Below are 72,089 nucleotides of genomic sequence, written 5' to 3'. Positions count from 1 at the left end.
TGAAAAAAAAAAATGCTGGTCTCTGGGAAGATGATCATGAAACTTATTGTCTATGATTAAAACAAAGCTGGTTCAGTAATGCCCTCCACAAAAGAACCCATATGTCCTCATCAGGTCTGGTCCAATTGACTTAAGGTCCTCAGCAAAATATTTGACTTTTCATTATCTCTGAGTCACCCAACAGCCACTCATTTGTATCAAACTGCTGCAAGCAGTTTTGCAACTTAAACCTTGGACAAGAATTGCTGGCTTCACAGGTGATGCCTACGTCCTATGAATTAATAAAAACAATTGCCTGAATTCCCCTGGAAGTTTACATCATTATATACTTGTTTCTCAGCCTGTGATTTAAGATACAGACGTCAGAAAGTCAGCAAGGACAGTCAGCTGATTGGAAATTAATAACAAATGTGCCATATCTAGAATGTAGATTGTAAATGTCTGATGGACATTGAACCCATGAACGCTGCCTCACTACTTTCTTATTTCTGTTTTTGCACTACTTGTTTAACTATTTACTATATATACACTTCAAGTAATTCACAGTTCTTTCTCTATATTTGTTATGTATTGCATCATACTGCTGCCGCTGGGTCATAGGCAGCTCTGGACACAATAGACAACCCCAGCAGATTCACAGGTGAAGTGCTGACTCACCTGGAAGGACTGCCTGGGGCCCTGAATAGAGGAGAGAGAGGAGGTATATACGCAAGTGTAGAACTTTGGCTACTTTCCCACCCACCTGGCTTCACCTTTCACCTTCCAGCTAGCCTCTTCCCCCACCTTTTATTCTGGTATTGCCCCCTTCCTTCCCAGTCCTGAAGAAGGGTCTCGATCCGAAACCTCAACTATCTATTCTTTTCCATAGATGCTGCCTGACCAGGTGAGTTCCTCCAGCATTTTGTGTGCGTTGCTTTAGATTTCCAGCATTGCAGACTTTCTCATGTTAATAATAAGATAGATGGATTATTTCCTTGCTGACAAGCTACTGCTGGTTGAGTGCCACATGGATCTGTGCTGCTGCCTCAGTTCTCCATGATGTACGACTTTGATGAAGTAGTTGAATTCCTTATGATACAAAATGATAAAACAGTTCTCAGGGTAACTGTAAAGGGATATAGATAGTTAAGTATATAGATAGTTAAGTGAGTGGGCAAATATTTGGCAGAAAGAATAAAATAGGAGGAATTGTGAGGTTATTCACATTTAGAATAAATCCAACACAGAATATTGTTTATGCGAGAGGAGAAGAGAGAATACTATGTGTTCTTGTAGAAGACACAGAAGGTACAGCAAGTAATTTAGAAGGCATTGTTGGCCTTTATTGCAAGGGGGATGGAGTGTAAAAGTATAGGAACCATGTCACAACTATACGGGGGGCTGGCAAGGATACACTTGGAATATAGTGTTGAATTTAGGTCTCCTCATTGTTATACTCTCAGTCTAAAAGATGTTCGCATGTTAGATTCCTGGGATGGAGAGGCTGACTTATGAGGAAGGTGTGAGCAAGTTGAAGTTTAGAAGCAGAGCTGAGTTTATTGAAATATATTAGATTCTGAGGAACATTTGATGCTAATAATATGTTTCCCTGGTGTGGGGAGGGGAGATTTTAGAGCTGAGCAGTATAGCTTCACAATAAGGAGTGTTCCATTTTTATGGAGAAAATAAAAGAGAGGGGGGAGAAATGGGGATAGAGGAATTTCATCTCTCAGAGAGTTTGGAACTTTCCTTCACAGATTTCATTCATAGAATATTTTCATGGTTGAGACAGATAGCTCCTGACAACAGGACAGACTATGGTCATAGTAATAGTCATATAGTCATAGTCATAGTTAAAGTCATACTTTATTGACCCCGGGGGAAATTGGTTTTCATTACAGTTGCACCATAAATAATAAATAGTAATAAAACCATAAATAGTTAAATAGTAATATGTAAATTATGCCAGGAAATAAATCAACAGGAAAGTACAGTTGAAACCAATATCAGATCAGCCCTGATTTTACTGAATAGTGGAGTGGGCTTGGGGATTCTCCCAATATTATTTCTCTTGTTTTTTAGTATCAGCCATGAAAATAATCCTTGAAAAATGAGACAAATAATACTGGGAAAGGTGAGTGGGCAAAATCTCCAACCCAGAAAGTTCTGAGAAATGGATGTGGTCTCCTAAAAGCTGCTCTGTTTCTCTGCTCATGGTACTTTGCAAACTGTGGTGAGAGCAGCAGAAGAGTTCACCCAGCGCGCAGTTCTACAGACCTAAATGTTAACTTATGTCAAAAAGAATGGGCAGAAGAAACTCAGCTGTGTCTCCTAGAGCCCAAATGCAGATGTAATGCTTATTTCAAAACAGCTGCAAGCAACGCAAGGCCAGGGCTTTCCTGTCGAGTTAATGCCAGTTCACCAAGTAACCACACAAGCTGTTCAATCAGTTCTGGAGTAACACAAGACTTTAGTTATGTACCAAACTGTAATAAATTCCCATTAAAGCTCAGACAAGACTGTAAATTAACACCATCAATCCAAGTTGGTGCCATGGTAACTGTGCGTCAGGTTCTCTTATCAGCTCGAGCGGTGCACAATGGCTCTTTATCCATTATCTCCACAATCTGAATCATGAAAGTAAATTGCAAATATGCCCAAATATAATAAAGTAATGTTAGTGTGATAATTGACCTGATATTGCATGCAACTGGCACTTTAGACCTATTACTGCAACTTATATTTGGTTGGATTCAATTACCTCTTCCAATGACATTTGATACATTGTGCTCTCTGGCTATGCTATCTGTAACTAGATGTCATATAACATGTAATATTTTCCCTTCAGCTGTTGTCCAAAACACACACACACACACACACACACACTTTTTGGCCCTCAATCTCTGCACTGATCAGTGATCTCTAGATCTTAGCAGAAGGAATGATGGTAAAATCACTTTAATAACAATTAAACCCCCCTTCACCATTCCCCCATTCCCATTTCCCTCTCTCGCCTTTATCTCCTATCTACCCATCACCTCCCTCTGATGCTCCTCCCCTTCCCTTTCTTCCATAGTCTTCTACCTTCTCCTATCAGATTCCTCCTCCTCCAGCCCTTTATCTCTTTCACCAATCAACTTTCCAATTCTTTACTTCACCTCTCCCCTTCTCCCAGTATCACCTACCACCTACCAACTTGTACTTCATCTTCCCCTCCCCCCACCTTCTTGCTCTGACTTCTTATCTCTTCTCTAGTCCTGCTGAAGGGTCTTGGCCTGAAACATTTTCCTGTTTACTCTTTCCCATAGATGCCGCCGTGACCTGCTGAGTTCCTCCAGCATTTTGTGTGCGTGGCTTGGATTTCCAGCATCTGCAGATTTTCCTCGTGTTGATAATAATTGCTCTTTGGAAGGTTGTGCGTAACAGGTAAATTCAGGCTGAAATCTGCCCTGTCTGGAAGACAGGATCCCCGAAGGCCACACTTCCATGCACTAGGTGATCAAATTTCTGTGGAAAAGTGAGTTGCATGCACTCTGTGATGTTTCCCGTGTCTGACGTGTTGAAACACAGAGTAGCCGGGATCTGTACAGTGGTGTTGACTCAAACACAGTGCTTCTACTGACATTATTATTACTGCATGAGCAAGTGCGGCCAGGCCATCCCCAGATCACTCGTACAGAAGCAGATGTGTACAGCTGCTGAGTCCTGACTCTGGCCTATGTGAAAGGGACCTCATCGAACAGACTCCAGGTGGTACTAGGACTTGTTGTGTATTTAATATTTCAATAATATTTGAGTGATCTTTTATATATATTGGTTAATTAAGCATTCATGATCATTTAAATAATTCATTGCAGGATATCAGATCTCCAGTTCTCAGATTGCTACACTAGCTACCTGTTCATCAGAGGATTGACTTTAAAATATTACCAACCGTTTATAAAGCTCTGAATGGTCTAGGACCAAAATACATCTTCTGCGCTCTCAGGTTGTCTGGGGTAGGTCTGCTTACCGTCCCGAAGGTCAAAACTAAACATGTTGAAGCAGCTTTTAGTTACTATGCCCCACATATTTGGAATAACCTTCCAGAGGATTTGAAGTCTGCTCCAACTTTAAGCTCTTTTAAATTGAGGCTAAAAACTTTTCTTTTCGCTGCAGCTTTTAATTAGAATCTCCTGCACTGTAACTTCTATTTATCATATCCATTTCGTGTGATTTTATTCTCTTATACATTGTTTGAAATTTGATGTTCAAATTTTAGATCTAGTTCTATGTGAAGCACTTAGAACTGCCTTGTGTTTGAAAGGTGCTGTACAAATAAACTTGCTTACCTATACGTATAAATATAATAATTGCATATGTCATCATGCTACCACTTGATATGTGCAGACCTTGCTAAAAGTAAAGGTGAAGTTAGGCCCGCGTTCCCAGACTCCAGTGTTTTCCCTGGAATTAACTTAATGTTTCGAAGTTACAAAACATAACTCAACAGGTCCCCTTCTATTCATTTACCTGACTTTCCCAGCTCCTTAGTCTCCCCATAGAAACAAGCCTCAAGTTTTCACTCATCTCAATGTATCCACCTTCCAATCTTTCATCTCCTGACCCGATCTCACTCCCACTCCCCCAACTTCAGACTCATAGACACATACAATATAGGAGCAAGGGCTGGCCATTTAATCTGAGTCATCTTCACTGTTTACATCATGTATGCTCCACTATTTGATAACATATTCCTGTTCCCTCCACATACCCCTTGATGCCTTTTGTGTTTAGTCATAGTCATACTTTATTGATCCCAAGGGAAATTGGTTTTTGTTACAGTTGCACTATAAATAATTAAATAGTAATAAAACCATAAATAATTAAATAGTAATATGTAAATTATGCCAGGAAGTAAGTCCAGGACCAGCCTATTGGCTCAGGGTGTCTGACCCTCCAAGGGAGGAGTTGTAAAGTTTGATAGCCACAGGCAGGAATGACTTCCTATGACGCTCTGTGTTGCATCTCGGTGGAATGAGTCTCTGGCTGAATGTACTCCTGTGCCCAACCAGTCCATTATGTAGTGGATGGGAGACATTGTCCAAGATGGCATGCAACTTGGACAGCATCCTCTTTTCAGATACCACCGTCAGAGAGTCCAGTTCCATCCCCACAACATCACTGGCCTTATGGATGAGTTTGTTGATTCTGTTGGTGTCTGCTACCCTCAGCCTGCTGCCCCAGCACTCAACAGCAAACATGATAGCACTGGCCACCACAGACTCGTAGAACGTCCTCAGCATCATCCGGCAGATGTTAAAGGACCTCAGTCTCCTCAGGAAATAGAGACGGCTCTGACCCTTCTTGTAGACAACCTCCAGTTTATTGTCAAATCTATCTACTTTCTTACATGATCACTCCATTCAGTAACAGGGAATTCCACAAATTCCCCACCCACTGAGGAAAGAAGTTTGAGAACATCACAGTCCTAAAGGCCTTACCTTCTGCGACAGTGATCCCCACTTTGTACACGCACTGCCCACCACAGGCAAAGGAAACATCAATGCTGCGTCCAGCCTCTTTGTCTACAGGATGATCAGAGGCATAGATTGAGTGGACAGCCAAAAACTTTTTCCCAGTGTGGAAATGGCTCATACAAGCTGGAATATTTTTCGGTGATTGGAGGAAAGTGTAGGTGAAATGCCAGGGTAAGGTTTTTCATACACAGAGTGGTGGGTGTGTGGAATACACTGCCAGGGGCGGAAGCAGAGGCAAATACGTTAGGTATATTTAAGATAATCTTAGCTAGGCACATGGATGATGGAAAAGTGGAGGGGTATGTCGGAGGGAAGGGTCAGATTGATATTGGATTAGTTTAAAAGATTGGCACAACATCGTGAGTCAAAGGGACTGTACTGTGCTGTACTGACCTACGTTTGACCTATCTAGTCTAATCAGAATTTTGTTTCAATGATTTTTCTTGTTTTTAATTTTTCTGAGTACAGTTTATGACAACTTGATCTCTCCTCACTGACAGTCCTGTCATGCTAGGGGTCAATCTGCTGAATTTTACTGCACCTCCTTCAATGATACTGTATGTAACTGTTCTTTGTTATTGAGACTAACACTGCAAACAGTTCTCCAGCTTTCTCTCATTAAACCCTTCCACAATTGTATTGGGGCGGTTTTGCCCCTGTGAATATTTAAAAAAAAATGCAGCATCTAGAAATCAGAAGTAACACAAAATGCTTGGAACACTTGGCAGGTCAGGCAGTGTTCATGGAAAGAGAAGCAGCTTTAGTGCTTTACATCAAAGATTCACTGTCACAAGGAGAATAAGGAATCCAAAACTGAAACAATAACTCGGTGTCTCTTTCAACAGCCAAGGCTTGACTAGCTGAGTGTTTTCACATTTGCTTTAATTATCCTTTCTTTGTACTCAAAGCCTCCTGGAATGAAATCAAACAGATAGGAGCAGAACCAGGCCATTCAGCCCATCAAGTCTGCTCCACCATTCCATCATGGCTGATTTATTATCCTTCTCACTCTCCTTCTCCAGCCTTCTCACTGTAACCTTTGTCACCCTTAATAATCAACAACCTATCAACCTCTGCTTTAAATATACCCAATGGCTTACCCTCCACAGCCGTCTGTGGTAATGAATTCCATGGATTCACCGCCATCTGGCTAAAGAAATTCCTCCTCATTTCTGTTCTAAAAAGATGTCTTTCTATTCTGAGGCTGTGCCTGAGACTCCTCCACTATAGAAAACATCCTCTCCACATCCACTCTATCTGGACCTTTCAAAATTCAATAGGCTTCAATGCAGACATCCCACTCTGCAAAAGCTCATTTCAGAGAGGTAGCATCATCATTTCAGGGAGGTAGCACCCCTGCCCCCCTGCAACCCCATATCCCCCCCCCCCCGAATGGTTGACCTCCAAGGGTGTATGTAATACTTTGTTTAGTAATTTTGTCTAATCTGTAAACCAAGTTGGGTATATGCAGAAAATGTGACATTAAAATACGTACTTATATTATATCATATTATCATGTTTATTCTATTACAACTTTAAGCAAGTCTACAGGGAGTTTGGCCTCATCATGTAGGACATCAGTAGAGTAGCTCCTTAGCAGCCAGCCAGCTAGTTTAAATAACGTTAGCTATGGTAATAAATGAATGACATCTGTTAAACTCACCTCAACACGTCTTTTACATTTTAACCCACCATGGGCAATAGAAAAGTCACTGTTGCAAACAGTGCAGCGAGCAACACTGTCATTATTTTTGAGGTTGACTGTAAAGCCCGTCCACAGACAAAACTGATAGGTCTACTTAGCAGGGGTCCCCAGCCTTTTTTGCACCGCGGACCAGTTTAATATTGACAATATTCTTGCGGACCGGCTGACCGGGGGGGAGGGGGGGGTGGTGTTAATCATGACTGGAATATAGGTGATAAGTCAACTATAAGTCACTTAAAAGTGGCTAATACACACAATTTGATTTCTAAAAGGGTTTATCCAACAAATTCAATATTAAACACAAAGTGCATATTTTCCTCGCATGAATATAGTGGTAAGTCAATTATAAGTCAATAGCATTATAACATTTTAAGTATCGTTTGGATATTAAACACACAGCACATATTTTCCTCCTATGAACATATAAAATCATTGCATCACACCAATATCGCTGAATCAGTGGGAGCCCTGGGCTGGTTTTCCTGCACCAAGAGGTAATGGGAGACAGCGATACCCGAAGGGGCTTCCTTACATCCAGTCTATTCCGCAATTTAGTTTTCGTTGCATTCATTGCAGAAAACTCCGCTTCGCAGCGATATGATATTGGAAATGGAAGCAAAGTTTTCAGTGCTTTCATGGCTATCTCAGGATATTCAGCCTTGACTTTGATCCAGAATGCCAGCAGAGATGTTATATCAAACATACTTTTCAGTCCACTGTCATTTGCAAGCTCGAGGGGTTGATCTTCTTCCCGCGCTGACACAGATGATGCGTGCGTAATGACCTCGCGTGCGTTCAAATTCAACAGTGGGTGTGACAGGGAATAAGGAAAGGTGCAGCTGGCTCATATCACCAAATCATATTGTTTCCTTGCGGCCCGGTGCTTAGGGTCCACTCCTGGCATGAAGAGAGACCAATCAAGATGCTTGCTCTTCCTCTCCCTCTCTTTCTCAAAAAAAATCGATTTCCGGGATATTGTATATAATTTCTGGGCATCAGGGAGCCACTATCGATATGCGGGAGACTCCCAGAACTTCCGGGACAGGTGGGATGTCTGTTCGATGAGATCCCCCCCTCATTCTTCTAAACTCCAGTGAGTACAGGCCCAGAGCCATCAAATGATTAATGAATGGCATTCACTTAACAAATAAATGAATCCTTAACCCCTCTGACAGCTGGTAAAGGGCAGCAGTGTGAACAAGTGTGTTACTTCCGGATCAGAAACAACACTGGGTTCTGCTCCTTGCAAAACATTGAGTGGTAATGGACATGGGGCAGAAGAATTGCAAAGCAGAAAGGAGAGTTCCTCCAAGATGGAAGTGAATTACCCAAAACTATAGTCTCTCATTGGGAAGAGAGCAATCATAAATAACTTTTATCAACAAGTTACTTAAATATCATTTCACCAGCAATTAAGTCTCAAGTAAAGTACAAACTTTTTTCCAAATCACCAAAGAACACCTCACTCTGCCTTGGAGAATTCAAACATTCTCGAGGTGGAGTGAAATCACTGAAACAAACAAAAGGAAGAGATTCTCTTTAGTATCATGTGCAGAAGAGACTGATCTGCAGATTTGCATGGAGTCACTTCTTTATTATTTTGTTGAAGCTGACCAATATTGTACTCTGTTTGTTGACCTGAAGTGAAATAGAAAAGTCACTGTCTGATTTACTACAAACTAATGCTCTCAGAAGGTCTGGTAGATCCTGTAATCACCTACCCCCCTTTTTTTTCTCATAAACTATATTTGAATCACCTCATAATTTCTTTCATGTTAAAGTTGATTTATTTAATGTGTTGCTTTTCTTCCCTTTGCAGATTCTTGGAGTTGTGACCCATTCTGGCTCCTGGATTCTTCTAGAACAACTTTATAGTCAGTTTGAAGAATCTTCTGGTTGGAGGAGGCCACCCACTCACCCTAGTTTTCTTCACATCTTCTGAAAGCCATATACTGTAGTTCAGCACTCAGCATGGCAAATACATATCAGTTGTTATGACGCAAAATGCATTACGTAATATCCTAACGCTCTGTTGAGTGACACAATGGTGCAGCTATTGGAGCGGATGCCTCATGGCTCCAGCAACCCAGGTTCAGTCTTGATGTCCAGTGTTCTTTCCTTAGAGTTTGCACATTCTTCCTCAGTAATCCTGTTGTAGGGTCTCAACTCGAAATATTGACTATCCGTTTTCCTCCATTGATGCTGTCCAAATGTTTGAATTCCTCCAGCCATCCGTTCTTACTCCATATTCCATTATCTGAAATCTGTCATGTCTCCCTCAGTGGGTTTCCCCCAGGGTACAATTACACCCAAAAGATGTGTAGGCTGGTTGCTAATTGGACATTGTAAATTGCTCCTAGTGTAAAATCTGTAAGTAGTTGATGTGAAAATGGGGAATTGCTTACAGAGAAGATGTGTGGGAGAATGGGATTGTATTGTGATCTACCATCACTGAATGGTCTAAAATGGGCTCCTTTCTACATAATGAACAATGGAAATGCAAATATATTTATTTTTCATCTGATAGAAGGTGATCTTGCAACTGGTTGTCAAAATGATCAGCTACATTGAATCAAAAGTCCTTAAATGTCTATTAATTGTAGTTATCTATATCTCAGTGAAAATCCTAACAGTGGAAATCACACTATATATTATGACTTTAGATCGTTTGACACAGTGAGATATTACTAACTACTGATGGACTCCAGGTGTCATGGTCCAGATCGGGGTCTCTTTATATTTACTTTGTTTATGTTACAATCCGGACCGTTGACTCCCTGTTTCCCTTTGGTTCCCTGTTTTCCCGTGTCCCTCGGTCTTGGTGATTAGAGGCAATTTACTCTCTGCTGAACTGATAGTTTATAGTTTCTGGCTTTCAGCTGTTTGGCACGAGAGTGTCTGCAAAGTCACCAAAGGTACGGCGTGCCAATCAATGTCATCTGGCCGGAGCAAGCCTAGTCTTCGCCCGAAGCGAGTGCCGGTAATTCGCCTTTCCTCACTGAAGCAACCCTGTCAAGTTACCTCGCCAAAGCGAGCCTGCAAAGTTTCCTCACCAAGGTGGGTCCATCAGTTAACCCGCCGGAGGGAATCAAGAACCGCTGTCTACTGTTCCCGGGCCGAGTCAAGAGCTCGCCACTACCCGGAGGCTCCAAGTCAAGTCCTGGCTCCGGGGGCATTCAAGTACCAAGTCAAGTCCTGACCCTGGCGGCATCCAATTTCGGAGTCAAGTCCTGGCCCTGGTGGCATCCAAGTACAGAGTCAAGTCCCGGCCCTGGCGGTCTGTGATTCCTGTCTTACCCCCCTGTCTGGATCCCTTCTCTGCCCCTCTCGCCTCTAGCCCTTGTCTGCAGCCCTCGCCTGCACTTCGGTCTAGTTCTATTGCTGGAACTGTCTGATGTTCTTTCGTGTTGGTCTTGTCTTGTCCTCGCCTCCGTGGGGTAAGTCAGGCCGTCTTGCCGTTGCCCTGAGGGGGTCATGTCTTGTGTTGTCTGGTCCTCACCTCCGTGGGGTAAGTCAGGCCATCTTGCCGTTGCCCCGTGGAGGGTCGTGTTTTGTCTTGTCTTGTCCTTGCCTCCGTGGGGTAAGTCAGGCCATCTTGCCGTTGCCCCGCGGGGGGTCATGAGTCCCAGCCCTATGTCCTGTACCCAAGGAGGGGTCCCGGCTCTCTGTTCTGTGTATGTGTTTATGGTTCCATGTACCTGCTCTCCCAAGACCGAGGCTCTGTTTTTCCATGTTCCTCCTCTCCCTAGTCCATGACATGTCCATGCCTGGTTCTGGGGTCCAAGCCTGAGGCAAGACCCAGGTACTGGGTCCTTGCCCAGTCCCTGGCTCAGAGTCCATACCGTAGCCTCTTCATGTCACCTCTAGTTCTGGGATCCTTTTCCGAGTCCAAGCCCAGACCCTTGTCCCAGCCTAGTCGTAGTCCTGAGTCCTTGTCCAGTTCATTATTCCTGCTTCTGCTTTGCTCTCCTGGTATCGAACAATAAACTCAATTTAATTAACCTCACAAGATGTGTCTTGCATTTGGGTCCACCCTTGCCCCCAATGCCCCCCCATTGTGACACCAGGTGAATGATATTCCACAAAAAGTTACTTTTTTTTTTCTCCAGTCATATCAGGATGAACACATGCATTATTAAAAGAAGTCCCGGATAATCTGTGCAGTTGCTTAGTTCTGAATTATTTTAGGGTTACGCCACTTTATAGCAGATGTTCTGTGTGCAGGAATACTATGGGAGGGTTCCAGCACTGAAAGGAGGAGAAAGAGAGATTGGTTAAAAAGAGAGACTTAAAAAAATATGGACACTTTCATTTGGATTGAGACAAATCAACAAACTTAATTATATGCAATTACTGTAAGGCATCTGAACAAACACAAAATCAAGAACACATCTGTTTCAGTTGTGTTAACATCTAAAGATTGATCAGACTTTAAAATCTTTAACATTTTATTTGGGAATGATGAATATCCACTCCTCCCTCACCCAGAGTCTCAGATGGAGCCAGAGATGTTGTTCTTTGATGTTGTGGTGTTTGCCCATTAGCTTGTAGATGTTTCTTCACCATTGAGGTGACATCCTCAGTGCACAGCAGTTCGTGAAACGTCTGGAAGCTAGTTGCCAAGAACGGTGAATACCAAACATCAAACACTTCAACCAAAGCTACCGATATTCACCACCATGTTGTTCTTTCTCAGGGGTTCACTCCACAAGAGAACGTCTGCTGCTCAGCGTCCAGGTCTGCTGGATAATCATGGTGGAGCATGGTCCATGTGAGTAGAGGCCGTCTACTGACAGAAAGGCTGTGAGATTCCAGCTCTCAGTGGCACTGGAAGAGACCAGCTTCATTAGCAAGCAAGCTGGCAGGAGGCCACTATTTGATAGATCAGACAAATTATTATTTTATGACCTTCGTTTCTGGTCATCCCAACAGCTTAACTCCTAAAAGTCCTTAACTCCTTAACTCTCCAGAAGGCAGAGGGTCGTGGTGGAGGGAGTACATTCAGATTGGAGGATTGTGACTAGTGGTGTCCCACAAGGATCTGTTCTGGGACCTCTACTTTTCGTGATTTTTATTAACGACCTGGATGTGGGGGTAGAAGGGTGGGTTGGCAAGTTTGCGGACAACACAAAGGTTGGTGGTGTTGTAGATAGTGTAGAGGATTGTCAAAGATTGCAGAGAGACATTGATAGGATGCAGAAGTGGGCTGAGAAGTGGCAGATGGAGTTCAACCCGGAGAAGTGTGAGGTGGTACACTTTGGAAGGACAAACTCCAAGGCAGAGTACAAAGTAAATGGCAGGATACTTGGTAGTGTGGAGGAGCAGAGGGATCTCGGGGTACATGTCCACAGATCCCTGACAGTTGCCTCACAGGTGGATAGGGTAGTTATGAAAGCTTATGGGGTGTTAGCTTTCATAAGTCAAGGGATAGAGTTTAAGAGTCGCGATGTAATGATGCAGCTCTATAAAACTCTGGTTAGGCCACACTTGGAGTACTGTGTCCAGTTCTGGTTTCCTCACTATAGGAAGGATGTGGAAGCATTGGAAAGGGTACAGAGGAGATTTACCAGGATGCTGCCTGGTTTAGAGAGTATGCATTATGATCCGAGATTAAGGGAGCTACGGCTTTACTCTTTGGAGAGAAGGAGGATGAGAGGAGACATGATAGAGGTATACAAGATAATAAGAGGAATAGATAGAGTGAATAGCTAGTGCCTCTTCTCCAGGGCACCACTGCTCAATACAAGAGGACATGGCTTTAAGGTAAGAGATGGGAAGTTCAAGGGGGATATTAGAGGAAGGTTTTTTACTCAGAGAGTGGTTGGTGCGTGGAATGCACTGCCTGAGTCAGTGGTGGAGGGAGATACACTCGTGAAGTTTAAGAGACTACTAGACAGGTATATGGAGGAATTTAAGGTGGGGGGTTATATGGGAGGCAGGGTCTGAGGGTCGGCACAACATTGTGGGCTGAAGGGCCTGTACTGTGTTGTACTATTCTATGTTCTATGTTCTATAAATCTGTTTATATATGTAAGGAGCATTATTCCTTCAGATAAATATTTCAAAACCAGTTTAAAAATAAGTTTTATAGATTTTTAGATTTATTTAAAAATTATGTTTATGATATTTCAACATCTACTGTATCTTTCTAATATACTTCACATTCTTTCCATTTCATGCACTCCAAAATATTCAAAATATTCACTAAAATGTTCCTTTCACCTCCTGGTTTTACTGTGTGGGTTTACCTGCTCATGCTACTTGGGGTTATTATTGCTGCTGGATGCCAGTGATCTCCTAAATCTGATGTCTGACAGCAACAGATGTCGGCAAAGGTAGCAGCCACATCACGGTCTTCATTGGAACGTTGTGGGCAGACTTCCTCGAAGTCACTAACAACAGCTGTGGCTTCACCATGGGCTGGTAATTCTAGCCATATATTTACAATTGTATAAAATATAACATGATTACAACTGTGATTTTTCTGATTTATATCTTATACCATGTCGGGGGAGAGACATTATTATAATTTGGTATAACTCAATAGCCTTTATAGTTCTAACCTATGTCTAGGGTTAATCCCAAATTGTTCAATAAAATCAGATGAAAGGCAAAGCACTAGTCTCTCCATCCCAGGTGTACATTGCCAGCATTTCTTACTTCCATTCGATTTGCAACGTTTGTTATCTTTGGAAGCTTTGAGTTTCAGGAGTCTCTGAACTTTTCTGGGTCAGGAATGCGGCACAGGTCCAGACCTACTGATGCTCTTCATAAAAGCTTCAACTGGTTTGGAATGGATTGAATTATGTAGTTTATGTTTATCCATTAAAAAAGTTAGAGACTTTCATGAAGATTTTGGTTATTCATGGTTAATTTAAATGGATGCTAAAGTCAAATAAACTTCGAACCTAGACTCAATAAATCGAATATAAGTTGAGCATCAAGTCATATTCAGGCTTGTGATTTACTTGTCATAATCTTCAATAACATTAGCACATATTCTAGCATATTAAAGTAATTGTTAATTTCTTTTAAGGGACCTCTTTTGTTGGTAATGGAGTTAAAGGGAGCAAGGACATTCACTCTACTTTTCTGCCTCTCTATCTCCATTAGATTTGTTCCAGTAGTGAGGAGTAGTGAGTCACTTTTCATTTCTATAAGACCGAGGAGTAGTGAGTCACTTTTCATTTCTATAAGACCGAGGAGTAGTGAGTCACTTTTCATTTCTATAAGACCGAGGAGTAGTGAGTCACTTTTCATTTCTATAAGACCGAGGAGTAGTGAGTCACTTTTCATTTCTATAAGACCGAGGAGTAGTGAGTCACCTTTCGTTTCTATAAGACCGAGGAGTAGTGAGTCACTTCTCATGTCTATAAGACCGAGAGTAGCCCCTCACCTTTCTTCTGTTTGTTGTGCAGCCTTTGGGACCCATTTCAACTTCAGCAGTTTCGTGGGACCTGCCGCCTCTCTGTCCGAACTAGTCAATTTCTGTAACTTATCAATTTGCAATATTAACTCAGTACCTCTCTGTCCACACATGCTGCCTGGTCTGCTGAGATTTTCTAGCATTCTCCTATAGTTTCAAATTTTTGTAACAAGCTTTTTCTCTCTTTAATTTCCTTCCTTAATTCATCAGTCTGATGGCTTTATAAGCAGAGATCTCTGGCCTCATCTAATCAGAGATATTTTTTGTCCTATCCATCGTAACAACCCACTCTCTACAACTTGAAAGTAAATTGTTTTCTTACTTTTTCAGTTCTGACAAAGGGTCATTACCTGAAACATTAACTGTCTCCCTTTCCACAGATGCTGCCTGACCAGCTGAGTGCTCTCAGGATTTTCTGTTTTTACTCAGATTTCAGACTTCTATAGTTTGTTGATTTTCATTTTCCTTGAACAGTGCATTCAGCACATAAATCTTCTCTTCACCAGGAAGTCATATTCCAGGTCTGCTCTTCACCACCTTCAGTCACTTCAGTTGCAGAACTGAATTCCCACTCAGTAAATTTCAATTTCAGCCCATTTGCTGACTATGATGGTAGCAGTTGGTTAAACAGGGCAGAACGTAAGTGGAAGTGTTAATGACTGCATGGTGTGCAAGCCTGCTTAGAATGTTTTTAGTTTCAAAATAGGAGCCCATTGCCTTGGGCTTGGAAAAGTGCAGAAAGTATATGCTGAGCAACTGGGAACCTGAACTTTTGAACTACTTGGACTCGATCATATTAGCAGTGACCATTTAGCTCTCATGATTAAACTCTCGAGGATATCAAATGCAACTCTTTGTTCAACATTCAAATGAAACAACTTATGTATGGCTACAGGAAGGATATCACGTGCATTTCCGTGTGCGCATCTAATGGGCTCCAGATGAACACACAACTGACCCAACATTCTATTCCAGTTTGGTGCCGCCACCCGATCATGTCCCTCTGTCAGATCCCTGACCAAAGGATATTTGCCTTGGAAAATATATCTAAACAAAGCATAAAATCCGCACCATATTTTGGCCAAAGAATCAGACTGATATCAGACTGACGTCAGTCTGCACTTGGAGCTGGCGGTGTAACTATAAATAGATTTATATTAGTAAATTACATCAGGATAGTTATTTGCATGATCTATAACCAAGCATCAATATGGACACATAGCAAAGAAAATGGCTTTATGTTATAAATTAACTTACAAAGTATTTACAGAAATGGTCAGGCCAATGCTGTCTCTGTTCTTCACACACTTCCTGCCATTTGTTTTTATTTAACCCCTTCTATGAATCCTCTACTCCTTCCTCCCTCATTGACTTTAACTACTCTTTGTGGTGGTAACACACACAAAATGCTGGGGGATCTCGGCATTCCAGGCATCTGTGGAGGAGTGTACAGCTGACGTTTCGGGCCGAGACCCTTCGGCAGGATGCTACCTGGCCTGCAGAGCTCCCCCAGCATTTTGTGCGTGTTGCTTGGATTTCCAGCATCTGCAGGTTTTCTCTTCTTTGTGGTGGTAGCTTTGATAGTGTAACCACTCTGAGTGGAAGGGTTTCTCCTCAAGTACTTATGGAATTATTTGTGATACTTCTGATGTTTATAACTCTTAGCTCTAGTCTGCCCTGCCAGTTAAGACATCAAGGTGGGGTGCTTTCCTCAAAATTTCAATATCCTTATTCTATTAAACCCAGCCAGCCACATGTACCAAGGAAAATAAGAAGCCTGTCAGCTAAAATATAACCCCACTGAGGAAAGATATTAAATGAGGATGAACACATGGCTATCTATAGAGAATAAGGAGGGTGTTAATTTGAAAGAAAAAATACTTAAGGCAGTAAAACTAGACAAAAGGATTGAGAGAAATTCAGGATCCAACAAAGGAGGACAGAAAATGTGAATATGGAAATGAACGTGAGGACAAACCAAATATCAAGTGTAAAATAAGATTTTTTTTCTCATCCATAAAAAAGAAGAGAGGTTCACTGAGTATCAGTCCTTTAAAGATTGTATCTGAGGAAACTGTTACAGGGAGAAGGCATGGACTCAGTTAAACTTTTTGCATCTGATTCTATGGTGATGGATGGTTTCCTTTAATACTGAATAATGCTGGCATGAAAACAAATAGCAACACTATCACTAGGGAAATAGCATTAGGCAAACGAAGGCTGAGCAGTCCTTAGGCCTAAATGGCTTATGACCTGGGATCCCAAAAGAAATTCCTGCCATCATAATGGGTTTACTTACTTGTCCCAAATAAATGGCTGCCCAGGTTAACCAATGGCTGAAGCAACTGGAATCCGTTACATTAACAACCAGGAGAAAGGAAAGGAATCTTCCAAAAATCCTCGGGCACTGGTGAAGAATGAGAGGGGTGGGAAAGTGACTAAGTGGCACCCCTGTTCAAAAAACAACCGAGGGAAAAGGCAGGTAACTGGAGGTCAATACCCTAACATTTATTGTTGGAAAGATGTTATAATCAATTATTAAGGAAGTAATAGCACCATCAAGCAGAGCTTACATGACTTCATGCAGAAGAATACACTGTAGCTGCTTGAAGAATTCTCACCAGGGTGGATGGAGGGGAACCAGCTGGTGTTTAGTCTTCGGACTTTCAGAAGGTGCATCACAACAGGTTAAGTCACAAGGGGACAGCCCATGATGTTGAAGGCAAAACTTCGGCGTGGATAGAGGGTTGGCTGACAGACAGGAAGCAGAGAGTAGGGATCAGTGCAATTTTTAAGTAGAAGAGTACCACAAGGATCAATATTGGATGCAATGGTTTGCAATATACACAGTGGATTCTGGTTAACTGGGACTCATCAGGAGCTGTACAGTTTGGCTCGATTAAGCGGCTGCCCCAATTAGCTGAAATTTCAAAGAAATAGTTCGAAGAGTACAAAAAGGACAGATTTACCATTTAACTGAGTAACAAGTTACGTATTTAAATAAAATATAGAACAAATTAGAACACTACCAATACTACCGCGATAGAATAAAACTGTGTATTGATTGATAATAGATATTGACGAAGGAATTCATCCAGCGTACACTGCCATGTTCTTTTGATTGACTGTAAATGAACAAAAACAGCACAGGCATCTGGTGCAGATGTGGACTGCCTTCATACAACGTTTCTGATGACTGCATTCTCCACATCTTAATTTTCATTATAACTTTCAAGATGATTGTTGATACCTTCAAATTCTTTGTGGTTCCTAACTTGCTGAAGTAGTGAAATAGTTTCATTTTCACTCCCGGCCGTTTCTTTCGTCTCCAAGCCTGAATGCTTGAACCACAGTGAGCAAAACAGTTCTGAATTGTTTTACTGCTTATTTCCTGCCAAAGATCAGTGACAAAAATCACTGCTTTTTGATCACAAACACATGCAACTGAAGCTATTTAAAAACTGTTCGCTCTAAGCACTGTGTAGTGTCCAACGGCCACAAAATCGCACATTACTGATGCTAGTTAGAAATTGTTTAGCAACAGTCTCCTAACCTAATTAAGTGGCACAGTGTCCCTGACAGACTGTTATGTTCTTGATTCATTTTTTGTTCTTTAAGAGTTGTCCCAAATAAACAGCTGCCCAGATTAACCAGTGGCTCAAGTAACTGGAATCCATTGCATTAATAACCAGGAGAAAGGAAGCCAAAGTTTGGGACGGCACAAAAATATTGGGAAGGCAAAATGAGAGAAAGATATAAGAATTTACAAATATATTGGTAGGTTAAATGGCGAGAGGAAGGAAAAACAAAGTATTATTTAAAAGGAGAAATCTGCAGAAATCTTCAGAAATCTTCAAAACATAGGGATCTGAGGCCTCCGTGTGCATGAAATATGGAAAGATATCACACAGGTAGAGGAGGTAATAAGGGAGGCAAGTCAACAGTTGATCTTTATTTCAAGAAAGATGGAGTAAAAAAATCAGTAATCTTAAGCAACTGTACTAGAGAACCAACACCTAGATTACTGTTAACAGTTTTGGTTCCTCTACATAAGGAATGATAAAAAGGAACCAATTCATAAAAAGTTAATTTGGATGATCAAGGGTATGGAGAACAAATAAATGGAGAGATAGTCTTGCAAGGGACATTATTCGTTGGAATTTAGAAGAAAGAGAGGCAATGCTGTTGAAACAGAAACGATGCTTAGCGGCTAGAGGGAGAATTGCTGAGAGGATCCTACCGCTTGTGCTTCTATTTGAGAAATAAATGACAGAAGATTGTTTCACCTATCACCTTGTGTTTCTTCCTCCCCTCCCCTCACCTTCTAACTTTGAATTCTCACCTTTTTTTCTCCAGTCCTGATGAAGGGTCTCGGCCCAAAATGTCGACTGTACTCTTCCATAGATGCTGCCTGGCCTGTGGAGTCCCTCCGGCATTTTGTGTGTGTTGCCTGGCTTTGCAGCATCTGCAGATTTTTTATTGCTTAAGATTGTTTTATTCCATTAGTTGTGAGTCTTTGGAATTTCTTGCCTCAGAGAAGAGTCCTTGTGCATGTTTAAAGCTGAAATAGTTTTTCAAATTATGGTTGGAATCAAGGTTTATGGGGAAAGAGCAGGAAAGTGGACCACACTGCCTTCAATTCCCCCAATTCTGCTACTCAGTGTTACACCAGGGGCATTTATCAGAGAATAGTGGACTATCTGACTGAACTATTTGGGGACAATGGAGGAAGATGGTGCATCTGGACATCACAGGGAGAAAATGAAAATTCCATGCTGATGCCATCAGAGTTCAGAATCTCTCACTGGATTGTTCTAATGGTTGCATCACTGGTGACATGATGTGTGTTTTCACTACTCAACCATACTGCAATAATACAATGACAGTGTTGCAATGGTGAGCTTTTATCTGCAGATTTCCAGTATCGTGCTACATGAAATGGTGCAAGTGGCTTCTGGCAAGAAACTGCTCATCTTTAGAACTACGGTAAAATAATTTTACATGTTGCATTTAGAGTAAATACTCTAAAACCATTCTGTATCTGTTGTTTCTGCCACATTAATTCATGCTTTAATATATGCTTTAATGACTGGATGAGTTGTATCTTTTGCATTCCTTGTCAACTGCAGAACTTACTCTCTTTACTAGAGGAAGTTTTCTGGACAAGAAAAAGGAGGAAACTTACATTGGGTTATGGAGGTTGGGATCGAGTGAATCCCTTGATGAGGACAAAAAGATTAAAAATAGTTTCAAGAGGGAAATCAGGAGGACAAAGAGAGGTATGAGGTGAATTTGGCAGGTAATGTTCTAAGTTCAAAGTAAATTTTAATATCAAAGTACATATATGCCACCATAAACCATCCTGAGATTCATTTTCTTGCAAGTGTTCACAATAGATACAAAGAAACATCATAGAATCAGTGACAACCCTGCACACATGACAAACATCCCAAGTGCAAAAGACAACAAACTGTGCAAATACCAAATGAACATAATAATAGTAATAATTGGGGGGTTGGGTGGGGGGGGGGAAGGTCCTTGATGATGGATGCTGTTCTTCTCGCAGATGTGCTCAATGCTGGTGAGGAATTTACCCGTGATGGACTGGGCTGTATCCATTACTTTTTGTAGGCGTTTCTATTTAAGGGCATTGGTGTTTCCATACCTGATAAGGTTAAAGAAAATCCCAAGAGGTTCAATAGAATAGGATAAAAGGATGGCTATGGAGAAGGTAGGTCCCCTTAGAGATCAGCAAGTCTGCCTATGTATTGAGCCAGGTGGGATTTTGAACGAATATTTCTCCTCAGTCTGTACTGAGCAGAATATTGTGGTTGCTTAGGAGATGAGGAAATCAATTGGAGTTGTTTTGGAGGACATTCATATTTCTAGGGAGGAGGCACTTGCAGCCATAGAATGCATTAATGTAGATAAACCTCAGGGCATGACAGTCTGGAGGACTTTGGAATTTGTGGGAAGCTTGGGGAGATATATATGGAAAACTGCAGCCAGGATGTGGGATTTAAATTTCAATGAAAAATAGAAAAGGCATGTAATAGGCAATGTTAAGATAGTCATGGGGGATTTCAACATGCATATAGATTGGGAAAATTTTGTTGGTGCTGGATCCCAAGAGTAGGAAATTGTAGAATGCCTATGAGATGGCTTTTTAGAGCAACTTGTGGCTGATCCCACAAAGGGGAAGACAATTCTGGATTGGCTGTTGTGTTATGAACCAGATTTGATTAGGGAGCTTAAGTTAAAGGAACAGTTTCCTATTCCAGTCAACTTTGGCCAGCTCCTCTCTCATCCCTCTGTAATTCCCTTTACTCCACTGTAATACTGATACATCTGACTTTAGCTTCTTCCCTCTCAAACTGCAGGGTGAATTCTATCACAACTGTATGAGCAGTGTTTGATAACTCTGGACATGTACTTCCTGGAGTTTAGAGGAATGTGGGGCAATCTCATTGAATCCTATTGAATACTGAAAGGCCTAGACAGAGTGGATGTGGAGAAGATGTTTCCTATAGTATATGAAACTGAAACCAGAGGGTACAGCTCAGAAAAGAGGGATGTCCATTTAAAAAGCAGAGATGAGAAGGAATTTCTGTAGCCAGGGGGTGGCGGATCTATAGAATTTATTGCCACAGGTGCCTGTGGAGGCCAAGTCATTGACTATACTTAAAGCAAAGGTCAATAAGTTCTTGGTTAGGCAGGGTTTCGAAAGTTACCAGGTGAAGGCAGAAGAATGGGATTAAATCAGCCATGATGGAATGGTGGACCAGCCTCAGTGGGCCGAGTGGCCTAATTCTGCTCCTATGTCTTATGGTCTTATGGACCTACAGTATATTTGCTTCATTCTTAGCCATTGGTGAAGTTCCTGAGAACTCAAAGGTAGATAATGTTGTTCCATTGTTTACAGTGGGTAGCAAGGAATAGCCAAGGAACTATAGATTAGTCAGCCTGACATCAGTCTTGGAAAAGTTACAGGAGGGAATTCCGAGGGACAAAATCTACAAGCGTTTGGATAGAGTCTGACTAGGAGGAGTCAGCATGGCTATGTACATGGAAAGTTACTGTATGCTTGATGAAAATTTTAAAGTTTTTTGAAGTGGTAACCAGAGAAGTATTTGAAGGTAGTGCAGTGGATGTTGTCAATTTGAACTTTAGCAAGGCTTTTGACAAAGTACCACATGCTAGACTGATCTGGGTGGTTAGGTCCCATGGGATCCAGGAAGAACTAGTTAAGAGGTCTCAAAACTGGCTCAGATGTCAGGAAGCAGAGGGTAGTGGTTAAAGGTTGCTTCTTGGAATGGAGGCTGGTGACTAGGAGTGTGCCAAAGGGATCAGTGTTGGGATTCTGGTTACTCATTATTTATTTAAATTATTTAGATGTGAAATCACAAGAGTTGATCAGTAAGTTTGTGGATAACATGGAGGTTGTTGATAGTAAAGAAAGTTATGATAGAGTACCAAGGCATTCATGATTAGCTAGGGAAATGGACTGAGAAGTAGTAAATGGATTTCAGTATAGGTAAGTGTGAGGTGATACATTTTGGAAAGCCATACTATGAAAGAGACCAGGAGTATAATGGAACAGAGGGATTTCGGAGTACAAGTACGTAGTTTGTTGAAGGCGACCTGACAGGGAGACAGGGTGGTGAAACAGGCATTTAACACACTGGCTTTCAATGAGTATTGGAGTTAGGACTTTATTTTGCCATTGTATTGTATAAGTTGTTGGTTAGGCCACACTTGGAAAACTACGTACACTTTCAGTTACCTGATTATAGGAAAGGCATGGTTAATCTGGGAAGAGTGCAGAAAGGGTTTATGAGGGTATTTTCAGGACTAAATGGCTGGAGTTATAGTGAGAGGTTGGCCAGGATGGGTCCTTAATCCTCAGGCATATGAGAATAAGGTGTGACTTACAGATGTGTTCATAACTGTGAGAGGCACAGATAAAGTGGATGGTAGTAATTTCCCCAGGCTAGGGGAGTCCCAAACTAAGGAGCATGCATTTAATATAAGGCAGGAAATGTTGAAAAGGGACATGAAGAGCTACTTTTAATGCAGAGGGTGATGAGTTTATGGAACGAACTACCAGAGCAGTGATTGAAGCAGGTACAATAGGTATCACTTAAGGAGTAATTGAATGGGTACGTAGGGGGAGTGGTACAGGTAGATGCAAGAAACTGTGACTATCTGGATAGGCACCATGGTCAGCATGGACTTGATAGGCAGAAAAGCCCGTATCCACATTGGCACCTGTATTGTTCTATGACTCTAGAAATAAAACTCAAAGGCCAAATATGGCATTAAATGGTGGAGAGGATAAAATGGCACATTGTGCTGATTGGTTATGCCTACTTAAAAGTCTGATTTTAACCTGCAACTTTGAGGCAAATAATGTGAATGTACAGTATCTGGAGACAGTACGTCAGAGACTTATAGAGGTGGTGCTCAAGTACTGCTAAGAAGCAATTGTCTTGATGCAGAAAATGTGTTCTGCATTTCCCTGACACTTTGGGGAGCACTGGATATAGGAACAGTGCAGTGAGAGCAGCAGTCAAATCCCGGCTCTCAGAGTTGAGGATAGAGGTCCTGAAGGAGAAATCTGGGGATGGAAGGGTGTCTCCTAGAGAACCAATGTTGCAAATACGGAAATAAATCAAAATGGTCACAGGCTGGAGTATTGATCTCAGGATACATTTCCAGTGTGCAATATTTCTCCCATGCCATCATTCCTCCATTGAAATTGGCTTTCATCTTTATTTGGTGTGTGAAATTTGTTTTAGTAAAATATCCCATAGCCAACAAAAGAATTGTAAAGTTGGGATATTTGACTTTATGATGGTTTTCTCTCTTAGAGGTACAATGGGAAGTAAGCTGCCTGTCCACCTCTGCAGAAGCTGCGTGTTTTTGTAAACTGTCCGTGGGACGTTGGTTATGTCAGGAAAGTGGACTGACCATAGTACTCACACAGGGAGATGAGTGTGGGGGCAACAGTGCTCTGATTTCCTGAGAAAAGCCCATCCTAAGATATTGCTTCACCCCTTCCTGCTACAGGATGCCCCATGCAACTGCAGTCAAATGACCATCAGGGCCACAGATCGAAGAATGGGACTGAGAATCCGTGATCCGCTATCAACTCTGCAAGGGACCACAGTTAACAATAATGCAGGGGGAGGAGTCATTTTTATATATCCCAAAAAGAACACACCTGCTTTCTAACTCTCAGCATATTTTACCGACTGTTCTATTCAAAATGAAGAACAAAACATGTAGGTTTCAAGCATTTGATCCAAATGTTTGTTTTATACATGTTGGTGACATCATGGCATGAATGAAATACAGCAAGGAGATGATTCCTGTATCTGGATAAATTAGCACGGGAAGTACAGTGTTCAATATTCTGGCATCTTTTCATTTAGCATCATGAACAGCATCGTAAAACAACACATTGTAAGAATGTAAGTAAGTGTTTAGAGATTCACAATCATCAGCTGCATTCTTTCAGAACATGACAGCACAGCATTACCAGGACTCAGCTGGGGAGCAGTGAAGAATGGCTCCATGAGATCACTCCCTACGAGGAGAAGACTGATGAAGATGGACTGCTTGAATGGAGTGTATAACGCTTGTACTGTACTCTATGTACAAAACATTGAACATTGTAAGTGTCTGAGCCTAAAAACGATTGTTTTTTAAACAAAAATGTTCTGATTATCACAAGTAAATATTTTATATCAAACATAGTAAGTTAATTTCTTCACTATTTCTTATTTTTATTGCTTCCATCTATTTGATGACTTCTAACTTGAGGCATATTGCATATCTTTGAAGCTGTAGGACTAACCACTGGGAAATATGAAGAAAAAATATTCACAGAACCACTATACTGTTGAGCAGAAAGAGTCCATTCATCCCAGCCAGTCTATGCCAGCTCCTGGTAGAGCAATCCCCCTTCCTCACAATTCTGCATACTATCTCTCTCAAGGGCCCATCTAATTCTCTTTTAAAAGCACTGATAGATTTTGTTTCCTTCACTCTTTTAAGTAATTAAGTAAAAATATCACCTGTGAGAGAGAAAATTGTGTAAAGGAGATAAATCGAATATTTATACAAGGTCGTTGAGTCTGAGGAACCCAATGCTACTCACCACAAACATCTATATAAATGGACTCTTAAGTCATTATCACTTCCATACCAGACGTCATGGAATAAGACAATCCCAGTGCATTACATTGGACCTTTCACTCTTCTCTTAGTATTAGACACCCGTCTTCTGCTTGTTGACTTCAAATATGTTTCAATGAAAGAAAATTCTCTTATACTCCCCTGTTGCTTCAGGTGTAATGATGCTGAAAGCTAATTTTAGACAGCCATTGCTGCCAGATCCGTTCATGGTAAGGGAGTGACTTCTCCGTGGATTGTCACCTTGTTGTGGTGGAGAAGTTTGTGTGGTCCTGAGATCCCGAGAGCGATGCCATCTGGAGCTATGCTCCTGGTAGTGTCACCCATGGTGGTAAGGTCGAGGGTGAGGTCCCTGACAAAGAACAATCCAACCAAGACTTCAATGGTGGAACAGGCGGACGAAGTTACTTCGATCTCAATGGCTGTGAAGGCGGATGAAGGCTGCAACAAATCTATCAGCTCCAATCGTCGTGGTTTCCATGCCTTTGGAATCAGCTGGTTGATTCGTGAAGTATCATGTGCTTCTGGGAGTGCAACATCAAGTACACGTTAAACAAATACACACACAGGCGTCTTTGCTCTGTGGGCCACTTCTTCAGAATGAAGACTGTCATCCTCGACCTTGAGGGATAGCCACGATGATGACGAAGGGAGTGAGGAGAAAAAGATATTTTAGAAGTTTGGGACACCATACAAGACTGATAAATGGAGAGTTTCTGCAACTACAACAAAGTTATCTTTGGTTTATAAATCTTCAGGCAGCCTTTACTTTTCAAACAAAAATAGAACAAATTAGAAGCACGAATAGGCCAGCCAATCTTTAGATGAAAAACAGGGAGCTAGTGTTTTAGCTTCAGTCAATAAAAAATCAGGAACAGTTAAAATACGAAATGGCGAAGAACGAGCAGAAATGTGAGGACATGGAAAATGCAAAACAAACAGGCTGAGGTGGTGATGTGGGAAACTATGATCGGGATTGATATACAAACGGGCAAGAGATTGGAATGGAAAATGTCAGTTAGCCCACGCCAAACAATGATGTCAGAACCAGAATCAGGTTTAATGCCACTAGAATTTGTTGTGAAATTTGTTAAATTTGCAGCAGCAGTACAATGCAAAACATGATAATAAAGAGAAAAGAAAATTGTGAATTACAGTGTGTATACACACACACACACACACACACACACACATATATATATATACATGCAGGTAGTTAAGATATAAGTCCACTGATATTTCCTCTTGTCTATCTGTTAGTTTTTGATGCATACACAAGTTACTGGAAAATCTCAGTGAGCCAGCAACATGTATGGACAGAAATGGACAGCTGTTGTTTTGGGTCCTGATCCTACATCTGGACAAATAACTCAGGTGGTAGAGAATGAGACACTTAATCTTAGGGTTGCGGCTTCAAGCCCCACATTGGGCACAATGTTCTTTAGCTTTAGGAAACCAATTTCAACTGTTTATCCAAGTCTGTGAGAAGAGAAAAGCTATTGTGGCAGAGGTGCAGGTGGAAGAGGAGAGAGGCAGGCCTCAGGAGGTGTCATGCAGCACTTACTGCCTTGTTGCAAAACTGAAGCCTCACAATGCATGGTAATTTTGCATCCACAAAGGACAACATTGCTGTGAGATCAGCTGGGGTACGTGTCTTGAATGGGTTGAATGCATTGTGACCTTGCCCACCACTTCAAGACAGCGGGCAGAATCTCACCATTAAAATTGCAGGGATATGGAAATCCACGGACTGCTAAAGCAAACAAGACTTCCTTTGGAATGAACCTTCGTGAATGTCCCACTGTCAGATGCTGCACCAGTTCCTGCTAATGGTAGTAGCTGGTTGGTTGCCAAAATTGCTGTGCTGGCTATTTCACTTCAAGGCCAACTAGGGCCCATGGCACTCCACCCTCCTGTGCTATACTTGTCTGCAGACTAATCACTTAGTCATTTAGCACAGCATGGAACAAAGAAAGACTAAACCAAGTTTCAGAATCATTGGGTGATGGTTTACAATTTACAGTCCCCACCCATCACAGTTCTCTATTCTTTACTAGTCATAGAACTACTTAAAATGAACCAACGTTTCTTCTAAGACAGCAATACTATTCCAGGTCAAGGTTATGGTAAAGGTAAAACAAATGATAAGTGTCCTTTTGCTTAAAAAACACTCAATTCACAGTTTGTTCTACCACTCTTGAAACAGAACCCTCAGCGTGAATGCTGGTGCCAATATTTCTGCTTTTGCTGGAAGGTTGAAGAGTATAGATTTTCTTCAGGCTTCATGATCTGCAAATTTGCAGCTATGATTTTCACCGATGGTGAAGAAAATCTCCAATTTTCAGTTTTGTGCAGCATTTGCTGGGTTATCTTGATGTAAGAGAGAACATGTCAGTGGAGAGGGCATCCAATAACCAGTGTCTAATAACCAATATTAGGGGAAGAAATTCATTCTCATTCACAATCTAATTCTTCAATGTTATAGGATATGTGTTTCACTCTTTGCTTCAGAAAATGATTTCATTGACTTCAAAGGAGCTGAGTTTCTGAGACGGTTAATATGACAAAGGGTGAATCTCCTCTCCATAAGAACAAATAAGACAATAATCCAAATCAGAAACAAAGTCAATAAATCTAAGTCAACTAAAATCTGAGATCGGGGGTAAACTCTCTTTACAAACTTAGTAGTTATATAGTAATATTTTATTTTAAGTTGTCAGTCAATTATCATAGAAGTAGCTTCAAATCTTCATGTTTTTGTTTTTCATAACTACAAAAGCTGAATGAATACCACAAAGTTCTTATTCTGAAGCTAATTTGCTATTGTAGGCTTCAGCTGAATGATAAAAGATAATGCTTTTTCACTAAACAAACATTCATCATTTAATTGAATAATTTCAATAAATTCTGCCATCCATTTGCTGTCTTGAGGTGGTTTCTTCACACTGGTATCCTAACGGATGCATCCAGCGTCATCTGTTAAAGAATATCTTTAACAGTGAGATTTGTTGCATCAATGGATTATGAATGAGCGCTCAGGTTCTTTGAGTGTAAGTGGCAAGGTGGGACACATTCCAAACAGAGCAACAGCCAAATTTTAAAAATGATGAGCAAGCTGAAAAGGAGGTTCTCCCCTCCTATGCACAGTCTCTGAACATTTCAGATTCCTGACATATGGAACGATCAGAGGTAAAACCTCAGTGAATCCAAAACGACATTGTTCTTCAAGAACACACAGTCATGTATTGTGGTCTACATATGCTTTTATTAAAGCTTGATGCAAAGCAGAACAGCCTGTCAGACCCTTTTAGCTTTAGAATTATTCTGCCAAGATCACTGTCTTGTAGATAAAGTGCATATGTTGAAAAAATAACAGGAAACACATTTTCTGTAGTGTTCTGTAATTCAAACACAATTAAGTACAGCTGGTTAAATTTCTTTGCAAAGATTCTAGAGAGTAAAAAAGTTCCTTCTAAAACATGCATAAGGGTTTCAGGATAAATATACACGTAGACTTCAAAAACGCAGTCTACAATACTTCCACTCAACTTTTCCGCTCATGGAGATATAGACCTTTCTTGCGTAACAGATGCTGTTCAGAATCATTCCTAGCTAAACATTTTTCACTAAAAGCCAAAGTCGTTGGAGTTTGTAAGGTGTCTGGCCCCACTGCTGATCCTGTTGTATTTGTGTCAATTATATGCAAAGGAACCCTTGTTGAGTGGTGAACTGGTTTAGTAATTAAGAGAAGGCCCCTTACAGATTTTCCTTTAAAATTGTGATGCTGGGTTGCAAAGGCTACAACACTTCTGTTTCACTCCATAAGTCCGGATCAATTTACCTGATAAAGATCAAAGATTCATGCCGAGATCTTGCAGGAATGTTGCTTTAATTAAACATTGGATGAAGTTACTAAAATGTCAGGGAGGTAAACAAGACCTCACTCTTTGCTATGCCTGAATAAAAGTATAGGTTTTAAGGCAGATGTCTTGTAAATTCTTAGCCTACCAGCAGGTAAAAATCATTCTTATCATAAGTGATATTAAACAAATACTGTGTTAGATGTTTGATTACAGTAGCCTTTCATTGTAATTTTTATCCGAGAGGTAAGTGGGACGATGACCACCCTCAGAGCACAAACATATTCAAAATTTAAGAGTGTTCTGCATTATATCCTGCTAAGTAGTTCCTAATTTCCCATGTATTTTGCAATAAATACCTCACTTTGTTGCTATAAAACATCATAAACAGTTGGATTTGATCTTGAATCTTGCTTCTGTGTAAATAGATGAGATATGACCACAACAATTCATCAGTTTGCTCCAAGCTTGTCCAGATTTTACAATTTCCCACCAGACTAGATTATTCAAGTGGCCCACTATACAAACACTGGTGACAGCAAATGCTTGAACCTAGATCCAATTTTTTAACATCATGGCATCTAAATATATTAGTCATTGCACTGTTGATGTTATTTTGAACATTAAAGAATACAACAACCCAGGGTTTGCACTTTATCAACTCTACTTATTGAAAACAAGCACAAGAAAATCTGCGAACGCTGGAAATCCGAGCAACGCACACAAAATGCTGGAGGAACTCAGCAGGCCAGGCAGCATCTATGGAAAGGAGTAAACAGTGAAGAGTCTCAGCCTGAAACGTTGACTGTTCACTCTTTTCCATAGATGCTGCCTGGCCTGCTAAGTTCTTCCAGCATTTTGCAGCTGTTGCTACTTACTGAAATATTGTTTCATCAGGCTCAATTCATTGTCTGAAATGATACAAAAGCTGAAGCAGATATTTTGCATCATTCCATGTGATGTCCTGAGTCATCTCACTGTCTCCAGTTGACAATATCTCACTGTCTCAGAATCTATGATCTTTTTTTGACTGATATGAACAAACAGCTTAATGGGTCAAATCATTCAACTGGTGACCAGCCCCACGCTGCCAACTTTATATGGTAAAATGCCCTCAGAATATTTCATAGCAATGGTAAAACTGCATCAGATTTTACAAGTATATCAGTAATCTATAGCTGTATCATGGAGAGCATTCTGACAGGCTGCATCACTGTCTGGTATGCGGGGTGGGGGAGAGGCTACTGCACAGGACCAGAAGAAGCTGTCTAGTTTAGTCAGCTCCATCTTGGGCACTAGCCTACAAAGTACCCGGGACATCTTCAGGGAGCTATGTCTCAGAAAGGCAGCGTCTATTATTAAGGACCTCCAGCAGCCAGGGTATGCCCTTTTCTCACTGTTACCAACGGGTAGGAGGTACAGAAGCCTGAAGGCACACACTCAGTGATTCAGGAACAGCTTCTTCCTCTCTACCATCCGATTCCTAAATGGGCATTGAACCGTTGAACATTACCTCACTTTTTTAATATACAATATTTCTGTTTTTTGCACTTTTTTTGGTCTATTCAGCATACGAATATTGTGGTTGATTTATTTATTCATTTAATGTTAAATTATTTTTATTTTATTTATCTCTTTTTTTTTTCTCTCCTATATTATGTATTGTGTTGAACAGCTGCTGCCAAGATAACAAATTTCACGTCACATGCCGGTGATAATGAACTTGATTCAGATTCTGAGTCTGATTTCTGACTCTGATAATCGCATTGCTGACAGAATAACTTCAGCTTCTGTATGGAATTCACAGAAACCAAAGGTTACCTGATCCACTCTATGTTCACACCGTTACGATATTAGTGCTAAACCAGTATCTGGTCATCCAATGGAGAAATAAGGTGCTGATACCTTGAACAACAACTATCTGCAGGAGGAGATCAGTCAGTCAACAGATTCATCCCCCCTTGAATGCTGTTTGGCCCACCGAGTACCCACCAGTAGGTTATCTGTTGATCTGGTCATCCAATGCCATTTCACTGACTAACCAAAAAGAATGGACAGTGAGTCTGTTCTAAAACAGTTGCAGATAACCTATTCTCGTTGCCTAATGGCTAATTGCCTGAAAAAAGTCAGACAAGGCAGTCCCTATGAAGGGTCTCAGCGTGAAACATCGACTGTACTCGTTTCCACAGGTAGTGCCTGGCCAGCTGAGTTTCTTCAGCATTTTATTTGTGTTGCTGGATTTCCACCATCAGCAGATTTTCTCTTGTTTCAGAAATCAATAACTTCCATCTGAGATTCAAATCCTATACCAGGAACTTCTGTGTGATATAATCTCCTCCTCTCCTTCTATTTTGCAGGAAAAATCTGTCTGATGTTCATGTCCATGGGAATCAATGACTCAAAACTTTGCACTTCAGAAGTATCTCAGTTTCAGATCAATTATTGTAATACCATTGATCACAGCTCATTACTTCCTAGTAGAATATGTTGTAGTTTGTCTTTCAAAATTTTGGAAATACTAAGTAGTTGCGATTTGTACAACACCCGTCTGTAGAAAAGCATACCCAAGACTATGGCATTTTCTATTATATCCAAACAGCTCTTGAAGTAGGGAAGTTAAGGAGATGGCAGAGGTAAGGTAAAGATCCAAGGTCTTTTCAACTTTCTATCCTTACTTTCTACTATACACAATGCCAGGCGTTGACTAGCCCACGGCCACTATGGTCACAGATGAGTTCTCTGACGAGATACCCCTGCCGTAAAGAAACTCTGTGGTTGCTCACCTGTTCTGGAAGGCCAAAAACCGCCTACTTGAGCTACGGAACTGACAGGCAAATCAAACACATGGAGAACCGATCATGGTGGTCTAAAGCAGGACGTGACACAGGTTGGGAATAGGCAAAGTAAAAAGCACCAAAACCTACCTTCACTAGAGCAGTCTGCAGTAGTTCCTCGAAAGGATTTGGATAGACCACTCAATCTTCAGCACAGCTTGGCAGTGAATGAATATCACTCTGATTTGTACTTAAAAATTACATCTGAAAAAAGATGAGAAAAAAATTGCAGTAAGCAGGAGGCTGAGGTATGATGCAAGTTGTTAGAGATTATTTTTCACCAAGAATTTAATCTCCTATAAATGCCTACTTTTAAACATTGCTGATTTGACTGTTTTGGCTTTTCTTTGTTAACAGAAGCTCTCAATGTATGTCATTGCATGGGCACCACGACAGTCACAGATGCTTAACACATTTCATAGGTTATTTGCAGAGCCAAGAGTACCTTGTCAAATGTTTTTGTTAGCTCTTTAATTGAACTCTTATGTGCTTTAAGTTTCTGTATAATGTAGTTATAAATGTCAACTGAATATAAAAAAGCATTTGAATCATTAAATCGATCCAACCAATCATTCTTTTCCAATTAATAACACATTCATTCAGCCCATTCACCTTTTGTATGTAGAACAGAAACAGAAGAAATTACTTGTGCTTCTATATGGAATTGGAATTGGATTTGGTTTATCATTGTCACATGTACAGAGATACAGTAAAAAACTTTCCTTCATCCTATTCGTACAGATAAAATGATTACACATTGCATTGATGGATAACAAGGTAAAACTATAACAAAATGCAGAATAAAGTGTAACAGCTCAAGAGAAAGTGCAGTACAGATAAACAGTAAGGTGCAAGATCATTACGAGATAGATTGTGAGGTCAAGTGCCCATTTTACCATCTTAGGGAATCATTCAATAGTCTTATAGAAGCAGTCCTTGAGCCTGGTGTTACATACCAGGATTTATGAACATTTGGAGAGGCATGATATGATTAGGAATATCAGCATGGTTTTGTCAAAGGCAGGTCATGCCTTAGCAGCCTGTTTGAATTTTTTGAGGATGTGACTAAACATACTGATGAAGATAGAGCTGTGGATGTAGTGTATATGGATTTCAGCAAGGCATTTGATGAGGTACCCCATGCAAGGCTTATTGAGAAAGTAAGGAGGCATGGGATCCAAGGGGATATTGCTTTGTGGATCCAGAACTGGCTTGCCCATAGAAGGCAAAGAGTGATTGTAGACGGGTCATATTCTGCATGGAGGTTGGTCACCAGTGGTCTGCCTCAGGGATCAGTTCTGGGACCCCTACTCTTTGTGATTTTTATAAATGACCTAGATGAAGAAGTGGAGGGATGGGTTAGTAAATCTGCTGGTGACACAGTGGTTGGGGGTGTTGTGGATAGTGTGGAGGGCTGTCAGAAGTTACAACGGGATATTGATAGGATGCAAAACTGGGCTGAGAAGTGGCAGATGGAGTTCAACCCAGATAAGTGTGACGTGGTTCATTTTGGTAGGTCAAATATGATGGCAGAATATAGCATTAATGGTAAGACTCTTGGCAGTGTGGAGGATCAGAGGGATCTTAGGGTCCAAGTCCATAGGACACTCAAAGCTACTATGCAGGTTGACTCTGTGGTTAAGAAGGCATACGGTGTATTGGCTTTCATCTACCGTGGGATTGAGTTGAAGAGCTAAGAGGTAATATTACAACTATATAGGGCCCTGGTCAGAACCCACTTGGAGTACTGTGTTCAGTTCTGGTCACCTCACTACAGGAAGGATGTGGAAACCATAGAAAGGGTGCAGAGGAGATTTACAAGGATATTGCCTGGATTGGGGAGCATGCCTTATGAGAATAGGTTGAGTGAACTCGGCCTTTTCTCCTTGGAGCGACGGAGGATGAGAGGTGACCTGATAGAGGTGTACAAGATAATGAGAGGCATTGATCGTGTGGATAGTCAGAGGCTTTTCCCTAGAGCTGAAATGGCTAGCACAAGAGGGCATAGTTTTAAGGTGCTTGGAAGAAGGTACAGAGGAGATGTCAGGGGTAAGTTTTTTATGCAGAGAGTGGTGAGAGCATGGAATGGGCTGCAGGTGGTGGTGGTGGAGGCGGAAACGATAAGGTCTTTTTAAGTGACTCCTGGATGGCTACATGGAGCTTAGAAGAACAGAGGGCTATGGGTAAAGCCTAGGTAGCTCTAAGGTAGGGACATGTTCGGCACAGCTTTTTGGGCCGAAGGGCCTGTATTGTGCTGTATGTTTTCTATGTTTCTATACTTCTGCCTGAGGAAAGAGGGGAGAAGGGAGAATGTCCAGGGTGAGTGGGGTCTTTGATTGTGCTGACTACTTTTCTGAGGAAGCAAGAAGTAGACAGAATCCATCGAGGAGAGGCTGATTTCCGTGATGTGCTGAGCTGATTCCACAACACTCTGTAGTTACTCGTGGTCACGTACAAAGCAGTTTCCATACCAATCTGTTATGCATCAAGACAATGGTGCATTGATTAAAATTTGATCAGGGTTGATGGAGACATGCCAAACTTCGTTTGCCTCCTGAGGAAGTAGATGTGGTTGTGAGCTTTCTGAGCCATACCTGTACCTGTTTGGACCAGGACAGGCCGTTGGTGATCTTCACACCTGGGAACTTGAAATTCTCAACCTTGAAGGGGATGGAGGATGGGAATGTTGGTTCAAATTCTTCAGCAATCAGTAAATAACTCCTAAGAGCAATAACTAACTCATGGTTAGGTAGCTGGTGAGTGTCCATTCCGTAAGGTGCCCAAAGTGACATTTACTGTAATAAAATAGAAAAACTAAGAATGATATTTGCTTTTGGCTGTAGCAGCTTTATTTGGAAAGTGGGGAACATTTCTCATGTTTTCTTACGACAGGGTTGGAGGCCCTATGACACACTGAGTTTTTGTCAATTCTCAGAGCATTACATCAGTCAGATTCCTCTACTTATTTCCCCTCTAACGCCCACTAATTCCCCTCCCAACTACCTACAGTAAAATAACTTACAGCAGCCAATTAATCTACAACCCAGCACGTCTTTGAGAAGTGGAAAGGAACTGGGACATTTTGGGGAAACCCATGTGGTCATACAGTGGTGTATAAACTCCATACTCAGCACTTGAGGTCAGGATTTGTGAGGCAATCATTTCTTTAAGGATGATGTATGGTCATAGTGGAGAGTAAATAGTCAAGCATTTACCATTTCTGACCATTTAATTCACCATGTGACATGAAAATAGAGGCTGTTAAACAGTAAATAGGAATAATTTTGCTCACTTCTAAATGATCATCCTGGGTAGATGAGGCAATGACAATTATTTTCTCAACAAGTTTTGTCTCAAATCTTGTTGAAAAAATAATTGGGAAATAAAATAAGCTTTTCTGTAGTAAGAGGTGTCAAGTCTATTAGAAATAAGCATTATCATCAGTGACTTACATGAAGAAATGTTCAAGGCACTAAAGGTTCTGCTCTGGCTATTTTATGGAAAGTCAAATTTAACAGAATCTTAGCCTGATGTGTTAGAGAATTAGATAAACTCTCACCACTCTCAGGTGATCAAAATTAAACCACATGGAGGACTTTAGCAAAAAGTGGCATCCATAGAATAAACTAAAAATTGCTCAGTCTCAATTCATAATGGTGCTACATTTCACTATAAACAGAATGAAATAATTGGCCTCAACTTGCCAAGCTGCAGGCTTCTATTAGCTAAAAATAGGTTGGGTGTCAATTCATGGGGCTGAGTTACTGTTCAGAATTGCTTTGGGAGGATCACACCCTAACTAAACACAAGAGATAGTTCCAGTATCTCTAAGTTTGGCTCCAGGCTCAGAAATGGGATGTGTCCAGTCTGGTTTCCAGTTGAAGTGCTGTGTAACAGTGTAAGTGTCATCATTCGTTCCAAGCAGAGTTATTTCCAGTGCTATTGCAACTTTACTGCATGACAAGGAATGATGTAGGGTGACTCTGAGACTATTTTGACTGGAAATACAAAGTCTGTTTATATTTGTGCAGAGTCATCATCTCCTTTTAGTATTCCACTCTGTCATCATCATTCCATGACAAACCCTTTAAGAAATATTCCCTGTATAACTATACATCTCTGAGTAGCCCAATAGCTCACTAGCAAGGGCCCTTTTCATTCAAAATAAAGATTTCATCAATGGACTTATCAGTAACAAAGACACTTTTGCAAAAAAGTAAACACGGCCCACACCCTTGGTTGTTTCAGTAATAAATTCACTGTCAACCACTTTACTGAGAAAACCAAGCCTTCATCATCAGCAGCTTTGGACTAATTGAGGCTAATTACCTCATTCAGTCTAAAGTGAAATGTAGCACCATTAAGCACTGAGACTGGACAGCTTTCTGATCACCTATGAATGGCTTTTCTTGCTACAGCCCTCTGTGTGGTTTAATATTGGTTTCTTGAGAGTGTTGAGGGTTCACACCGAGCTCAGGGTCTGTTAACTATAATGTTCCATACATTGAAAAAAGTATATCAATCAGTTCTGAAGATTTAAGGCCTTTAACTTGCCAGGTTTCTTCATGCATCCCACATGCTTTAACCTATTTGTAAATATCCATATTTTTAAGTATTGCATTTTGTTCAATAAATATATGCCTCATACACAGTTCTCAAGCTTTTGCTGTGATGCACAATCTGTTTCTCTGATCAAGACAGACACGGTATCAGGAGAGAGACAGTCATGTGATTTCCTGTGTCACGGGTATACACAGCAGTCTCATGTGAGCAGTTGGTGAAGGTGCAATTGTCAGTTGTTTAGCAGGACTCTTTTGGTGTTTGTATTGCCCAGGTGATCGAAGGCCGTGTGGAGAGCCATTGCAGTCACCGTAGACCTATTGTGGTGATGGGCAAATTGCAGTGGGTCCAGGTCCTTGCTGAGGCAGGAGTTCATTCTCACCATGACCAACCTCTCAACATTTCATCACCAGAGATGTGAGAGCCACTGGATGATAGTCATTAAGGCAGCTCACACTGCTCTTCGTGTTACTTGTCATCTGTAATCAGTAATTTGGTGAGAATGTACGGAGTATGGATAGTAAGTTTATAGCAAGTAAGTTCAAACAATTACGTTTTTGAAAAATAGTAAGTATAAACACTCCCCTCAATTTCCTTGTCCCCAGTCAGCCTCACCCCCTCTTTACTGCCTTCCCTCTCCACCCCGTCTTCCCTCTTACCCCCACATTGGACATTAGTTCAGGGTGAAAGGTGAAATATTTTAGGGCAATCTGAAGGGGAATTCTTCACTCAGAGATTGGTGGAGTGCGGAATGAGCTGCCAGTGGAAGTGGAGGACGCGGGTTCGATTTAAACATGAAAGAGAAATTTGAGAGAGGACATGGATGGAGGGTGTATGAAGGCTATGGTGCAGGTAGTTGGAACCAGGTAGTAAAAACAGAAACAGGTTGGCATTGACTAGAAGGGCAGAAGGGCCTTTTTCAGTGCTGCTGGGCTCTGTGACTCCAATAAAAAGACTGATGAAATGATGGATACTTCAAATCCTCATGGATTTATTTAGCCTTCAATGGATTCCAAAGCTTTATGTCAAAAAAATTACATTCAACGTGATTTTTATTTGTTTATTGTTTAGAATCTAGATATCACTGACAAGGGCCTCCTTTATTGCTTACCCATTCTGACAAGTGAAGTCAGAGCCAAAGTAAAAGCAAAAGAGAGGACATACAAGGAAGCCAGAGCTAGTGGGAAGATAGAGGATTGGGAAGCTTTTAAAAACTTGTAGAAGGAAACTAAGAAGATCATTAGGAAGGAAAAGATGAATTATGAGAGGAAGCTGGTGACGAATATCAAAGAAGATACTAAAAGCTCTTTTTAAGTATATAAAGGGTAAAAGAGAGTTGAGGGTAGATATAGGACCAATACAAAATGTTGCTGGAGATATTGTAATGAGAGATGCAGAGATGGCAGAGGAACTGAATGGGTATTTTGCATCAGTCTTCACAGTGGAAGACATCTGCAGTATACTGGACATTCAAGAGTGTCAGGGAAGTGAAGTTTGTGCAGTGAAAATTATGACTGAGAAGGTGCTCAGGAAGCTTAATGGTCTGAAGGTGGATAAATCTCTTGGACCTAAAGGAATGCACCCTTGGGTTCTGAAAGAAGTAGCTGGAGAGATTGCGGAGGCATTAACGATGATCTTTCAAGAATCCATAGATTCTGGCATTGTACCAGATGACTGGAAAATTGCAAATGTTACTCCACTATTTAAGAAGGGTGGGAGGCAGCAGAAAGGAAACTATAGACCTGTTAGCCTGACATCAGTGGTTGGGAAGTTGTTGGAATCAATTGTTAGGGATGAAATTAAGGAGTGCCTGGAGGCACATGACAAGACAGGCCAAAGCCAGCATTGTTTCTTAAAAGTAAAATCCTGCCTGACAAACCTACTGCAATTCTTTGAGGAAATTACAAACAGGATAGACAAAGGAAATGCAGTAGACATGGTTAACTTGGATTTTCAGAAGGCCTTTGACAAGGTGCTGCACATGAGGCTGCTTAGCAGGTCCATGGAATTACAGGAAAGTTACTAGCATGGGTGGATCCTTGGGTGGTCGGCAGAAAACAGAGTGGGAATGAAGGGATCCTTTTCGGGCTGGCTGCCGGTTGTACCAGTGGAGTTCCACAGGGATTAGTGTTGGGACTGCTGCTTTTTACGCTGTATGTCAGTGATTTGGACCATGGTATTAATTGGTTTGTGGCTAAATTTGCCGATGATACAAAGATAGATGGAAGAGCCGGTAGTGTTGAGCAAACAGGGATCCTGCAGAGAGACCTAGATAGTTTAGGGAAATGGGCAAAGGAGTGGCAAATAAAATACAATGTTGGAAAGTGTATGGCCATGCACTTTGGTGGAAGAAATAAACGGGCAGACTATTATTTAGATGGGAAGAGAATTCAAAATGCAGAGATGTAAAGGGACTTGGGAGTCCCCGTGCAGGATACCCTAAAGGTTAATCTCCAGGTTGAGTCGGTTGTGAAGAAGGTGAATACAATGTTGGCATTCATTTCTAGAGGTGTAGAATATAAGAGCAGGGATGTGATGTTGAGGCTCTATAAGGCACTCGTGAGACCACATTTGGAGTATTGTGTGCAGTTTTGGACTCCTTATTTTAGAAAGTATATACTCAAATTGGAGAGGATTCAGAGACAATTCACGAGAATGATTCCAGGAATAAAAGGGTTACTATATGAGAAACATCTGGCAGCTCTTGGCCTGTATTCTCTGGAGTTCAGGAGAATGAGGGGGGGATCTTATAGAAACATTCCGAATGTTAGAAGGCCTGAACATATTAGATATGGCAAAGTTATTTCCCATGGTGGGGGATTCTAGGATAAGAGGGCACGACTTCAGGTATGAAGGACATCCTTTTAGAACTGAGATGTGGAGAAATTACTTTAGTCAGAGGGTGGTAAATCTGTGGAATTTGTTGCCACGAGCGGCTGTGGAGGCCAAGCCATTGGGTGTATTTAAGGCAGAGATAGATAGGTTCTTGATTAACCAGGGCATCAAAGGTTATGGGGTGAAGGTAGAGGAGTCGGGATGACTGAAAGAACTGGATGGCGGAGCAGACTCAATGGGCTAAATGGCCTACTTCTGCTCCTATATTTTATGGTCTAAATGCGGTTTTGTGGCAGCAGTACAGTGCAAGATGAAAATTATTATAGGTAACAAAAACGAAGTAAATAGCGGATAAGAGGATTAGCAAGGTTGTGTTCATAGGTTCATGAATGATTCAGAAATCTGATGGTGGAAGGGAAGAAGCTGTTCCTGAAACATTGAGTGTGGGTCTTCACGCTCCTGTACCTTCTCCCTGAGGATTGTGATAAGAAGGGGTCATGGCCCTGGTGGTGAGGGCCCTTAATGAAGGATGCACCTTCTTGAGACTCTACCTTTGGAAGATGCCCTCAATCGTGGTGAGGGTTGTGTCCTTGATGGAGCTGGCTGAGGGTTTTTAACAGCAGTCTGGTAGCTTTGTGGTCAATATGAAGATTAGATTTTGATGGATTCCAGACTTTGAAACCCATGGCTGCCACAGTGGTAATGGAGCTTGCATTTCCGGATTGTTAGCACAGGCTCTGGGTTACTAGTCTGATAATTTAACCACTGTGTCACTGCCATACATTCACCAGGCAAAAACAACAGAGCCTCTCACATCAGTTTCTGGTGTTAATAGCCAAGCAAGGGCTTTTAACCAGAATGCATAAATAACATAAACACGAGGAATTCTGCGGATGCTGGAAATTCAGGCAACACACATCAAAGTTGCTGGTCAAATCTCTTACTAGCTCTTCCTTCAGTTAGTCCTGACGAAGGGTCTCAGCCTGAAACGTCGACTGTACCTCTTCCTAGAGATGCTGCCTGGCCTGCTGCGTTCACCAGCAACTTTGATGTGTGTTGCATAAATAACACTCATTTTTTTTACAATACTCTGTGATCCTTTTCACTTAACCAAGGGCCTTCCTTTAATTTGGACTCATCCCGCATACATGTTCAACATCTACAGTGCTGTGTTAATCCATCATATGCATTAACAAGCACCTGATTTGAATGGTGTGCTGCCGGAAAACCTGAATAATAATTTCAGCTTCCACTTTTTGCCGAGTCAGAGCAGAGCTACCTGCTCCTCATTAGCTAACTACAAATATTAAAGCTGACAGTCTTCACTTTGTAAACAGCTCTCACAGTGCAAATATGTTTTTTTTAAACTTGGTGACAAGGACTTTGGCAAGAATGGTTAATTAAAGAAGGGGTTCCCAATGGGGGGGTCCATGGACTCCTTGGTTACTGGTGTAAAATAGGTTGAGAACCCCGATTTAAGGTAACGCTGTACAAATTTCAAATATCTCTTCTTCCATGCACCAAGACAGGCTGAGGTTTGCTGGAGTCAAGAATGACCTGTTTTTATTCACTACTACAGTGAGTGGGGATATGAGCAACATATTCCTGCATCTCAGAGGACCAGACCAGACCAAACAGCCACACCTATCTGGTGGGGCTGATCTTATTGACATGAGCCCAGTGCTGAGTACTTGCTGAGAATGTGGTCCTGGGAGTACAAATGAGATACTTGACAGGCCCGATGATAAATTGCTGATGGGATTGAAAGTTTAATCGTGCACAGAACTGAAGTGAAAGTTTGGGTTTCAGAAATTGATTAGGTTTCAAACAGAAAAGTCCACAGCTAGAAACTAAATTCCAAAAGTTAGTCCAAAACTTGTGCACAAGTTTCATCAGATTTCATTTCACTGGATTTTCTCAGTCCACCCTCAGAATCATTAGAGAGGGTCATATGTGAAAAGGATACAATATCTAGCTTAGATCACAAGGGGGATTTATGATTGAGTCCCTGGTTACAACTATCATATGGATATTAGCAGGTGTAGGAAAACAAATCACTCACACTACTTGTACAAGGGACCCAAGAGAATGGTGAATGAAGATTTGAAATTTATAACATCAGCTGTTTATCAGAGCTGTAGCTTCTGGGAATCATCCTTTACCCAAAATTCAAACTAATATCCAATCCACAGATACCAGACAGAAAATTATAGCTTTTTACGCAGAGATGAAGAAGAAACAGATAGTTAACAGAATAACAGCTCAGTGAGAAGCAGACTTAGAAACAAGTCTTCGCTATTTTATGTTTACAGTCATGATAAGTGCTCCCATAAAAATTTCATCAGCTTTTCTTCTTTTAAATGCTGCATGCTGCAAGCAGCTGGCAATATACTGCTCTGTTTCAAGCTATAGGTCTTTTGTAAGATTCAACATGTGCTTCTCTGGTCACTCATAGAGTCACAGATTCCAGACAAGGGCTGAAAAGTAACATTAAGCTGGTTGAAAGACCTTCCAAACTCGGTGCATATTTTGGAAGAGTGCATCAACCTGGGCTGCTCTGGCAGAGTACAGCTAGAATCCACATACCCGAGGAATTCAGCAATGCTCTAAGAGAGGAAAGGAATTTGATGGCCAATTGCCTGTTGCACTCTGAAACACACCCATTGCACAACCCTACTGAAAGAACTGGGGCTGTTCTCAAACCTCATCATAAGAATGGCAGAATGACTGTGGTTAGATACATTTGTGAATTCCAGCTGTTTTCCAGATAAGATTATAAATCATTATCTAGCAATCAGGCAAAATACATAATTTAAATTAGAAACATATTTTGAAAATTCTGGACATAAAATTCTTATGAGTAAGTGGAGAAGTCATTTTGCAATACTGTATTCTATCAGAGATCCCAGGAGAAACTGACTATCTTTGGTGAATCTGTGGGCTATTCCTGGTTGGTCTCTTGATGGGGTTTGCTTGGATCCAGCTGTTCCAGCTGAAAGGAAGTTGCAGTGCAAGAATAGTAGAACCTTTGTAATGGCAGAAGAGAAAATAAGGAGCTAACTGCAACATTAAACTGAATTAAACCTCATATCCAATTCCAGGAAGAAAGGAAGAGGTAATTGGGAGAGGTTACTATCTTTTGTTCCTTGCTTTAAAAACATGTAAAAGTTTCAGCACGTGGCACCAACTGACACACACACACTGACTGCCATGAATACGAATGGAACTAAATGTGCGGAGTTGAGTGAAAAGCAAAGAGTATTCAGGAGCCAAAGTGCTGGGACAGGGTGCAATGGAGTTAGAGGCAGATCAACGCACACAAGTGCTGGAGGAACTCAGCAAGTGAGGCAGCATCTATAGAGGGTAATAAACAGTTCACAGTTCGGGTTGAGAAACTTCTTCACGACTGGAAAGGAATGGGGCAAAAGATGCTGCTCAACTTGTTGAGTTCCTACAGCATCTTGTGTATGTTGTTCAATACTTTCAGCACATGCAGAATCTCCTGTGTTTATAAAGACTGTGTTTATGGTTGGTTGGGACATGGAGTTGGCTTAGATGGAAATTTGAAAGAGCAGGTCAGAGAGCGATTACAGAGCCTCTGTCAGTTAACGATCCAGAGGTAGAAGCAAAAAATTTTCTTATTCCCACTCTATTCTGACCTGAGTTTGGCCTGCCACACTGTTCCATTAATACCCAACAGAAGCTTCAGGACCAGCACCTCATATTCTGCCTGGGCACATGGCAGCCGATTGGATTCAATATCAACTCCAGCTTCAGATAACTCACTTTCTCTGTTATTGGCAATTCTGCTGCAACTTCATCCATCTCACTGCTAACACAGCCTATTCCATTGGTTTTTCCAGCATTCTGCTTTTGGTATGTCTTCTCTGCAACTACATCTAAATTTTTCAACTTTTACATGTTCCTCTGTTTCTTCTTTCACTCTTAAACTTCCCTCATAAATCCATCCAGCAGACAGCATATGACAACAGCAGCCCTATGAAGGATATGCCCTTTGTCCATGTATTCCTTCACCACACTCTCTGCAAACTAAAACTAACATTTCCTACCTTTCCATTTCTGAGGAAAAGTCTTTGAATTGAAATGTAAACTTTGTTTATGTTTATACATACATTTCTAGTCTTAGCTGGTATTACTATTACTTCAGATTTCCAGCATCTATCATTTTCTAAAATTTAAATTACACCCCAGAAATTTCATTCAAGCTACATAGTACCTGGTTCAGAGGGGAAAAGCATCGTCTGTGAGTTTCACGTGTCATTGCTGACATTTATGACTTTGTCACTGAAAAAGATAGGGAAGGAAACTTCAGTCATTGTTTTGGAATTAACTTTTTGGCAATATACAAATATTTACTCTCCTGTCTGAAATCAAAAATAGCTTAACCCTAAAAAACTTACACATTCTACATTTTGGGATTTTATTTTTGTTTATTCCGAAATGCAACATCAGAAGAGTTAAATTTAAGATCACAAATGAATACATTTTAAATATGAATTCAGTGGCCAGGATCAGGAATAGTTATTACCCCTCAACCATCAGGCTCTTGAAGCAAAAGGGATAACTTCACTCAACTTCACTTCATCATTGGAATGTTCCCACAACCTATAGATGCACTCTCATGGACTGTTCATGTTCTCGATATTTATTGCTTATTTATTTATTATTATTATTATTATTTCTTTCTTTTTGTATTTGCAGTTTGTGTCTTTTGCACACTGTTGAATGCCCAAGCTGGTGAAGTCTTTCATTGATTCTGTTATGCATTTATTGGGTATGCCCACAAGAAAATGAATCCTAGGGTTGTACATGGTGTCATATATGTACAGTACTTTGACAATAATTTTCCGTTGAACTTTAGTCTGAAAACTAACTGAACATTTTGACAATTTCTGCATGATTTTATGCCTTGGATTACTGCCACATAATTGGCCGATCAAATATTTGCATTAACAAGCAGATGTGCAGGTGCACCTAACAAAGTGGCCACTGGGTGTATTGTGCTATGGTTCATTTTGCCTTTTTCTACTAGGTTGGGCTGAACACATATAAACAACTTAGAAGTATGACAAAAAACAAACCTGAAATAAAAGCAAAAATTTGCTGGAGATCGTCTGTAGGTCAGCCATCATTGATGGGGAGAGAGCGAATCATTTTACTTAGAAAAGCATTGTTCTGAAATCTCAACTCATCCGCCCTGCTAACCATTTCCTACATTGGTTTCAGTTAGTAAGGGTTCCTTTGGCCACCAGCTGAATAAATACACTCATAGTGTGGTCACATAGAATCATCAGCTGCCAAATTTGAGAAGGGTGTGCCTGTGAGTTAGATTCCGCTATTGCTGACTAGCTTTGGACATATGTGATACAGGTCACATTGTTTGCCATCTAGAGCAAGGGCTTCCCAAGTTCTTTAATGCCATGGACCCCTACCATTAACCCAGAGGTCCATGGACCCCAGCTTGAGAACCCCTGTGGCATCATTTGTTTTCGATACCAATGCTGCTAAACTGAAGCTCACACAATATGCTCAGCTCACAAAGAGTTTCCAGTATTTGACCTTAATCTCCAATCCCACCCCTCAACAGACTGTGATGGAGGATAAGTCCGTGGGTATATTTAAGGCGGAAGTTGATAGTTTCCTGATTGGTCTGGGCAGCAAAGGATATGGTGACTAGGCAGGTGTATGGGTTGAGTGGGATCCAGGATCAGCCATGATGAGATTGTAGAGCAGACTTGATGGGCTGAATGGCCTAATTCTGCTCCTGTATCTTATGGTCTTATGGTCTAAACAATCTTCAATGATCTGCAGATAATTGTTGATCAATATCCATACAGTTTTGGTTGGCACTGAACCCATGAACACTACCTCCTTACTTTTTAATTTCTGTTTTTGCAGTACTTATTTTATATATATATATATATGTATATTTACTGTAATTCACAATTTTGTCTCTATCATTATGTATTGCATCATATGCCGGTGATAATAAACCTGATTCTGATTCATTAAGTTACTGATTTCAGACCTTGTTACAGTTTGGAAGTCTCCAGTGAGTGGCGTTACAAAGGACTTAGTTTTCAAAATCCAGCTGCTTGCATACGTAGGTGCTTTGGTTATCATCTCTCGAGATGTGCAGTGTAAGAGGGAAAATCAGTCACAGGGCAAGACGAACAGTTAAAAGATGGAGGAGGGGAATGTGGAAGAAAGTACTTCAGCAGAAAACATTATCCCCTAAGTGTGTTCATGGCGCAATTCCTCTTTATGACCCGCAGCAAGAAACAATGCATCAGCAGACCTTCCTTTAGTAAGGAGATCCAAGATGGTGGAACACAGTTAGGGTCATTTTCACAGGAATATCTGTAGCCACAAAGTCTGCGAACCTTTCTAGGCTCATTTCAAACCGAGGCTGCAATAACCTGCATCTTACAGTATAGTGTTTGATTAGGTATGTCATGGAAGCTCTCTGTTCCAGTGAACATTGTTCATTTCCTTCTCCCCCACTGGAGACAGATTGAGCACATGGCTTTGACAGGATTGTGGGCTTCCCAGTAGAATAGGCTGATGTGGGCAGAATTAATGGCATTTTGCAAACACCACCTTGAACTCTGAAAGGCACTATGGGTGGATTGGAATCCATGGCCAAGACATCAAGTAGGTGCATGACCAAACTGAGCACATCATGATTGTATTCATCTGCTGCCTTTCCCACATCGAACATGCCTTCATTCTGCACCATGACACTGCATTACAGTATCTATGTCTGAGGAACAAATCATATCAGGTTATGACTACCAGGTTTAAGGATCTATCAGCTTATCATAGGGCACTTGACTCTCATCATCATCATCATCATGTGCCATGTTGTATGATGTGGGCGACCATGGTCTTCTATCTGAGAAGTTCTAATAAGTTCTTCAAAACTTCAAGAAAGTCAACTGCAACTTTCTCTTCAATCAGTTTTTCCCATCGCAGTAAGGTGTTTGACCTTCTCTTTCCTGAGTACATGTCCCAGAAATTCCATTTGCCGTTTCCTGATTGATGATATCAGCTCTCTTTTTATTCTGGCTTTTCGCAACGCTTCCTCGTTTGCTTTTTTTTATAGTTAGTTAGGATGTCTGTCTGTCTAGGTACCATATCCGATGCGGACTTTGGTGACCATGGTTTTCCATATAGATCTATCCTTCGTTTTTTGGATGACTTCCATCTCCTCGATGTGTAGCCACCTGGCTATGCTTTTGATGTACATAAGCCGAGGTCTTTCTCTAGGTTTACTCCCCTCAATCTTTCCAGAGAGTATGAGTTTTCCTAGTTCATCTTTCCGCATGATGTTAGGATAGATTACAATAATGTATTTGCAACTGAAGTTAAACTAACGATCCTGTAATAAGCAATATGTATTTGCTTTCACTTATAGACAGCTCTACTGCTTCAGCAGTCCTCCAATGCATTAGACTGCCTCCAGTGACAGGAGAGGTTGAAAAACTGTTACTAGAACTTTCACAAGTTGCTCCTTTTAGCAACTTTTCATATATACAAACAGATGGGGAGGATAATGCAGAAATGGTGTTTAAAAAGAAAGGTATGGTCTGAGCACCCAGAGACAAGAGAAAATCTGCAGATCCTGAAGGGTCTCAGCCCGAAATGTTAACTGTACTCTTTTCCATAGGTGCCGCCTGGCCTGCTGAGTTCCTCCACCATTTTGTGTAGTTTGATTCTGAGGATCTAAAGTTACTGCTCCATCACAGGGAAGGGCAGCTGTTCTTAAGGAATTTCATGAAAACACTGAGTGTATACGTATCTTCTCAAGTAAGTTGAAAGAAGTTTCCACTAATGACCTGGCAGGGAATGTACATGATTGTGAAAAGCTTTCCAAGAGTCCACCAGCAATTCCTCTCAAAGCCTGGCCTTGGCTAAACAAAACATGGCAAGGGCCCCTAAAGATCTTGCAGATCCATTTGTAGGAAAAATTGTGATCATGGCAGATGCATAGTCAAAGTGGAGAGAAGCAGGTTCCATGACCACTTCTATAACTCATTTCATAACTTAAAGTGTGATGTTTGCTGTATGTATTCTTCCAAGGTTGCTAGTGATGAATAAATGAAAGCAATGGCACCAAAGACAAACTTACACATACAAACTTCATACCAGCTGCTTTGGTGGAACGGGCTGGGAAAGTTGGACTGAAAATGATGACAGGAGGTGAAACTGAGATAGAAGCCTGATTTCACTACCAGAATACATCACATAAACCTACAGGATAGCCAGCTGTGGAGTTATTGATGGGTTGTAATGTCAGAACAAATTTAGGCTTAGTGAAGCTAAAGCTTACTGCTAATGCAAGTGGAAGCAGAAAGAAGAACCTGATGCCATTTGAAAGACAATTATCCTGTATTTCCATGAGATGTCACCCAAGGAATCTGGTTATTGGAATACATTGATGATTGCACTGGACTAGATTCATTAGAGGTTCATTTGGGTAAGATATGCATGAGGAAGCATTATAAAGACTATCTAAGATATTATGCATTCACTCAGCAGAGCAATTTTTGCCAAAATCTTAAATATTCTTATTGTCTACTGAAACTGATGCTGTGGAAGAGGGCACACCTTGATATGTAATGATATAATCTGCTGATCACCTTCCTGCACAAGGGAGCTGTGATACCTCCGAAGAGAGAACCATATAATGCACAGAATTTGTAAATGTGGCAATATTAATTACAACTTTGGACTGTACAGGTTGTATTTTATGAAGTAATTATTTTATTTGTGCTTTCGTCCAAGCTAAAGGCGAAAAGATAAAATGAATAAAACAAACTTTAAGACCAAAGTGGAATCTTATGTTGTGGTTGCTGTGATAGCCAGTGTATAAATACACAAATGAAGAATAACCTCCAGCCAAACGTTTCACCCTTTTTAACTGCAGAATCATTCGTCATTTCATTCTGCTCGAATACAATGAGTGGTGCCATTATGACAAAGCATAAGAACTGATCCTTATGCAAGGACGGTATTGAAGGAGGCTTGCGCACACAGCAGAACAGGTATTCAGGTATGTTGCAGTCAGCTGAATGATACTTAACCTTGTATTCATCTAGGTTGAGCCCTTGCCAGTAGCTGTAAAAATAGAGCCAGAGGGAGAGAATGAAAAGGTGAAAGGATGGAAGGGAGGTGAGAAACAAAAAGACCCTTTCATGTTAAGCATTCAAACAGTGGTTCGTCAGACTGCCTGGTCAGTAAACATAACCCCATTCTCCACTCTGCTCCAGTCCTCACTCGGCACTGTGGTATCATCCCCTGTTTGAGTGTGACCTTTAGCTCAGATTTACAAATGGGAACCAAACTGATGCTGAGATCTGAGTCTGAATCACAAACCTGCCTGCAGAAGGTACAGATATTCCCTTGTAGGTCATTTTCCTGTGGGCAAGGGTTCTCCCGTTTCCTTCCTCCTCTCCTTCTAGCCTCAAAGGTTAATGCCTGACTTAGGATGTGAATCTACTCAGGCCAATTGATGGCTTCTTCTCCCAGCTTGTGATGTCTGCACTCATTTTGCTGAGATATGCTTTCAACGTGTCCTTCTGGCATTTCTCCTGACCGTCGCTGCATCTCTGACCATGTGCGAATTGAGATGAAAGAGTTGGAAAGAATCTGGTATCCACAGTCAATGGCCTGTTCAGCCGCGCAAGTGCTTCAGATTGTTACCCCACTGTTGTTGCATTTTCTCTGTGATACAAAATGAATGCCAAAGTAAAATTAGCATTCTGGACCAAATTTATACCTCGAACCATGAGAAACACTATCCTAATATTAACTGATCACTTATGTATATCATTGTAGTTCCCACCTTCAATGTCCTTTGCCTTTCCTGGTGCATATACCCAGTGACACCCAATGACTCCAGCTGCCAACTTGCAATGGAGAAGTTTGCAGATCGCCTTACAAATCTGGCTCAGTAGCGATTTCATGATGAGAGCATAACGAGAAGTCCCTGCAAGCCCTTGAGCCTACTCTGCTAGAGCTCCTTAGGAAACTCTTATGTAGAGAAAGTGCAAAGACCAAGAATGAGCCTGGGTTGCCTGAGCTGAGCTATAAAGCTACAGCGCCAACTGTTGTACCACTGTGCTGACTAGTCCTTACAGACAGACATAAGGACAGACATTTGCTTAGCACTTCCAAGAAAAGCTAAAAAACATTGGAGAAAGACACATAGATACCTAGTGTACTTAATCAGACAGCCGTTACCACTGCCCATTTTCTAAGGGATTTAATTTCATTTGGAAGACCTCAGTGTTCAACTGGAATGAATTGAACTGCACCCAGTATTGACATCCCTGATGTCAGTGCTTAAAATCGTGTGGTATGTTATATTAACTTCACAAACAATCATAACAGTTTTCTGACTGCTGAGTTGTTTTATATCTTTTAGGAATGAAGGACTGTGTGCACAGAGAAGTAATATTCATGCTCACACGGTTTGATATTAATCTTGCTGCATATATTGTCTGATATTTTGACAAATTAATGAATTAAATTGATTTCTTCCACTCTAAAGTTTTGCATTTAAAATGGAATAAAACACAATTTCAATCAAAATATTGCAGTTACAAAATAGATTAATGGTAACTTACGAACCAAATTTTTAAGACAAAGCAAATTAACAGAAAACGTTTATGAGATTGCTAATGCCATTTCATAGGAATTTTCCAAAATTTAGCAAAGACATTCCAAAACTTGCTTGTCATACACATTAAATAAATTTGATAACGAGCATTCTCAGAGCAAATTAAACCCTGTAATGCAGTCATTGCTGAGCACTGACAAAAACAAAAGAAATTTTTAAATTACAGTATCTTAATATGAAACAGACCGCAAATTTTAAAGACGCATCAAAAGATTTCTGCTGCATAAGACCATAAGTAATAGGATAAGAATTAGGCCATTCAGACATTTGAATATGGCTGATTTTATTTCCTTCTCATCCCCATTTTCCTGCCTTCTCTCAATAACTTTTGACATCCTTACTAATCGAGAACCTACCCACTTCTGATTTAAATATGCCCACTGACTTGGTCTCCACAGCTGAATGTGGCAATGAATTTCATGGGTTCACTACCCTCTGGCCAAAGAAATTCCTTCTTATCTCTGTTCTAAAGGGATATCCTTCTATCCTGAGGTTGTGTCCTCTGGTCTTAGACTCTCCCACTATTGGAAACACTCTCTCCAGGTCTATTCTATCTACGTCTTTCAATGCTCAGTATGTTTCAGTGAGATTCCCCCCCTCCCCCATTCTCCTAAACTCCAGCAAGTGCAGGCCTAGAGCCATCAAATACTCCTCATATATTAACCCCTTCAGTCTCAGGATCATTCTTGTAAACTTCCTTTGGACCCTCTCCATCCAGCGGACAGGAATGTTTTTTCTTCCAGCAGAATTGAAGAAAATATCTCTGTTGCATTCCTATGACATCTTGAAGCAAAATTTGTGCTCGTTATTTCAGCGAGATGTAGTTAGCACGCTAGGTCCAAAGAATTAATAAGATGAATGAAGAAGTTGGCTTTAAGAAGTCTGCTGAATAAGAAAGGCACCGTGCAGAAGCAATACATTTTTTGTAAGAATTTGCATACTCCGAGCAGCTAAAGCCACAGTGATCAGGAGTGGAACCAAGGATAGAGGGCAAGGCATTAAGGGTCAGAGTTCGAGGAGGAGAGGGATCTGGAAGACTAATGGATGTCTTGAAATTTGATAATGTGGATTTCAAATTGGAAACTCAAAACCATGGGACTGACACATTAGTGAACACAATGGAAATGTGCAAGCAGTATCTCACCTGGGAGTTAATACTTGAATGCGCACACTTTCGGCCAAATTCGCCAGAATTGTCCAAACCAGCACAAGTTCTCACGAAATTTCCAACACAATTTCCATCCAGTGCAAATCAAATACTGATGCAAATCAAAGCGTTGCTTGAGAAGTTGGTCCATCTACAGAATAGTTACTAGATCAGACTAATCACTTAGCAGTTTCCGCCAACACCGTCCATTTGTGGGTCTTTCAAGAGACACTTAACCTTAAACTATTTGCTTTGGACACAAAAACCAAAATTTCAAAAGCTTTTGGATATATTTCCCTCTGATTTATTGACTACTGTTCTTTGAGAAAACCAGCAAACTCTTCGCTACTTAAATTAAATTTTGGTTCTGTCTTAGGTTAGGTAAAATTGAATATTGATAAAATTGACTAAATTTTTTTGTTTATTTGTACCAAACCATTTTCCAATGCTCAAAGTTCAAAGGAAATGTATTATCAAATTTCAGATATATCACCACATACAACCCTGAGATTCATTTTGCTGCAGGCATACACAATGAACGCAAGCAGCTCAATAGAATCAGTGAAAGACCGCATCCAACAACCAATGTGTAAAAATAAACAACGAACTGTGCAAATACAAATAGAAAGTGATAAATAAGAAACAAGAATAATAATAATAAAGAAATAAGCAATAAATATCAGGAACATGAGATGAAGAATTTTTGAAAGTGAGTCCAGTTCAGTGATGGGTGAGTGAAGTTATCCCCTTTGGTTCAAAAACCTGGGGGGTAATAACTGTTTCTGAACCTGGTGGTGTGGGTCTTTGCACTAAATTGACAACCCTTATTTTGAGATTATACCATCTGCTAATAGACTCCCCTGTGAAGGGAAAGACACCTTGCATTTACTCTATTCTTATTAAGAATATTGTATGATTCATCAAGATCTCATTTCAACTCCAAAGAGCACGGACTTAACCTCTTCAATCTTTGCTCATAAAATAGCCCTTCTATACCAGTGATTATTCTTGAGAACCTTCTCTGGATATTTATATCTTTCTTTAAATAAGGAGACCAAAACTATGAGTTGTTTTCTAGATGAAGTTGCAGTAAGAATAGGGAAATTGCTTGGCATTCATATACAGTAGATTCTGGTTAATTGGGCTATCCATTAATCAGGGTAGCCACTTATTTGGGACAATTCTTAAAGAACAAAAACTAATTCAGAAAATTGTCAGGATTCCCTTTGTTTATTTGGGACACTGTGCCGCTTAATTGGCCCAGGAGACTGTTGCTAGTGTCAGTTGTGTGCACTGGTGTGGACGCCAAACACTACACCATGCTTCGAATGAACAATATTTGAATAGCGTCAGTTGTGTTGGTGTGTTCAAAAAGCAGTGATTTTATGTAACCGATATTTGGGAAGAAATAAGCAGTAAGACAATTCCAAACTGTTTTACTTGCGAGGTTTCAAGTATTCAGGCAAGGAGATGTCAGGAATGGCCAGGAGTGAAAATGAAACAATTTCACTACTTCAACAAGTTGGGAACTACAAAGAATGTAAAGGTTTTGACAATCATCTTGAATGTTGCAATGAAAATGAAGATTTAGATGATACAATCTTCGAACACTTTGTATGAAGACAGTCCATTATCTGCACTAGGATATGTGTTGGTATGTTCACAATGAATCAAAAGAATGCAGCGGTGTACATTGTGGATGAATTCCTCCATCGATAACTATTAGCAACTGCAGTTTTATAGTACTATAATGATATTATTAGTGTTCTAATTTGTTCTGTATTTCATTTAAATACATCATTTATTACTCAGTTAAGCAATAGTTTGCCCTTTTTATGTGTTTTTAATTATTTCCATGAAACTTCAGCTAATTGGCGGCAGCCACATAATTGGGCCAAAATGTACTGATCCCATTGTGCTGCAACTAACTGGAATCCATTGTACTTGGGAAATCTAATTATTACTGACTAATTTACTGCATTAAATGTTGGCAATATTTGCTCAACATCCAAAACAATTTCCCCTACACCAAAATTTAGCTGGTACATGAGGCCAAACCTTGCTGCAAAATAATACTGTTTGCAACAAAGATATTGCCATCATGAAAATTGGTGAATAGATTCTAGAAATTGAGATTAATGGAAATTGTGAGTCTCCAGGCCAATTTATTCTGTTCTGCTATTTGCTCCATATAAAAGGATTCTTATTTTGGTCTCTTTAATATTTTCAGAAGATTGCAAGATTTTCATCTTCACTGTCCATCATTTCACTACAGGGATGCTTTTGTGCGTCTATGACATGGTGCTCTGAAATGGGAATAATTTAGAGCATCGTCTCCCTCCTGCCTGTAGTAAATTGAACAGAGAACTGAAAAACGTAAATTTAATATTTCTGTCTTTGTTCATGCATATTTCCTGCCGGTTTTCTCTCAATTCAATTTTTATCCCCTTTCTTATTTGAATTTCTGCCCATAATGTGACATTTACTTTCTTTCCGAGTCCTTGAGTGCCACCGGTTCAGGAGAAGGATAATATTTACCATCTTTTACCCAGGTTATTGAGTCCACTTTCACTGTTATCCAGCATAGTATAGTGAAATAAAATTGTTGTGTTAAAGGGTGCTGGAAAATTTCTTCACTCAAGAAAGATCCTGCCCAAGAAATGTTGTGTACTTTCTATACGATAGCTCTGACTGAGTAATTAAACCTGTTAAACTCCCTATGGATGGTTAAGATTATATTGGCAGAGGAAGAATTGGTCAATTTGACGAGGAAAGCCAACTGGGATCTTTCATGAACTGTCCATTTCCAATTTAACTCTGCTGGGTTTGTGAGTGCAATACTTAGGAGAGATGGATGCACATCAGAACATAAGGTGTTGATTAAAGTGTAGATTTTGCTAATTAAAAGTATGACCTTCCAGAAGAAATAAAAATAGAAAATGCTAGAAGCACACTGTTGGTAATTGTGGAGAAAGAAATAAGAGGTCATGCCTCTTTGGAAAAGTGTGAGAACAAATATGTTTTAAGTTCAGAGAGGGCCCACCCAAACTGGACACCCTACAATTCGCCTACTGATGCAACCGATCGGCAGATGACACAAAAGCCACTGTTCTACTTACTGTCCTTACACATCTGGAGAAGAAGGATGCTTATGTGAGAATGCTGCTCTTGGACTACAGTTCAGCATTCAGCACCATAATTCCATCCAGACTCGACAGGAAGCTCAGAGACCTCGGCCTTGACCTTGCCATTTGCAGCTGGATCCTGGACTTCCTGTCAGATCGCCAGCAGGTGGTAAGAGTGGGCTCCCTCACATCCACCCCACTGACTCTCAGCACAGGAGACGTCAGGGCTGTGTACTAAGTCCCTTCCTTTACTTCCTGTATACACATGACTGGGTCACCACCCAAAGCTCTAATCTGCTAATCTGACAACACTACATTCTTTGGCCTAATCTCATCAAACAATAACAAGGTGGCCTACAGGGAAGAAGTCATCTCTCCGACACAGTGGTGTCAAGAAAACAACCTCTCCCTCAATGTCACAAAAACAAAGGAGCTGGTTGTGGATTACAGGAGGAATGGAGATGGGCTAACGCCTGATGACATCAATGGATCTGGGGTTGAGAGGGTAAACAGCCTTCCTTGGCATCCACATCACCGAGGACCTCACGTGGTCTGTACACACCAGTAGTGTGGCGGAAAAGGCACAACAGCGACTCTTTCACCTCAGACGGTTGAGGAAGTTTGGTATGGGCCCCCAAATTCTAAGAAGTTTCTACAGGAGCACAATTGAGAGCATCCTGACTGGTGGCATCACTGCTTGACATGGGAACTGTACTTCCCTCAATCTGTAGCTCATCTGTAGTTGTGAACTTCCCATGATTCAGGACATTTACAAAGACAGGTGTGAAAAAAGGGCCAGAGGGATCAATGGGGACCTGAGTCACCCCAACCACAATCTATTCCAGCTGCTACCATCCAGGAAACAGTACCGCAACATAAAAGCCAGGACCAACAGGCTCCAGGAGCGCTTCTTCCACGAGGCTATCAGATTTATTAACTCACATTGATTTGAGTGTATTTCTATGTTACATTGAGTGTTCTATTTATTATAAATTACTATGATTGCATATTGCACACTTAGGTGGAGACATAATGTAAAGAGTTTTACTCCTCATGCATGTGAAGGATGTAAGAAAAAAAAGTCAATTCAATTCAATTCATTTCTGGAAGGGGCACAGGGTGGAGTCAAAGGAAACAATGGGAACAGCCTCCATAGTACCCAAGACATCTTCAAGGAGAAGTGACGCAGGAAGACAACGTCCATTGTTAAGGATCTTCATCACCCAGGGCATGCCCTCTTCTCATTGTTACCGTCAGGAAGGAGGTACAGAAGCCTAAAGACACACACTCAGCGACTCACGAACAGTTTCTTCCCCTCTGCCATCTGATTCCTAACTGGACATTGAACTCATGAACACTAACTCACTTTTTAAAAATATATATTATTTCTGTTTTTGCACTATCTTTAATCTACTCAATTATACATACATATACTTACTGTAATTGATTTACTTATTTATTTGTTTTTCCTTTCTATATCATCATGTATTGCATTGTACTGCTGCTGCTAAGTTGACAAATTTCACAACATATGCCTGTGATAATAAACCTGATTCAGAATGTCCTTCAGAGGGCAACTACAGCTATTTGCTCCACCCTTCCAAAAGAATGCTTTTCCCTTGTGGATACTCTTTAAAAGGATGTGTTTTAACTGTTAGTTTGCCAGTGTGAAGGGGGACTTACATTTTTTCTGAGAGGATCAAAGTTGAAAGTTCCAAGAAATTTCAGACTTTGGCTCTGATCAAAAATGTGAAACAAGCGAGTGGAGAATGCCTGGCAGCAGGACAAAGATGTAAAATATAAACTCAAGACCTTCTGCAGATGCTGGAAATCTTCAGCACTGTATACAAAAATCTGGAGGAACTCAGCAAGTCAGGCTGCACTTGTGGAGGTGAATAAAGTGCCAATGTTCTGGGCTGAAATTTTATCAGGACTGGAAAGGAAGGGTGCAAAAGTCAGAATAAAAACTTGGGTCTTGGGTAGGAGTACAAGCTGTCAGGCAAGCAAATGGGTGGGTGGAGGAAGAGGATGAAGTGCGAAGCTGGGAGGTGATAGGTGGAAGAGATAAAGGCTGAAGGAGAAAGAATCTAATAGGAAAGGACAGTGATTCGAAGTTCCTCTTTCTAGTGTTGGAAGGAAGGCTATGTAAACTAGCCTTTTGAAAGCAGCCAATGTTATTTTACCTCACAAATAATTAATCTGCCCACATTCTCACTAAACCCTTTTTATATAAACTTAGAAATGTTCTTCTCATTTGTAATTTTCCACTTGCAGAGCACTGCCATGTTTAAATAAGGCTTGTAATACGCACTGCAACTTCTAGAAGTGAGAGAGTTTTTGAATCATTTCCAGCAACATACAGTATCATTTAAACTTGGAAAGTTTACTGCATCTGAACAGTGGCTGGCATTTTCTTTGCTCCAGTAAACCTTTAACCAGAGAATGCTTATTTAATGCCTTCTCATGTGTGTGGTAAACAAGAATTTATAGTTTAAAAGCAATATCAATCATACCAAAATAAATTGCAGAAGAATAGACATGTCTACTCAACTCCAATATGAAGCTTCAGCCTCTACCACTTAAGGCAATAAACTTGTAACTTGGCTGTTCACCAAGTTTGTGTGTTTTAGTACAGCATATGTAGGGAGTGTGCAGCTTCAGAGCCAGCGAAATTCAAATAAATACACTACCAATTAAATCATCTTGTCTCTCTTTTTATAAACAAGGGAAAGAAGGATGATTTTTCAGTGTGTGGTAGACATAGAGTTCATAGAAACTGGCATTTCCTATAGTGGGTGAGTCTAGGACCACAGGCCTCAGAGTCTAGGCCTCAGATTAGAGAGATGTCCATTTAGAACAGAGAAGAAGAGGAATTTCTTTAGCCAGGGGTAGTGAAGCTGTGGAATTCAATGCCACAGACCGATGAGGAGGCTAAGTTACTGAGTAAATTTGAAGCGGAGGTTGATAGTTCTTGATTAGTGAAGGCATCAAAGGTTACGAAGAGAAGGCCGTAGAATGGGATTGAGAGGGCTGGCAAATCAGTTATGATGGAACGGCAGACCAGACTTAATGGGCCGAATGGCCTAATTCTGCTCCTATGTCTTATGGTCATGTGGTCATATCTAAAGGTTCAAAGGATCATTCATTAACAAAGTATGTAAGCAGTATACAACTCGGAGATTCACCTTCTCCAGCTAGCCATGAAACAAGGAAAACCATGCAAGTCATTCAAAGAGAAAAGGCAAACCACTGCCCCCCCCCCACCTGCACAAAAAACAATGAGAAAGAGCAGACCAAAATATCGAATATAAAAACCAGAAAACTGAAAAGTTCTTGGTCCATAGTCCAATCCGTAAACGCAGAACCTTGGTGACATACTCCAACTTCATTGAAAGAGAGAGACACCACTCGAAGCCAGCAGCAGAGGGATCCCATCAGCAAACAAAAGGTAGATAATTGCTGCTGAACCCTCACTCACACTCCGCATTCGCCTCGATGTTTCAATTTTCCTCGAAGCTTTAATTGGTGAAATGGAGTTGAAAATCAGCCCATGCCCCACCTCGAAGGTTCTTCACCTCAAGGGCATTTGAACTTGCACTCACTTCCTAGAACCTTCTTGGAGACAGTAAAGTGCTGGATTGCTCAATCGATCTCCAAACTATAAATCGCAGGCTCTAACAGTTCCAGAAACACATTTACGATGAAAAGCAGACATAAAAGAAATGAAATAAGCAGTTTGTGGACCATCTGGAAGATGTCGACCGAAGGGGTGTTGTACACAGGTGCCATCTTGACCGGATTGCCAAACAAGCTATCAAACAATGTGGAAAATCATTAAAGTGTATCCTATTTGCGGCAGACAGATCAGATCCAATCCAGCTAATTACTGCCCAAACATTAGTCAATCATTAGCAAGTAATAGAAAATACCATTGACAGTGCTATCAAATATCAGTCACCAATAACTCATTCACCAGTGGACAAATTGTATTTCCCCAAAACCACTTGGCAGCAGACCTCTTCCTAGCCTTGGTTCTAACACAGACTGCAGAAAGGAATTCTCAAGCTGAGGTGAGAGTGACTAACCTTAACATCAAGGCAGCATTTAACCAAGTGTAGCATCAAAGCGTCTCTCAGGAAACTCAACACCATCCAGAACAAAGCAGCCTCCTTGACTAGTACCCATTCAACAATGCTAAATATTAATTCTCTCAATCACTGATTCATGATGGCTGCAGTCTGTATCATCAACAAAATGCACTGCAATTACCTGCCCCGGTTTCTATAACACTATCCCAATATCTACTGCCAAGGGCAAAGACAGCAAGTTCACGGGAACACCATGACACACCATCCGCTGCAGATTCTCTTCTTACTCACGCTCTATCCTGACTCAACCATACATTATATATCTTCCTCGACATTGTAAATCTTGTAACTCTTCAGGAAATGGTACCGCAGCATGAAAGCCAGGACCAATAGGCTCCGGGACAGCTTCTTCCACCAGGCCATCAGACTGATTAATTCATGCTGACACAATTGTATTTCTATGTTATATTAACTGTCCTGCTGTACATACTATTTATTATAAATTACTATAAATTGCACATTGTACATTTAGACGGAGATATAATGTTTACTCCACATTTACACAAAGGATGTAAGTAATAAAGTCAATTCAATTCAATTCTCTACCTGACACCACCAAAGGAGTTTCTTCTCTAGAGGAATCCACTTGTCCTAGGAAGTATCTTACCACCAGCTTCTTCTAGTCAATACAAAAATGTCAACTTTTAAAGGCAAAACGTCAACTTTTAAAACTATTTGAGAGAAACTCACCTGGAAGATTATCCTTAGTTAATGGTAATCAGCTGCCTTTTCTGTGGAAGCAATACACTGGACCCACTGCTGAAATTTGTTCAGGGACATTAGCCAGCCATGAATATCTCAAGGATGAAATTGAATGAGAAAAAAAAACACCTCCAGACATTGAGCAAATTTGAAAATTGGAACCTCCCTTCACAAAATGCAACTGATGCCATGTCAATTGCAAGTTTTAAAAAAGAGACTGACAGACTTTTGATCACCAGAGGTTCAAAAGGATGTGGGGAGAAGGCAACTGAATGAAGTTTGGCCACAGATCACTGCTTGCAGGTATTAGATGAGGAATTAATAACTTTTAATCATGGAGGAACCAAAAGAAGTGGAACATCCCAGAAATGGAGTAAATGGGAAATATGTTAAATAAATTTGACCAAAGGCGAGGACCGGTTTCAATAGATTGCCCAAAGATGACTTAAAACCATAAGACATAGAAGCAAACTTAGGCCATTCAACCCACTGAGTCTGCTCTGCCATCCCATTTATTATCCCTCTCAACCCCATCTCCTGCCTTTTCCCCATAACCTTTGACACCCTCACTGATCATGAACCCATCAAACTCTGCTTTGAATATACCCAACGACTTGGCAGCCACAGCTGCCTTGGCAATGAATTTCACAGATTCACCACCCTCTGGCTGCAGAAATTCACCTCATCTCTGTTCTGAAGTGGGTGTCCTTTTATTCTGAGGCTGTGCCCTCTGATCCTTGACTCCCTCACTATCGGAAATATCCTCTCCACATCCAGTCTGTTTTGGCCTTTCATGATTTTTTTAGGTTTCAGTGAGATTCCCTGTCATCTTTTCAAACTCCAGTGAGTACAGGCTCAGGGCCATCAAACACTCTTCATACATTCTTTCATTCCCAGGACCCAGAATTGCTCACAATACTCCAAGTACAGTCTGACCAATGCCTTATAAAGCCTTGGCATTACATCCTTGCTTTTATATTCTCATCCTCTTGAAATGAATGCTAGGATTGCACTTGCTTTTCTCACCACAGACTCAACCTGCAAAGTAACCTTTAGGGAATCCTGCATAAGGACTTTCAAGTTCCTTTGCCCCTCTGATTTTTGAATATCCCCCTCCCACCCATTTAGAAAATAGCCTGTATGTTTATTCCTTCTACCAAAGTGCATGAACATACACTTCCCCGCACAGTATTCCACCTGCCACTTCTTTGCCCATTCTCTTAACCCAAGTCCTTTTGCAGACTGCCTGTTTCTTCAACACTGCCTGACCACCCTCCCCCATCTATCTTTGTTTCCTCCACAAACTTGGCCATCAATTCCATCATCCAGATCATTAACATGCAGTATAACGTGAAAAGGAGCAGTCCCAATACCATTCCCTGCGGAACACCACTAGTCACTGGCAGCCAACTAGAAAAGGTCCTATTTGTTCCCACTCTTTGACCTTCTGCAAGCCAGCCAATTTTCTAATTATGTTTGTATCTTTCCTGTAATACAATGGGCTCTTACCTTGTTTAGCTGCTTCAAGTTTAGCATAGAACACAGAACATAGAATAGTACAGCACAGTATAGGCCCTTCGGCCCACAATGTTGTGCCGACCCTTAAACCCTGCCTCCCATATAACCCCCCACCTTAAATTCCTCCATATATCTGTCTTAAATTTCACTAGTGTATCTGCCTCCACCACTGACTCGGGCAGTGCATTCCACGCACCAACCACTCTCTGAGTAAAAAGCTTTCCTCTAATATCCCCCTTGAACTTCCCACCCCTTACCTTAAAGCCATGTCCTCTTGTATTTCGCAAATCCAAATAAACAACATCCATTGACTCTCCTTAGTCTGTGTTATTTCCTCATTGGGTTCCAACAGATAGGTCAAGCAGGATTTTCCCTCAGGGAAACCATGCTGATTTCAGCCCTTTTTATCATATGTCTCCAAGTACCTTGAAACCTCATCTTAATAATGGACTCCAACGTCTTCTCAATCATTGAACTCAGGCTAACTGGCCTGTAATTTCCAGTCTTTTGTCTCCATCCCTTCTTAAAGAGTGGAGTGATAATTGCAATTTTCCAGAATTCCAGAACCATTCCAGAATCCAGTGATTCTTGAAAGAGCACTACTAATGCCTCCACAATCTCTTCAGCTACCCAGTTTGGAAATCTGGGGTTCAATTCATCTGATCTAGATGGCTTATCAAACAAATACATATGTTGGTAAAGTTAATGTGTGCATTAATTATTACTGCATGATTTGCTTTTGGAGTTCAAAAAGGTCCTCTTTGGGCTTCTATACTTTTTTTTATTGTTATAAGATTCATGTGGGTGGGGCAAATGGTTTTCCACTATTTTCTATACAAATCAAGATGTTTGGCTACCTGCTTTCCATGTTTTGGAGTGCTAACATGGAATCTTTAATCAATAAACAACATTCAATTCTACAATCAAGAACATTATTAAAGTTGGGCTTCCAATGTCTTCTGGTGTAAAGAGTAAGGAAAGTCAGAAGAAGTCTTAAATTAAGAAAAGGATTATATTACACTAGCTTTAACTCTTATCCTCTCAAGGAATGATGAGAGACAGTGAATGAGGGAGTGCACCACTTTCAAGTTCAGTTTGACGTAAAAATAATTAATGGAAAGAATTGCTTGGATCAAAGTCAGGAAACTTACCTTCCAGGAAGCAGTTTCAGCCACGGGGAAAGTCATGGGAGTTCAGTTTCATATTACAGCAGATACTGAAAAAGTAAATCTGCAGATGCTGGAAATCGAAAGCAACACAAAAAATGCTGGAGGAACTCAGCAGGCCAGGCAGCATCTGTGGAAAAGAGCACAGTCGCCAGTCGACATTTCCGGCATGCCAAAGAAGCGTCTTGCCCCGAAACATTGATTGTTTACTCTTTTCCATTGACGCTGCTGAGATCCTCCAGCATTTTGTGAGTGAAAGAGGTACAGTTTGTTGATGAGACCTTCAAGAAAAACAGACAATGTAGAATTGAAACTGGACTGTAGGTATAGCATTCCAAAGAAGTAAAGCTTTAGTGATCCAGTGGTTGTCCTGACAATGTTAAAGTAATGGTGGAGAAAATTGTGTCAATTAAACCTAGTACCCACATTGCTGTGAGGGACCAAGATTAATTTTATGCACAAGATTTTTATGTAACTATTCTTCAGACACAGCATTTTTGTGGAAAATTTGCTCTGCTTTTAGTGGGAGAAGTTGCTTTGCTTACTGCTTCCTCCACCCTTCAAATAAACCGTAACTGAGTAAATTGACTTATTTGCTGCAAAATAGAGGATAGACTGTTGCTTTGAGATGCAAACTTATCCACCTCCGGTTCAATGCCTGTTGCAGAGTTGATAATTAAAGCTCTTTTGTTTAATTTGCAGGACATGGTGAGGCAGACATGGGTCTTCAGGCTCCATGATAACATCTCATGTGGTGCTACCCATTGTCATCACTCTCCCAGATACTTTCCCCAATGTACCTTATCGACGGCCAGCCACATGCCCACCTGAGTGAAAAATATTTACACCACATGCTGCACCCGTAAAGCCAACAGTATTGTAAAGGACCCCACACAACCCTCATACAAACGCTTCCCCCTCCTGCCATCTGGCAAAAGGTACCGAAGCATTCAGGCTCTCACGACCAGACTGTGCAACAGTTTCTTCCCCCAAGCCATCAGACTCCTTAATACCCAGAGTCTAGACTGACATCTATATCATTTATTATTATATTGTAATTTGTCCTCTACTGTGCCTATTGTCTTGTTTATTATTTATTGTACTGCCCTGCACTGTTTTGTGCACTTTAGGTAGTCCTGTGTAAGTCTGTAGTCTAGTGTAGTTTTGTGTTGTTTCATGTAGCACCATGGTCCTAGAAGAACATTGTTTTGTTTTTACTGTGTACTGTACCAGCAGTTTATGGTTGAAATGACAATAAAAAGGTGACTTGACTTGACTTGACGACTTGACTTGAAGGGCAGACATAAAAAGTCTGGGCTGCACTCCCAAATCCTTACTTGCTTGCTTTCAAATAGAAACCACCCCCTCCCTTCAAAAAATTGCAGCGAAGTAAGTCATGGACCTTGACACTGAACTAAGAAAATATAGCTACAATTTATAAGTCCTTTCCATTAGCCTTGGCAATTGGCCAGTTTTCAATGTGATTAACAACAAAGTTAGACTAACCAATAGATAATGCATAAAGGATACTCTGTATTTGTGATGCCATTTCTGACCGGGCACATGGGTGCCCCTAGATAAGGCACTTGTCAAAACATACAGAACTGTGCTCAGAGTGCACTTTCCTGTTTAAATGATCCACGCAGGCAGCCTTTACATCTGCAGGATCAAAGAGAATGCATGCATGGGTGGTTTATACAAATTACAGCACAGGAGCTTATTTAATCTGTACAGGGCCCAGCTCCTTAACCGGACAGATTTCTCAGCTTCCAGTTCTTCCCTCCTCTCCTTGCATGTGCGCAGTTCTTTAACCGTTTCTACCCCAGTGGTAGTATGGAAGTCTGGAACTCAAGAGATTCTGCAGATGCTGGAAATCCAGAACACACACAAATGCCGGGGGAACTCGGCAGATCATACACCATCTATGTAAGAGAATAAACAGTCGATGCTTCACGCTGAGACCCTTCATCAGGAAGTCAGGAACCTGCTGATGAGTTTCACAGCTATCTGGTAAGATTTGCCCATGCAAACTCCAGCAGGGTCAGAACTCCAGCACACTTACACAAAGGTGGAATTCTGATCTTGTTGGCACATTCTTGCTGGTGAATCTGTCACGAGCCTCTGTTATTGAACAATGAGTGGAGTACATTAGTGCTGTGCAAACTTGCTGGGACTCCCAAGCACTTACACAATAGAAAGAAAGGTTAGCTTTGCATTATTCCAGTTTGAGCTTGTGTTTTAATTACTTGTGTTTTTTCATGTATATTTAATTTTTCTATTTCTAATCAGTGAAAAAACAAAGCAGGTTAGATGTTTCTGAAGTGTTAGATATATCAAAGACCATTGAAAAGGCTTGACACTTTGACAGATGACAAAATATGGCTGTGCAGCTTTGGTGTCCGTGACTTGTTCTTGCCTAACTGGGAGAGCCTGCTATCATTTGGCCTTAACATTCTGTGAGTTCAGCCTTCTGTAGGTAGATGCAGGGAAAATGATCCTCTGCAACTGGATCCTCGGCTTCCTAACCAGTAGACCACATCTGTGCAGATTGGAAATAACATCTCCACCTCATCGACAAACAACACTGGCACAGCTCAGGCATGTGTGCTTATCGCACTGCTCTACTCTCTCTACACCCATGAATGTGAGACTAGGCACTGCTCAAATTGCATCTATAAATTTGCTGATGATATAACCATTGTTGGCAGAATTTCAGATGGTGTCGAAAGGGCATACATACAGGAGCGAGATATACCTGACGGTTGAGTGGTGTTGTAGCAACAACCTTGCATCCAGTGTTAGCAAGACCAAACAGCTGAATGTGGACTTCAGAAGGGGTAAGACAAGGGAACACAAACCAATCTTCATAGAGGGATCAGAAGTGGAGAGAGTGAGCAATTTCAAGTTCCTGAGTTTCAATTTCTCTGAAGACTTCACCTGGTTGCAACATATTGAAGCAGCTATAAAGAAGGCAAGACAGTGGCTATATTTCATTAGGAGTTTCAGGAGATTTGGTTTGTCATCTAAAACACTAGCAAACTTCTACAGATGTACCATGGAGAGCGTTCTGACTGGCCACATCACCCTCTGGTATGGGGGTGGGGGGGGGGCAACTGCACAGGATCCAAGTAAGTTACAGAAAGTTGTAAAATTAATTAGCTCCATTGTGGTTACTGGCCTCCATGATATCAAAGACATCTTCAATGAACAGTGCCTCAGGAAGGCAGCAACCATTATTAAGGACCCTCACCTACAAGGGTATGCCCTCTTCTCATTGTTACCATCAGGAGTGAGGTACAGAAGCCTGAAGGCACACATTCAGTGATTCAGTAACAACTTCTTCCCCTCTGCCATCTGATTTCTAAATGGACACTGAACCCATGACACTACCTCAATACTTACTATTTCTATTTTTGCATTACTTATTTAATTTAACTATTTAATATATATACTTACTGTAATTCAGTTTTTTTTCTCTCTATTATCATGTATTGCTTTGTACTGCTGCTGCAAAGTTAACAAATTTCACGACATATGCCAGTGATATTAAACCCGATTATGATTCTGATTCTGAAAAACAAAATGCACCTTGGCATTTAATGCAGATGATGAACAGCACTCTGTAAAGCCCAGGTCAACATTTCATGTTCTACTAATCCTTTGTGTCAATAGAAGCCCAGTACAATATTAGTGAACATTTCCTCTATCTTAGTTTGAATTAAATACCTTTCCTATTAGGTGATGTCTGGAAATCAGCTGAGCATCTGCCTTCCTTTATTCATTTCTTTTAAATGTACATTCTTAGTTTCAGCTCACAAAAAAGTCAATTAAGTCCTTCAAATTTTTCTCAGACTTAACTTGATTAAAGAGTTAAGAGTAATGTCCCTTTACAAATCCACCCTTACAGCTCAGTTTTTCACTAATTCCTTCCTTTATTATGACTCTAGAGGTTAATCCGAGGTAAAAATAAGTAATCTTTCTTGATATTTAAAAGAAAGTAAAACTTCTATTTTTATTGGGCTTCTGTCAACTTCAGGATGACCCAAAGCACCTTATTAGGTTATGGAAAACTTTCAGTGCCTTCTTTGTTATTCATATGGAAAATATTACAGCTAAATTACAAGCAAGCAGAACGTTGCAATGACCAGATAACTGCCTTTTTATTTTAAAATAACATTGTTTTTGGAGACAAATGTTGCAAAGTGGATAATGACAATGCCATGCTTTAAAGTAATGCTGGGGAATTTTTAGGTGTAGCTTCTGGGTCAAACAGGGATTCATTGTTATCAATTTATGTGGTAAGTCTTGGTATGAGATTGGAATCCATGATCCTTTGACTTATTAGGGGCAATGCAACTATCTTGGTTTCTAAAGAATTCTGGCAAATGATTGTCCATAGATCTGGTAGTTTCTCCCAGTCTCCTTCACTATTCTACAGAGATACAAGCGGAGCTAGCCTGTTATTGCTTTATTTTTACTTCCATCAGCTTTTGTTTCAGTACAACAGCCAGTTAAATTCTCACATCCAAATAGCTCAGACACTCAGTTTGATTGGCACCTTATTCTGTCCAAATTCTGCAAATACCTTATCCTTTTCCAGATCCAAGAGATTTCAACCCTTTACTGATTAACTGTTTACTTACAATAAATTCATACACTGATAGCTTTGCAAAGCTTAAACACCATTGCTTTGTTAACCTTTAATCTTTTTTCATGTTCTTTCTCTGCTTTCCTGATTTCTGTTTTCTTTCATACCTTTTATATTTCCCAAATCTGTCATATGCTTCATTTCACCTCAACATTTGCTTTGCTGGAAAATTCAGCCTTAGCCATGTTACTCTTAAATAATACACATTTCTGGTCTGTTGTTCAATTACTTGTTTTTTCCCCCTCAAACAAAGGACTTTGATTCAGTTTTATTGAACTGATCTCATTGTCCACTCAGCTCCGTTACTTCATACTCGGCTTTTATCAAAATACCGATCTTTCTGTTGCACAAACTGCTCCAATGTCTTTGTAACTTCCATTTACTTGATCATTGAGAACCAGATCCAGTTGTGCATCTTTCTGTATTTGACCAGCTCGGACAGAATGATTTATGTAAGCACTTTTGAGAAAGTTGATGAAATGGTTTTATATTCATCAACTTGCTTTGCTTTTAAAAAGAATAAGCTGTTCGCTGGGTTGAGAGGGCGTTCAGCCATTTTGTAGCTGAATCTGGTATGTCTGGCGGACATGACGTAGCTCCGCTATGTCTGAGGGGGCTCAGGATTACTCTTAAAAGTAGTTAGAAGCTCCAGCAGCAAAGGGATTGAACATGATGCAGGAGTTATGCATCTACAGTACAGAAAGCCAGCAACCTGCTAGCAGACTGCATTTGATAATCTATTCATAAAGATGTCAGACATCTAATTAATACTGCGGTCTCAAACTGTAATTTGTGAAATGATTAATATATAACTGTAACCCTAACCCTCTCTTTGAAAATTCACTGAAATACAAAAGGAATTTCTCCTCCTTTCAAAGGTTTCTCATTCTATTTCACTCATCAAAGTCAAACATTATATGTTAACAATGGTACCCAGACATGTTTCCAGACTTAGCTTATAAATTTTGAAGCAAATGAAACAAAACGATCTGGAAATTAGGCAAGGTAACATGTTGCAGGAACAATGATTGTCTCTATGTCCCAGGGGGAATTAATCCCTTGTAAATTACCAGTTTTGCTGGTTAATTCCTCCTTTAAAGTTAAAAGCAAATATACCAATATGTCATCGCATAAAGTTCAAAGTAAATTTATTAGCGAAGTATGTATAGATCACCACGTATTCCTGTAGTCTTCACTTTTTTGTGGGCATTCACAGTGGACACAAAGAAACACAATAGAATCAATAAAAATCTGCACATAAACAAAAACAGACAAACAACCAATCTACAAAAGAAGTCAAAGGCAACTTCAAGTCTATTGTCATTCAACTGTACACTTGTATACCACCTAACAAAACAATGTTTCTCCGTAGGAAGGTGCACAGCACAGTATATATAATTCACACACATAAAGTAATATCACCACTAGTAAATAAATGAATAACACCGTGCATTTGCAACACAAGTTCAAAAGTAAACAGTATAGCACATTGGCACTGATCTGGGTGGCAGCGGGGAGTTCAGTGGTCTTGTGGTCTGGGGGAGGAAGCTGCTTCCCCTCCTAACAGTTCATGTCATGGGAGAGAATCATTGACAATGCTAAGGGCCCTGCATATGCAGAGCTCCTGATAAATATCTCGGAGGGATGGAAGAGAGAGCCCAATGATCCTCTTAGCTGTCCTTGTAATCCTTTGTAGGGTCTTGCAGTCAGATGCCTTACAATTCCCATACCAGATGAAGCTAGTCAGGACACTCCCAGTGGTGCCCCTGTAAAAATTGGTTAGAATGGGGGTCGGAGCCTCACTCACCTCAATCTCCTCAGGAAGTGCTGTGCTTTCTTGACCAAAGAGGTGGTATTAAGGGAGCAGGTGAACCAGCGCGGCTACAAAATAAAAATAAAAATAATACATAAATAAGTCATAAATAACATTAAGAACATAAGTTGTAGAGTTCTTAGGATGTGGAATCAGTTCAGTGTTGAGGTGGGTGAAGCTATCCACACTTGTTCAGGAGCTAGATGGCTGAGGAGTCATAACTGTTCCTGAACTTGCTGACGTGGGAACTGAGGTTCATTTACCTTCTTCTTGATGGCAGCAGTGAGGAGTGGGGTCCTTGATGGTGGAGGCTGGGTTCTTATGTCAGTCCGCCTTGTAGGTGTGCTCAGTGGTGGAGAGGACTGTCCCAGTGATGGACTGGACCATTTCCAATATTTTTTGTCGGCTTGTCCATTCATGGGCATTGGTGTTTCATACCTGGCCATATATAATTTGTCAGGATACCCTCCACTGTGCATCTACAGAAGTTTGTCAGAATTTTCGACGGCATGCTGAATCCGTGCAAAATCCTAACAAAGTAGAAGCACTACTTTGTCTTCTTTGTAATGGCACTTACACACTGGCCCCAGGACAGATCCTCTGAAATTACACTGCCAAGAATTTTTTTTTAATTAATTTTTTTATAAGTTTTACAATGCAACAACAAATAAAATTGTAAAAAAAAGGTTTATACAGTGCAAAACAAACATACATAGTAGAATTGTATAAAGTTAGTTACCGCCCCACCCTCCCACTACCCAACTCCAAGCCAACCTTACGATATATAGAAAAGTTGAACAGAACTTTTATCGCCACAGAGCTGTATTTATAAAAAAAAGGTATATTGCCTGAGCTATAATATGTTTACACTAAAGAAAAACCGTAAGTCTTAACTGAAAAAAGCTGGAAGTAAGGGATTTAAATGCAAAAGAGAAAGAAGGAGGGATAAACCCTTAATCTAAATGGGAATTATGAAAATGTTCAATAAAAGGTCCCCACACCTTTTAGAACTTTATGTCTGAATTAAGAAGTGAATAATGAATCTTTTCAAGGTCTAAGTAGAACATACAGCCTCAGAGCCATTGAGCATGAGTGGTGGGGCAAAGGAATTTAAAGTTATTGACCTTCTCCACCCGATTCCCTGATGAGAATTGGCTCATCAACCTCCTCCTGTAGTGAATAGTTACCTCTTTGGTTTTGCTGATGTTGAGTGAGAGGTTGTTGTTGTGGCCCATACACTAGATTTCCAATCTCCCTCTCATATGCTGATACCGTTAATACATTGACATTACTAACGCTGATTCCCAGAATTACATTTATTGTTTGTGGCATTTTGATTGTAAGCACAGCTGGAAAGGCTTGAATTCCTGCCCTTACAGTATAACATTGGCAGAAGGAAATCAAATGCATCAAGAAGTGCTATAAGTATTGACATCAGCATCCACTAGCTGCCTAGGCTTGCGGTACAAAGTGGATGATATTAGAGATTAGAATCAAGAGGAGAGTGATGCAGGAGGAAAGTGTTGCGAGGAGAGTGAGGCAGGCTGGGCGGAGGTAAAAGTGAATGCTCCAGCAATCGGTGCTGAAGCCTCCTTATAAAAGGAACTGTTTTAAGATATTCATCTGAAGTTGCTCCTTCTTGCATTTTTATTTGCTTGGCAGTAGCGGCAGAGCAATCGATTCGTGATTCTTTAGCAGGAGCAAATAAAAGTAAAGCAGGATCAAAGCAGAGCGGTCATTGTGTGAGTGGACCAGTGTAGGAGTGGGAACTTAAGGCTTTGGCGAGGAGGAACAGGTCAGGCTTTTGTAGTGGCTGAATAAGAAGTCACTAAACTACAGCTAATTAAATAAAGTAGGGATGATGCAGGATCAAGTGATGTGCTGTAGTTGCATGATGTGGGAGCTAGTGGACCCTATTGTGGCTCCTGGTGACCACATCTGCAGCAAGAGCTGGCTGCTCACAGAACTCAGGCTCAAAGTTGATGATTTGAAATCTGAGCTTCAAACACACTGCAGAACATCAGTGAGGGGGAGAGTTACCTGGATTCTCTGTTTCAGGAGGTAGTCACACCCATTAGATTAGCTGCCTCAAATCTGGTCTGTGGTCAGGAACAAGAAGGTGTGACTGCGAGCGAGTGAGGTGGGTGGAGGGATCTATGAGACAGTGCTGGAGGAGCCTCAGCCCTTGAGCTTGTCCAACAGGTCGAAGATTCTTCCTCCCTGTTTGGATGAAAGTGAGGGCTGTAGGAAAGATGAACAACCTAACTGTGGCAATGTAGTTTAGGGAACCATTCAAGAGGGGGGAAAGAAGAGAAATGTAGTGGTAATTAGGGATAGAATAGTCAGGGAAATAGACAGAGTTCTCTGGCGCAGGGATAGAGCGTCCCGAAGGCTGTGTTGCCTGCCTGGTGCCCGGGTTCAGGACCTGCAGAGGAATTTGCAGTGGGAGGGGAAAGATCCAGTTGTCATAGCCCATGTGGGTACCAACAACATAGGTAGAATGAGGAAAGGTTCTGCTGAGGGAATTTGAGCAGATAGGGACTAAATTAAAAAGCAGAGCCACATGCAAATTAGCATAGGGTCAAGAAGATTAGAGAGTCAAATGTGTGGATTGGTGTGGGAGAAGTGGGTTTGAATTCCTGGAAATTGGCACCAGTATTGGGGAAGGAGGGGCTGTACCAATGGGATGGGCTCCACCTGAACTGTGATGGGAACTGGATCCTAGCGAATCCCATCATTAGGGCTGTGGATAGGGCTTTAAACTAAATAGTGGGGGCGGGGTGGGTTCAACAGTTTGGAGAAGTATGGATAAAGTAAAAAAGAAAAGTGAGGATAAAAATAAAATAAAAGCAAAAGATATAAAAGAAAAAAAGTAGAATGGAGTGAAGAAAAGTCAAGTGCAAAAGAGTAAAAGATTACAAGATTTAAAAGCACAGTGAGTGTAAGGGCACTTTATTTGAATGCCCGTAGTATTTGAAACAAGGTCAGTGAACTTGTGGCATAAATCAGTGCAAAGGGGTATGATCTAGTGGCCATTACAGAGATGTGGTTACAGGGTGGAGAGGATGGGGAATTAAATATCCAAGGATATCAGGTAATACCAAAGGATAGGCAGGAAGGTCAGGGAGGTGTGGTAGTGCTCTTAATTGAAGATGAGATCAGGGCAATAGTGGGAAATGATACAAGATCCAAGCAGCAGAATGTTGAATCCATCTGGGTAGAGATTAGGAATAGTAAAGGGAAAAAAAAACACTGGTGGAAGTTGTCTATCGGCCACTGAATAATAACATTACAGTGGCACAGGCAATAAGCAGCGAAATATCTGAGGCATGTAGAAATGGAACAGCAGTTATCTTGGAGGACATTAATTTGCACATAAATTGGGTGAATCAAATTGGTCAAGGCAGTCTTGTGGCGGACTTCATAGAAAGCATCCGTGATGGCTTTCTTGAACAGCATGTTACTGAACCTGCAAGGGAAAGTGCTATCTTAGATCTGGTCCTATGCAATGAGACAGGTAATATAAGTGATTTTCTGGTTAGGGATCCTCTTAGAAAGAGTGATCACAGTATGATTGAATTCTCATACAAATGGAGGGTGCAATAGTTTGAACTAAGATCAGTGTATTATGCCTACAATGGTATGAGAGAGGATTTGGCTAGTGTAGACTGGGAACACAGGCTATACGGTGGGATAGTTGAGGAACTGCAGAGATTTTACAGTGTTCAACAAAAGTATATACCAGTTAAAATCAACTTGAGGACCTTGATACAATAGCTATCACTAAACAGGTAGTGCTGTGCAAATTGTGGGCCTGAAGATAGGTAGGTCTCATGGTCCTGATGAAATGCATCCCAGGGTACTGAAAGAAATGGGAGAAGTTATAGTGGTTATAATTTACCAAAATTTTCTGGACTCTGGGCAGATCCTGACAGATTGGAAGATAGTGAATGTCATGGCACGCTTCAAAATACGATGTAGGCAAAAGGCAGGTAACTATAGGCCATTTAGTTTAACTTCTGTCTTGGGAAAATGCTTGAAGCTATCACTAAAGAAGAAATAGCAAGGCATCTGGAAAGAAATGGATCCATCAGGCAGACGCAGCATGGATTCAGCAAAGGCAAGTCCTGTTTGACAAACTTATTGGAGTTCTTTGAAGATATAATGAGCACAGTGGATAGAGGGGAACAGATGGACGTTGT

At 40.8% G+C, this 72,089-nt stretch overlaps 1 long non-coding RNA gene across 1 annotated transcript; it reads right to left on the bottom strand.

Moving 5' to 3' along the window:
- Window positions 1-24,028: 24,028 nt before the first annotated feature.
- Window positions 24,029-67,957, bottom strand: LOC134359207 (uncharacterized). The gene is made up of 4 exons (XR_010021065.1): window positions 67,882-67,957; window positions 43,153-43,220; window positions 31,611-31,724; window positions 24,029-24,282 (listed from the first exon to the last, which is right to left on the bottom strand). It is a non-coding gene; the product is annotated as an uncharacterized LOC134359207 (long non-coding RNA).
- Window positions 67,958-72,089: the final 4,132 nt, after the last annotated feature.

This window comes from Mobula hypostoma, chromosome 20 (genome assembly GCF_963921235.1).
Source record: "Mobula hypostoma chromosome 20, sMobHyp1.1, whole genome shotgun sequence".
Classification (NCBI taxonomy): Eukaryota; Metazoa; Chordata; class Chondrichthyes; order Myliobatiformes; family Myliobatidae; genus Mobula; species Mobula hypostoma.
Note: the sequence above shows the minus strand (reverse complement) of the source record. Positions and strands in the feature narration are given on the sequence as shown.